General features: G+C 37.7%; 2 long non-coding RNA genes across 2 annotated transcripts; both read right to left on the reverse strand.

The window, feature by feature from the left end:
- Nucleotides 1-22,064: 22,064 nt before the first annotated feature.
- LOC131256219 (uncharacterized) lies at nt 22,065-23,648 on the reverse strand. The gene is made up of 2 exons (XR_009176671.1): nt 23,535-23,648; nt 22,065-23,094 (listed from the first exon to the last, which is right to left on the reverse strand). It is a non-coding gene; the product is annotated as an uncharacterized LOC131256219 (long non-coding RNA).
- Nucleotides 23,649-28,487: 4,839 nt separating this feature from the next.
- LOC131256220 (uncharacterized) lies at nt 28,488-31,316 on the reverse strand. Its single transcript, XR_009176672.1, has 3 exons — nt 30,142-31,316; nt 29,281-29,382; nt 28,488-28,743 (listed from the first exon to the last, which is right to left on the reverse strand). It is a non-coding gene; the product is annotated as an uncharacterized LOC131256220 (long non-coding RNA).
- Nucleotides 31,317-72,089: the final 40,773 nt, after the last annotated feature.

Below are 72,089 nucleotides of genomic sequence, written 5' to 3' on the forward strand. Positions count from 1 at the left end.
GACACTTAGGGGACTCTATATGAGACAGGGTCGCCCCACATGATTCATGCATTTTGCACTGTGTGATATGTACATATACTCCCTAGAGACACTAGGGAGGTGGTCCCGTATCCTTGTTGTGGCTGGTGGATGATGGACACCAAAAATAACTGAGGTTATAGGGTGTCACAGGGTCCCTGGGTGAATGTCCCTAAAGCTTGTGGACCAGTATGATGCTCTAACATCTAGACTGAGTGGATTCATGAGCGCATGATGGTCAGATATCGGTAGGCCACGTCTCCCACTATGTCGGGGTCAGTTGGAAGGGGGTTTGACCTTACCCGTACAGGTGAAGAGGGTTATATGCTAGGTTGAGTTTAACCATCTCGTGAAATGGATTCGCTATCGACGGACCGGGTGGTTTTTGTGTACCACTGGCGAGGCAGATAGTGAGGTCTTTTACACTCGTTTGGTCTTGCACACGATGGGCAACAACCAGTGTTGGAAGTGTACTAGACCCCGGTGATGATTTCAGTGATAATAACTGTACTGAGATGTGGACTTATTTAGTAGGACTTACATGTTCAATATTTGATGCATGCATTCATTCATCTATTATCCACTTAAGCTAGTGGTGTGCAACTAAATCATTATGTGCACCTTCGCAATGACCATGATTTCGGTTAGGTACGTGACTAACCTGAGATCAGGGGTTTAGCATACTGAGTCTAGCTATCCAAATCAGGTATGAGACTGGTTTGGATAGAAATCCCTTGTGATGAACCCCACAACTTGCGATATCGTGTACTATCATCCCAACTACACGCAGTAACTTTGTTATTGTTTTCCATCATATGCTCTATAGTGGAATATGTAATTTGATTATATTGTACATGATGATTGGTTATTCTCATGATTTATGACTGTTCGTCCGATTAGTATGCCTAAAATTGTCACATGATTTATGATAACCCGACGAACTTTAATAATATGCTTAGTTGATAACATGCTCACCTATGATAATATGCTTAGTTGATAATATGTCTGTGGTTGTTTTGGATGTCTTTACGAGAGTGCAATGATAAGCCTTGTTTTACTCCCAGCACGTGGTAGACTCACGAGCTGTGGTTTACTCATACAGATTATTTACACTTTTTCAGGATATGTTTAATAGCATGGTGCGTGCAGGAGTTATAGGGGATTTTTTTATCTCTTCTCCCCCATTGTTGAGCTGATGCACCATCATATGTGTTGCATGTCGACTAGGCTCGTTTCTTGGATATGCATTGATGCCATGTATAAAAAGGTATAACCACCTAATCAGATTAACCATTCCATAGAACCCAAAAAAAAAACTCCCTCGCCATAAGCTGGGTTTGGCGTTCGGGAAGTTCGCTAACCATTCACTAAGTGCGGCTAATGACGAAGAAGCTGTTGCGACCTGAGTTCGGTACTTGGGAAGTAGTAGGGCCTGGGTTCTGGATTTGGGGCGTGACAGGATTCGTATCATAGAAGAGCATGAAATAGTTGATTACATCGTCTTCTACCATGGAATCAAAGTATATATCTTTTCATGAAGCCACAAGTCAGGCAATCTGGCTTCAGAGTTTTTTCTCTAGCTTACAGGTTGTGTAAATGATCTCAAAACCATTGAAAATCTATTATGATAGTTCAATTGCAATTAAATTCTTCAACAACAACAAGTATTCATCAAGGTCAAAATATATTGACATTAAGTATCTTGCTATGAATGAGAGAGTTCAGAATTGTCAAGTGTCTATAGAACTCCTTGGCACAAGATAGATGATAGTGGATTCTCTCACTAAAGGCCTTACTATCACGCTCTTTAAGGAACATGTGACGTCTATGAAAGTTGTAAATCCTAATGATGATTTGAATAGTCGAGGTTTTTATGTTTTATCCGACTATTTACAGACATTTTAGAGATCTATTTATATACATTGATGATTCTGTTATTCAGTTTATATCTTGTTTCCCCTTCAATGTGCACATTCAGTTTTGAGTGAGCAAGACTTTGGTTTGTGTCTTGGTGACATGTTCAGTAGGACTACTTAAAGATCGGCATGTTTGATCATATTAGACGTGTAATCTTCATTAAGGCTATTGGTATTCATGACCATGATTTGTCATACTTCGAAAAATATAAATATTGTGTTGACTACCATGATTCAATATCAATGGTTATGATAGACCGGATCTGACAAGCGTTGCTTATAATTATCTAACGGTGTTATTTTAAAACTTGATAGGATGCCCATTAGGAACTTTCAAAAGCAAATGTGTTTCACAAAATTATTTTCACAAATAAAATAATTTTTTTTTCATTCAAAAATCAATGAAGCCCAAGTGGGAGAATATAAGACTCCGTCAGGTGGGCCATACACAATCATCGATTTAGATATGATCGTTGGATTATTCAGATTGAGTAATTCAGTGAGCCCTACTACAACTGTGATCATTGTAAATAGGTTTGGGGTGGGACGCTAGAACTGTGTTCCTTATACACGGTTATTAAGCTGGATATGGAAACCTATGGTGTGGAGACCCTGGAAGAGAGAAGTGTGATGGGTAAGCTTTTATAGCTCTCTTTCTTATAAATACATGTCTTAGTCCCCTTATCAACGTAATAGAGAAAACACTTGTCACATTAAGACGTTCTCGTAAGGGTTTAAGGTGCAGAAGACTAAGATCCCTTCTCGGAATGTCTTCCCAATCAGACACCTTTAAGATTATTGTGTTAAATCTCCATTATTATTGCATAGATGATCCATCAATTCTACAATATATGATGTTACATAATACTCTATTACCACAAAATTTTAATCATACAGTGCTTGGAATATTTGCACCAACCTTGTGCTAATTATGCTAGGATCGTTCCTTTGCAAGTCCATTGTAGAATAAGCTTAATCGGGTTATGCATGCAACCCATTGTCTTAGTCTACGTGGCCTCTAGCCCATCCAAAAGGATCTCTCAACATTCAAAAACTCAGCTTATGTAAGACCCATGTCCTAGTCCGTACCGTTCCGTTGGCTTCCGCGGTCCTTCCGGTCGAATTTCGAAAATCCTCGACCCGTATCTGACGTTTGTGAGCGATCCCAAGCCGGGTCCCTCATACCAAAGTCGGTTCGAACTGAAACTTGTACCTTAGCGACCGCGCCGTCACCGTGGTTCTAACGCCGCGACTCGTGCACCGAACCGATGCCCAGGCCAGGAGATGTGGGCAAGCGTTCGTTCCGAAGAAACGCTGTGCGTTGCGAATTTCAAGAGAATCTCTACGTCATGTCCCATCAATTAATCAATGTCAAGTACAACCATACCTCAAGTACAACAACCCATCCCTCTTTTTCCATAAGTCAACCCTCTCCCTCCCTACCCATAACTCTTTTTCCAAAATTCAAACACAACTATACTTCTTTTATAAAATTTTCAAACAAACCCATCACTCCATCACCTCTTATCATTCCCATCACCTCTCTCTCTCTCTCTCTCTCTCTCTCTCTCTCTCTCTCTCTCTCATTTCTCAAATCTCCCAAGCAACCCAAACTCCATATGTCCAAGTTCCTCACTCCCAACTCCAAGTGTGGCCCACTCTTCCCACCTTCTCATCTTCCATCTCAACCTTCCAATCATCATCTACCACCATCAAAACCTCATCAACCTCCATCAAAAGGCAAGCTAAAGAGCATAGGAACCTAAGGGAGCAAGGAGGAGGCCTAGAGGTGGGTGATCCACCGTTGATTCTTGTTTTAGGGCCCGCTTGTTGGTGGGACCCATTTTGATGTATGTGATGTATCCATGAGGGACCCATAGTGGCAGGGTCCCTCTATCACTGTCTCTCTCTCTCTCTATCTCTCTTTTGTATGATGTTTTGTGGCCACCACGGTGCAAGACGATCTTGACCATCTGATCGTGAGGCCCACCTTGCAACGGGTCCATTGGACGGCCAAGGTGAAGGAAAAACACAAGTATCAGATTGATCCAAATCAAGTGGGCCACGTTCATGTGGGACCCACCTTGACTAAAATGTGGGCCACGTACATGTGGGGCCCACCATGATGCTGAGTATATCCATGCCGTCTAGTGTCTCTGGACGCTGGACATGAAGCAGGGGTGGCTAACATGGAGTGTGTGTACTGACATGGGTGAGTACTAGCAAGCTAACAAAAATAATAATATAATATTTATATTGCACTTTTGGGGTGGGCTACTCATATAGGCCCCACCTTGATGTATAAGTTTAATCCATGCCGTCCATTCCATTCCTCATCTCATTTTAGGCGTTGAGCCAGAAAATGAAGCCAATTTGATTATCTGGCAGGCCATAGTATAGAAAATAGTGGTTCTTACCATTAAAACGCACTTTGAAGTCTTTTATTCGCCAAAATACCTTAGATATTGGGCTCATTTAGCCTGTAATGAGCCTTAGGATCCAATGGTTAGAGTGGATTTGCCCGATGCGGGCCCCACCTATGAAAATCTGTAGAAATACAGATTTGTTTTAAAAAAAACAAAGAAAGAGACACCAGTAGCTGCTGTCGCCGCTGCCAGTCAGAGGACGCCAGTAGTGTCCTGCTACCTGACGCTGGAGGCAGCCGTGGGCCCCACTGTGATGTGTGTATAACATCCACGCCATTCATTTATTGGCCTCCCTCCCTGGCTGTGGGCCACCCAAAAATCAGCCATATTCAAAGCTCAGGAGGCCCACGTCTCAGAAAACAGTAGGGAATGGACGTCTGCCATGGAAACTCTTTTGGGTGTCCAAAAGTTTTGGATTATTATGAAATTTGTGTTCCTCTTCATCTAGGGTCCGTGTGACCTTACCAACGAGTTGGATTGCAAATAAGCATTATGGTGGGCCCCACGTGGGACCCACAGTGATGTATGTGGTTTATTCACACCGTCCACTGACCGTGGACATTGGAACCCAAATAAATAAATAAAATAATAATAATAATAATAATAAAATATGTGTTTTATCACTGCCGTCTGGCCATTTGGTTGGGTTGCTCGACGTTCAGTGGACCCCACCATGATACATGGGTTGCATCCAAGCTGTCCAACCATTTTGAAAGCTCATTTTATGGCATGAGCTAAAGACTAAGATGGATCTAGGATTAAGTGGACCACCCAGCAAAAGGCAGTGGGGATTAAGCTTCTGCCATTGAAACTCCTTGTTGTCTCAAGAGTTTGGATCATTAGGAAATTTATTTTCCTCTTAGTCCAAATTTGTGTGACCTCACGACTAGATTGGATAGAAAATAAATGTTATGGTGGGCCTTAAGAATTTTCATGGTGGAAATCATGGTCACCACTGTTATTTGGAGTGTGGTCCAGTTGATCCTTTGATATCTATACATATGAGGCCTATGTGATTAGGCCCATCTTGATGTAGTTGTGGCCCATTGTTAAGGCCCACTTTGATATATATGAGGCCCATGTGATCAGCCCATCTTGATATATGTGTGGCCTATTGTTGAGGCCCACTTTGATATATATGAGACCCATGGTATGAGGCCCATTTGACGTATTGGAGGCCCATGGGTCGAGGCCCAATGGGATGTATATAAGGCCCATTGTAATGTGTTCCACTGTGGTTTATGTGATGATCTCGCTGGCAGGCTATGCCTTGGGAACAATGATGGTTTGACGTCTACATTATATGGATGATGTTGGTTAAATGTCCGCATTGTCACTCTCCCCAAGGCCCATTAATAGGCTCATACTTGTAGTGTGTAGGCAGTCTAGGTCCATCTTCGTTATGATCATAGCCTATCACCATATAACATGTTTAGTATAGATCCATGATTCATGATCATACGCATCATATGTATGCTTGATATGAAGAGTGACTGATCATATCATATGCCTTTGGGCAGATTGTTTATGAGCTCCCTGATAGGCAGAGTTACCCTTCATGAGCGCGCGATATGCGCAAGATTGATGCATGACTGATAGTGTGATTCATGCACTTTGCATTTATATGGCATGATTTCTATACGCCCTAACGACATCAGGGTTATGACCTCCACAGACACATCGTGGATGGCAAGATCGGATACCGAAAATATTGTTACTAAGCATCGGGGCGCCATAGATGTCCCTGGGTGAAAATCTCTAAACCCGATGGTACTAGAGGATAACTCCAACGTTGAGACCGAGTGGATATATGAGCACACGAGGGCCGAATACCAGGAGGCCGCATCTCCCACTATGTCGTGGTCAGTTGGAAAGGGGTGTGGCCTTACTCGCCTGAGAGTAGGGGGCAATACTAGATGAGTTTGACCAGCTCGTGAATGGGTCTGTTATCGACGTGCCGGATAGGTATTGGTAGACTATTGGCTAGGTAGATAGTGAGGTTTCTTATGCTCATTTGAACTGTGCGGCTAGGAGAGCGACAATGTCATTTGGAGTATACTAAACCCTGGTGATTATCCAGATTGAGAACTGTACTGATATATGATGAGGATTAGCATGCTTGAGTTGCATCTCGCATCGCATGGCCGTGTTATGACCGATAGCATTCATATCTTGCACTGCATAGCCTTGGTACGGCTGATTTCATTTATGTACTCATCAGCGTGATTCCGCATTTCTTTGACCTTGCATTCTGAGCACGCTTATATTGCGCACACACTTACACCACCCTCTAAGCTTTCTATAAGCTTATGCACGATTGATGCGTGCAAGTGACGCTAGGACGCAGCCGTAGCCTTGTCGCAGTTGAAGTGTGCAGCTGAGCTTTTGGAGTTTCTGTTATTATCATTATCTTGCATTTCCCTTCATACGCATTGTATTTAAAGTTTTTTATCATAGTAGATTTTTTTATGGTGTCTTTGTGGTTATTATTCGTGGGTTATGCTTATGGTTATGCTTGTACAGAATCAAAATCATATTTAAAATCCTCCTTGTAGGATCCCAGGATCGGAACTTGGTGTATAAATGCCGGGAGCCGAGAATGGGGTACTACAGAAGCTGTTGGCTCCGGATTCGGCAATCGAAAATTTTGTGAGCCCGGTTTCGAAGTTCGGGGCATGACAACTTATCTAAGCATCGAGAGAGAGGTCGTTAGTTTTAAAGAGGAAACCTGCAATCTCACTTGCATGCATGTGATACAGGTGAGAACATGCACTTAAATTGGTTCATACGGGCATTGGGTCCAGAGCACTTAACTGCTGGTGGGCCCAACAACGTGGGCAATACACCATTCCTTTAAAAAAAAAAAAAATTTACACACGCACACACACATACCCCACACATGCACGCTATAGTGGAATTTCACCACCTATGGGTACTCGAACCCTTGACCCGGTGTTGAAACTCGTAAGAGTCTACCACCTGAGCAAGAGTAAGGACCCAACAATACACCGTTCCTTGTTCCATGAGATAGCCAGCCATGTTACTCCTCCTTCACAACAAGCTAAAATAAGATATGAGAAAGGAGAAGAAAGGAAAGAAAATATTAAGATGGACCCAAATATCTGCAATTGGATAAGAGGCCATGACGGTTGGCAGTCATCTTTGCGGTTAGATACTGGGAGTGAAGAGGATCCTCTCAGTTGGTTCCAAATCTAGATTTTAGTGAAATTGCTTTAATCAGTCTTTTCAGGATCGTTTGAATAGAATGCAAACTGGAAATGCAATCAGTTTGCATGGACAAGGCAAATGCCTGCATTAAAGTGTTTGTATTTGCTTTTCCCTCCTTAATAAGGGAGTAGAACCTTTTTTTTGTTTTTCTTATCGAAATGTAAAACAGTTTCTAGTGACAATATCTGAGTGTATATATAAAAGGTTTTTCTTTGTATGATTGTAATCTAAACAGTTGCAATGCAAAGGAAAATTATTTTTTAGGATTTTTTTAAGCAAAACAAAAAGGTTCAGACGGTCTGCTTACCTGTGCAGATACTTTTCTGCTTTCCCTTATATTTCCAATCATGGTCCATAAATAATTTTTTAAGTCTGGGATGAAGAGGTCTGGCGATGGATACGGCTGGCCATGCAAATTAAATCAATATTTTTTAGCAATGCCCAAGCCATAGGCATGTAACCAAGTACATTTACACCATGCGTGTGTCAAAACGACGCGTGTGTAATCTAAAGTCATCCATCAAGTGGGCTCAACCATGCAAATGCTCTTATTTTGACCCAAACCAACTAGAAACCTAGATCTAAATTAGATCCGAGACTTACCTAACGTGATGGGAATTTGATTTGGGTTTTCAAGAATGAGACATGAAAGCAAAAGGACCCGGACCCAACAAGACCTGAACCTGGTTAGCCCAGGCATGAGACTACAGCTAACATGACTAGGGTTCACCAGGCCGGGTGGACTAGTTTTGCAAACAACTAGCTGCATAACGAATTAACACAGCTAAAAACCCCGAAACCGTTTGGACCATCTAATTAACTGGGTCAAATGCCTGAGTTGGGCTTTTTGCTCTGTTGGACCAGACGGTTCGACCATGCGACCCATCCGAGCCGACTAAGGCTTGGTTCAACCAATCCAGTTCCATGCCTAGGGTCACCTCCAACTCAGCCAAGTTGAGTGGATTCATCCCTGACGGACTTTGGCTGCGACTCCAGAACAAGCAATGTGGGTGAGACCCTGATTATAGAGGCTTGACTCATTGTATGCATTTTATATCCACGCCATTCATTTCTTTTTCCAGCTTATTTTAGACCTTGGTCCCAAAACTGAAAGAACAAGAAGTTTCAGGTGGACCACACCATAGGAAACAGTGGTTATTGATGATTAAAAACCTTATGTTGGCACAAAAGTTTTGGATCAAGCTAATATTTGTTTTTAACTTTCTTCTAGGTCTGTGTGACCTTATCAACAAGTTGGATGGTTAATAAACATTTTGGAGGATGCTATGTAGTTTTTAATGGTGGGCGTTCAATGACCACTGTTTCCTGTGGTGTGGTTCGCCTGAAATTTGTATTTTTACAATTTTTGGATCCATATCCTAAAATAAGCTGGAAAAACAGATGGACAATGTGGATATACAATGAATACATCGAAGTGGCCTAACGGTCAGGCCACGACCAACTCACACTCGGCCCAAAATCACTCATAGTAGGAACTTAGATAAATAAACCCACTAGTCTCCAGTCTCGTGGTAGGGACCTGTAATGGCTCTTAAATACTAACAATGACAGTCTCAAGATGTCGGCAGATGTAGCTATTAACTCACATGGCACAAGTGCATCATGTGTTTAGTGGCAGATGGTAAAAAAATGCTTTAAAAGTTGGTCTTTCCTTATCATCTTCTCCCCTCTTCACCGTGTGATCTTACACGTGAGATGGACTCATTTTGGATACAAATGCAACATTGCACGCTTGTATGAGATCAGGACCATTCTTCAAGTAGGGCGCATGGACAACATTCCCAAGAAAAAAAAATTGGTTTTCTGCGCATTAGTGTAGAGTGAATGTGGAAGGTCTTCTTTTCTGACCCTCCATTTATCTTACAGGGTACCTGGCCAGAGAACTGCTCTGACGCTTGGCGCATGGCACTTGCAGTCCACCAGATCTATGAATGGCAGGGATCTTAGAAGCAGATTGTGTACTGAGTAAACTGTGGGGTCCACCATGATTTATGTATTTTATCCACTTCATCCATCCATTTTATCTCATAATTTTAGAGCTTGAGACCACAAATGGAGCATTTCCAAAGCTCAAGTGGACCACACCATAGGAAACAATTGAACGTCTACTGTTGAAAATTTGTTATGGGCCACCGAGGTTTTGGATCAAGCTATATTTGTGTTTTCCCTTCATTCATGCCCATGTGATCTTGTAAACAAGTTAGATGAGAAACAAAGATCACCATAGGCCCTAGCAAGGTTTCAACAGTGGAAATCATTATTCCCACTGTATGTGGTATATATGGTTCAGTCGAGCATTGGATATGCTTCCATTTTGGGCTGAACCATTAAAATGAAGTAAAATAAATATATAGATGGCATGGATAAACCACATACATTCATAGTGGGTGGTTACACACGTGGACCAATAGAAAGATTTTACATGGAGACACTACATGTTTGGCACGGCCAAAATTATACTCGTGTTTGAATAAGATCCACATTTGATCCTCCTTCGTAGTTAGGCATTTCTAATGGGATTAACTGAAAACACAAAAATATTAACTTTATTTCAAATTTATGTAATCCTACAAATGTTTCAATGGTGGACGTTCAATCTCACTTTGGTACTGTGTGGCCTAATTGAGTTTTAATCTGCCTCATTTTCTAACTCATGTCTTAAACATGATCTGGAAAAAGGATGGACACTGAATTTCTTACAAACATTATGGGAGGCCCTGCCTAGCTTCTGAGTGCACGGGAACTTCCATGGCCCCAGGTAATCCCATAGGATCCTCCAAGGTTGGAAGATCTGGGACTGTGGGGCCCACCATAATGTATGTGTATTAAATTTTCTCCCTCCATCTATTCTCCATATCATTTTATTGTATGAGCCCAAAAATGCAGTAGATCCAAATCTCAGGTGGACCTCACTAAAAAAAAAAAAAAAAAAACATTAGTGATTGAATGCCTGCCATTAAAATTTCTTAAGAGCCACCCGAATATTTATTTGCCATCGTACCTGTTGAAAAGGTCACAAAGACCTGGATGAAAGGACCACACGAATATCATCTTGATCCAAAACTTTTATAGCCCCGAGGAGTTTTAATTATCACCGCCCACTATTTCTGGTGGTATGGTACACCTGAAATTTGGATCTGCTGTATTTTTGGACTTGTACCCTAAAATCATGCCGCAAAACCAAAGGATGTGTCAATATAAGACATGAGATCGGACGCGGATTGGGTACTACTCTGCCCGTCATGAGATCGGAAAGGGCAGGGTCTCTGACGGGACACTATGATGTATGTATTTTATCCACACGGTCCATTTATTTTTTTATATCATTTTAGGTGCAATGTCCAAATAATAGGACAGATCAAAGGATTAAGTGGACCACACAATGCGAGTTAAAAACCTATTGTCGAAAACTTCTTTAAGGCCATAGAAGTTTTAGATCAAGTTGATATTTGTGTTTCCCTTCATCTAGATTCACGTGACCTCGTGAACAGGTTCAATGGAAATTAAGTATCACGGTTGGGACTAGGAAGGTTTCAACCATGGTGGTGTGGTCCACTAGGGCCTTGCATCAGCCTCATCTTTTGGCTTATAACCTAAAATGAAATAAAAAATTGGATGGACGGTGTGGATAAAACCAATACATCATGATGACTCATCAAGCCATTCCTGTTCCTAGCCCAAGACGTGCTTGTGGTACTAATCTGCCTCCTCATGTTCGGTGTTGTGGCCCTTACCATACTCTGTGTTTTATCTATGCCATCCATCTCATCTCATTTTTGGGCGTGAGCGCAAAATGAGAACCATCCAAATCTCAGGTGGACCACGCCATATGAAATAGTAGTGATTGAACGCCCACCTTTAAAATCTATAATTGCCATCCCAGCACACAGACCTAGACGAAGGGAAAGCACTGTAATTTCAGCTCGATTCAAAAGTTTCATGGCTCCCATAAGTTTTTAACGGTAGGCATTTAATCACCACTGTCTCCTTTGGTATGGTCTACCTAAGAACTAGATTTGACAAAACACATGCATTATTACAGGACCACAACACCGACAATACCAACCACGACCTCAATATTTGTAATTCAACTCCATCTGTATGTCAACAATGCAGGAAAGTCACCTATGGGCCCCTAACGTCACCCATCTCTTCCATCATAGAAGTAGTTACAACCACGTGGACCACTCTGTGACGACAACGTCAGATATAAATAGCCGTCCATTTTGAATGAGTTAATAATAGTTTCTTTGTGTATGGTGGTATGTATACATGCACTCAGGCATGTACTCGTGATGAACAGCCCAAAATCATGGACACCCCGGTAGATATGTCATAAACCAAAATTAGACTAACTGAATCGTTGCAGCATTTGTGGAATCTAGACAATTCACTACCTTTGGGCTTTATCCATCCATTAGATGTCAAACAATAATTGCCGGTTTGAAAATTAGTTCAATGTAAGCTACCGTGTGAAGTGGTGGCCCTAATTTGATGATGGTTTAGAATTTTAGCTTGAGTATCAACGCGTCATGTGTATGAAGCATCATACTATTCAGAGTATCTAAGTGTTCAATCACGTAGAACTGCTGAACCAAACTAGCCACCTATGGGTCGGACAGGGATTGCATGATGCCCCGCCCGTCTCTAGCCACAAACGGGCAGTTCTGTGGGCGAGCTCATTGTGTTGTGTTGGTTTATCCACCCGGTTCATCCATCCTCCCTAATCATTTTAAGGTATGTGCACAAAGATGATGCAGATCCAACGCTCAAGTGGACCACACCACAGATGACTATTGCATTTAATGTACCTAGCATTTACTGATTTGTGCATTTAATGTAATCCAAATTATTGTTTAGTGTGGTCTACTTAACTTGTATTTACCTCATTTTTGTGCACCTACTTCAAAATGATCCGATAGTAAGGATGGATGGCATGGATAAAGAGATACATCACAGTGGACCTACCCACAGAAGTGCCCATTCATGGCTGTTGAAATTTGTGGTTTTTGAAAAATTAATTCACATCTTCAAATTTTCAAGATTTTGCCGCCGAAATGATTTTCTCAAAATTCAAATAGGAAAAGTCCAATGTCCCACCTTAGAAATGATAGGACGAGTTTTGGAGTTTATATGTGGATGTGTGTGTAGTATTCTACTTAGAGCTTTAGAGATTAAGACACTCGGGTTACGCACTAAAACACACAACTAGGCGATCGCAGTGCTAGTAGTATAGTAGGAGCCTATATGCGATGGATCTGAAATGAGCTAGGGTTTTATAGGTAACTGAAAATGGCCAGATATTTAATCCGAAATGGTTAGCCATTTCAAAAAACGGCTAGCTACCTTAAAAGCGAAAACGGTCTGAAAACGGACGGGCCATGATGATCCAGCGGTCAGATCTTTCGATCCGATGACCAGAAATGGCTGAAATTAATGATCAACGGTCAAAAATGTTTTTCAAATGTTTTAAACCATTGATGGCCACCTAGCAATGGTCCACTCCCTGATGCCTATATAAACTGGACCATTCCAGTCCAAATTCAATTACCTCGAACACAAATCTCTCCCTTTCCATTAGATTGTCCAGATAGCATTTCCATCATAAAATATTATAATCACATCCACTGTTTGATTCTGCCAGAAGATCTGCTGCGTTGAATTATTCATAAGTGGACCCATCGTGATTGCTACACGCGGATCCAAACCGACTTATCTTATCATGGAAGTAATTCGCCTATAACCCATTTGTAATTGATAAGGAGGCGAATTCTGCTTTAAGGATAGCGTATATTTTTACGTGATTCAGCCTAGTGAAACGATATAATTAATTTTTTTTAAAATTTTTTTCGATATATCCACCATTTTTCTAATGATGGCTAGAGACGAGTAGGGTGGGACCCAATCCGCGTCTATGTAGGTTTGCCTTTGCTGGCTAGCTTCCTCACCATTGGACGCAGATTGCACATTACCACGCCCGTCTCCAGCTCGGAACAAACGGGAGCTTTAAGTGGCCATCATAATGTATGAGTCTTATCCACGCCGTTCATCTATTTTTCGTATCATTTTATAATATAAGCCCAAAAATGAGGTAGATCCAAGGCTCAAGTGGACCACACCACAAGAAGCAGTAGTGATAATGATTCTCACCGTTGAAACTATTCTAGGGCCCACCGTGATGTTTATTTTCCATCCAATCTATTCATAGAGTTACATTGTAGCGTCCCGATTTCCATGTAGCCAATTATATGCACACCTAGACATATACATCTACCTCACGAGGAATATTATGAAATATTAAACATAATGGATTAGTGTAAATGGAACAAATAAATAAATTTCGGGGACAAAATTTTGTTTAAGGGGGATAGATTATAACACCCCGAACTTTTCAATAACCAAGTATTGAAAGTTCTCGAGTGTTACCATGAAATTTAACTTATTATGTACATGAGTACAATACTAATTTAGTTATCTTAACCTTACATCTATTCTCCAACACGAATCTAACCATTGGAAATAATCTTCATTCATAGATCAATTTATCTAACCATTGATTTTAAGATAGGATCATCATATACATAAATATTCTCACTTATATATCATAACCAATAGCTTAATCAAATATACATTGCTAGATAGAGATATATAACCGCCCACTTTAATTTTGGACCACCTGATCATAGTAAATTAACTACTTGTTCTCTACATCTGCTCGTACACACATCAAGTTGATATTCTGATCCATTCATCTTGTTCATCACCTATGAATATGCTTAACCCACCATTAGAACTTAAATATGAAAAACTTACACATGTGAAAAAGACACTCAAATCTAACGATACACATGTTCTACCCCCTAATCACTCTAAAAACCCACCTTGTGTTCTTTTGTTTACAAAACTTGTCGTACATATACCTATATACATTGTTAGAGTACCAACCATCGAGCTTTCCTATTTTAAATGTGTCATCTGACCATCTATTGTGTGGTTTAATATATGTACATTCCCTAATTAATTTGGTGAATAAATTTTTATTCATAATGATTTAGATATAAGTCCTTTTGTAAGAATTACTTAGAAACGTGCCTATAACCATGCAGAACCATTAGATTTTCCAAAACACTCGTGTCAGCAATAATTACAAAAATGTCATTAACCTAGCCCCTGAATTCTAGATCACATGGTTTCCACAATCCGTTTGATGTGAAATATTATACCATGCCTATATATCATATATTTACTATAAATGTGAAATTTCAGCCCTTAGATCATTGTAAAAGTGATCCAATTTACAAATTAGCCCTTTAATCGTTGATTTTGGTGTTCATCAAGTGAAGAAATCTCGTGGGTAATCATAGTATGATATTTCCCTTCATATGAACGACTTGAATTACCAATAATATGAACTAAGTGTTAAATATGAAGACCCCACTTTGATAGGTTTTTCCTTATGCATGAAGTTATCATTTCTTGACTTATCAACTCTTTATAAATCTGGATCTTCTGATTTAATCACTTCCTAACGTCCATCGCAACTCAAATTTAAACCACACTTTGGTCTCATATAACTAATAGGTTATACAAAATTTAGACCCCAATCTAGGATCCTACACCGTTAAATGCTGAAGCCAGTTTCTTCCTATTTTATGCAAAAAGCAATATTTTAGATCTATGCCTTTTCCACCATCGATCAACCACCAATTTTTTTCCAACCATTTTCCTATCCCGACTATACATTCCTCTAAAATTAGACTCTAATCATTAAGTGTGGACCGTTAATTGATATTAAGTTTATTTTGGCACCTGTTAAGAGAATTTTCAAAATTGGTCAATCTAAATTTTGAATTACCAAGAAAATCATATACCCCAGCTCTATTCAACGACCTTGACATAATGGACAAATATTACAAGAAAATGGAGCTTTACCGGCGGCTAAAAATGCCCCTAAAAGTCCAAAAAACTGCTAGTAATACTTTTACCGACAGTTGTACACGTGCCGCTAAAGGGGGGCGTTGCTATATCTTTTACCGGCAGTCGTGCTTTTTTACCTACATTTTTGATAGCCGTCGCTATAACGGAGACTTTTTACCAGTGGTTATTATCCTTTATCGGCGCTTATGTTGATCGCCAGTAAAGTTTGAAGAAGTGCCAGTAAAAGCTGTAAAAAGTGCCGGTAATTAAAAATATATTTAAGTGCCGCAAAAGGTTGTCACAATGTCGGTAAAGATCTGCAGAAATGCTAGTAAAGGCCTGCATAAGCATCGTTTAGACATATCTAAGCGCTAGTAAAAGTATATTTAAGCGCTGCCAAATACTTGGCAAAATGCCAAAAAATATATGTAGAAACGTCAGGAAAGGCCCGCCGAAGTGTTGGTAAAAGTATATTTCTGCGACGCAAAAAGGTTTCCAAAACGCCAGGAAATCTATGCAGAAACGCCGGAAAAGGCTTGCCGAAGCGTCATTTAGACATATCTAAGCACCAGTATATGTCATGAAACACCGATATATGCCATGGAAAATGCTTGGAAAGCCTTTAAATATGCACCGGTAAAAACTGGTGACCGCCTGTAAAGGTGCTGATTACGAGTTTATTTTTTTTTCTTAATCCATTTGATTATTTATATTTAATTAAAACTTGTATTGTTTTTAAATATTTAGAACCTAAAAAATGTTGCACAACACAATTAAAAATGAATACTAAATAAAATGTATTACTTTACAATGAAAATCGTATAATATTTCAATAATATGTTAAAAATGTTTTGAATACATATAAAAGAAATCCCTCCATCTACCTATCATGTCTCTGCCTTCAACCTGCAAGACAAATTAATAAAAATAAATTAATTACATTTCAATAATTTTCTACTATTTGGATAGCATGTCTTATGACTTTCAATGGCCCAGTAAGAATGTGTTCCTTCTCATACAAGTCAATGAAAGGAGTGGCCTACTCAATGATGTGATTTACTTCAAAAAAGAAATATAAAAAATTGGCATGAGATCTTACAGTTGACGAATTTCTGCCTGGTTTCACCGTTAGCAGCAATACTCTACTACATTTAAACTACTAAATCATCGAAGACCAAACCACCCTCTTGTTTTTACAGAATATACCTTCTTCTTTGAAAGGGATGTTTCCACGGACAATGTGCAGCTTGGTTGCTGCTCCAAGGTAGCTACATTCTGTATCAACATAAAAAACAATAAATACTTTTTGATAAATAGCTTAGCAAATAATTCACCACTAAGAATCCATACCTATAAAAGAAAAGAGAAGAAGCCTATAAGCCCACATGTGGACATTCAAGTTGCATATTCGTAAAGATGACTGGCATACTATGCCAAAATTGCGGATTTGCGACGGACCAAATCCGTCGTAAAATATTTTAAAAAAAACGGATTTTCTGTTACTCGGTCTGTCACTATTTACTGGTTGGTTTTTGTTTTCCGACGGATAAAATCCGTCGTTAAATCTGCGATGGATACGGTCCGTCGCATATTACTGACGGGTAAGATCTGTCGCAAAAAATTAAATCTGTCGCTGAATTTAGGAAAAAACCGGCGGAATTGTCATTTAAACTATTAGCGACGGATAAGGTCTGTCGCTAATATGAGGAGTGACCGACCTGAACTCCCTGGTCGTGTTGTGCAGATATTAGCGACGGATTTGGTCCGTCGCTAAAATATCTGCAAATTCTAAGAGATTTTTTTATATATTTTTTTGTATCTTAACACCTGATAGTCATTCAAAAAATAATTCACATGATTGTTTTATAATATCATAATCAATCAATGATTAAACATGTGCATGCCTGATTCACCCATTTAACATTCATCAAGACAATAATCAACACTACCAATAAAACAATTAACGGTCTATTTAATGTTTTCAGACTACAAATGCACATGAATGTCCATTTTCCATGCTACAAATGTTTATAGCAATACAACTTTCCATGCAGGTACATAGCCTAACATAGCCAAACAGGCAAAACCAAAAATAGCATGGTAGAAGACATTTCATATACCTCATCAACACTCAAAAGTGAGACTTTTCCGTCAAGCATGTTGGCTTTAAAATTACGACCCAAGAGCCCTCTTATATCATCTATTCTCCAGTCCTCTGCAACTGCTACTGTTTGAAGCACAATTTTCTCCAAATCAAGAGCTTCCACCTGATAGAAGAGAAGAATAATCTTTGTGAATTGCATATGACCTCTCAAGTAAATAACAAATGGGATCTATGTAACAAACATTCAACCATGGATTAATGTTTTCGAATGGCCTTTGTAACAAGAACATTTGTTGCTAAATTTGAATGCACGGTGTTTGTTTGTTTGGAAGGCAAGACAATTGATATTAGGCATGTGCCTTCTGGTTGCCAGATAGATGCATATATCCCTTCTAGACTATACATGTATGATGTGCTACTTCAATGAAAGAATGAAAACTTTTCAAGTCACAAGAAAATTCAGACATGTAAAACATGTTACAGACTTACAAGCAGAACATGTCGCAGTCCAAGCCTTGGATTCCAATCCTTCTTTAGCGTATTGACGTAGATCATGCCATTAGTTGCAATGTTTGGATGAAAGATTTGTCAAAAAGTAACCTACAAAGACAGGAGAGGTACATGGAAGTAAAATGAGCATGACGTACTTCGTCACTAGAAGAATATCATTGAAAATGTGAAAAATGTATATTATTGCACATTTGGGTGGCGAGTGTGGAAGTCATGTGATAATAATAGCTTCAGTCGTATGGAGTTCCAGCTGCACGAGATGTTAAACCATGCCCTCTAGTCAAGTTCGTAAAGAAGAATACCGGATTGAAAGGCATTTCTGATGACAAGTCACCTACCTGGACCCTCGATATCGGCAAATATAGTGGACAAATCATCATCATTTATAAATACTTTAATGCCCTCTGGTGGGATTTCATCAAGAATTTTCAATTCCTTAGCAAGTTGTTTGACCACATTTGGTGGAAGATTTTCATTTGTTGCCTGCCATAAGTAACAAACCCATAATAGATCTTCCAATGTCAAATTAAACTTCTGGGAATAATGCAGAAAACCATACAAAATACCAACAGATGCAAATCAAATAATGCACAGAAGGGAGAGGTGAATGTATGCACTAGCATGAGATTGCTGATGTATGCAGACTCATATAGATAGAAGCATTGGAGAATAATACAATAAAAGAATTACCATCAGCCAAAGGGGCTAGTTAACACAACGTGTCAAAAGAAACTCCTACCTCCTGTGCTTGAGATGTAACTGGACCTTCTGATGGATGATGCAGCAAGGACTCTAAAATATTCAAATAAAAACATATAATTAACTATAATTTCATGCTCTATCTGGAAGCACCATAGCAATTCTAACCAAGTTTTTGCATGAAACATCACCACTTCTATTCTATAAGCATTGATCTACATAAACTTGAAAATAAGAAGAAAAATAAATAGCTACATCTCTGTACAGTTTAATGGTAAAGAAGCAGAAACAACATGCAGAGAGGAAAAGGATCAAAAAAACCATAAGTAATCAATGCGGGACAAATCTTCCTTCTTGCAGATCATAGACATTTCAAAGAACATAAGACTAGACTCAGTACCTGGCTTCTTTGAAAGATTGAGCCATAACTAGCATCTTCCAAGTTCCAACTAGCCAAATGCGACTAGCCTCAGGAATTCAGGAAAGTGCCAAACCAAACCCGATTTGGAGGCACATCCAACAGTGGCAGCAGAGTAACCACAAATTCAGATGATTCGCCCATGTCAACCCAATTTTGATGCATCAGGAATATGGTCACACAACAGATAAAAAGCTGGGACTCGTAGATGTGCCATGAGGTCAATGAGATTCAACTTGTACCACATGCTGGCAAGGATACCATGGAACAAGTGGGAGAATGAAGAGGAATAAGAAAATTAGGGACAATAGAATATTATATTTTTCACCATTTATAAAATAATGGGTATATTCATCAGTTTGGTAAGAGCATGAACAAATTTTTGTAACTTATTTGAACTTTGAATGGATACAAAATCCATCTTCGAAGCTAAAATCATTGATATGTTTCCGGGTTCTACCAATAAGGTGTATCTTTTAATTGTCTACTGAGAAAACTGCCTCAGTCAAAGTCATAATAGTTTTCAAATTGAAGACGATTAATGGTACATGTTTGTGATAGTACAGATTCAAGCATGCACACATACCAAAAACCCAATAGTGAGAGAAAAATACTACTGAACATTTTCTCCCACACCAACAACTAGTGCTTTTCTTGTATATCAATAACACCTTTCATTTTATGAGCTACCTGACAAGTGAAACAGCCTGATTTTTTAAGCAGAAGATCTACACAAAGAAGCCACCTGATTTGAACTATGCCAACCTGACTTAAACTGTGCCCAGCACATGAACCTGATCCAAGACACAACCCAACCTTAAACTGGGTCCAACACATGGACTCGACCTGACTTGAAACCGGGTCCATCACATGGACCCAACCTGAACCTAGCTAGACCCATCCAAAGTTTGAAACCCAAACTCGGCCCAATTTCTTAACAGGTCCAAAAGATAGACTAGACATGTTAAATCAGATCTGATCCATGGGTCCTAATTACAAAGCTAGATAGGTAACTATTGACTGTCCTAATCACAAAGCTACATACCAGCTGAAAGAACAAAAAAGACAATTTCTATGCTAATAGTTTTGCATCCTGCAATGTGAACTTTCATTTCACAATAAAGGGTGGGAAGCATATATAACACAAGAGAGAGATTCATGCTGTTATGCTAAGACCGCCTCCAATGTTGTGCATTCTATGGATGTGTATTTGCTCAATCTCAAATGAGGTCTCTATCTGACTATACAAGAACCTTGTCCTTTGACCAAGCTTCATCAATGTCTCCCATTCAATTCAAAATCTACGCATCTAGGTGACAGGGAACAAACATTTCACATACCTGTGCTCTAAGAAACTCGCACCATAATTTTTCCACTCGCTGATATCTCCCAATGCCGATACATGCAAAAAATGGGAATTCGGAACCTTGTAGATTAATAAGGCTAAAAAGAGAAAGGAAGCAGGGGAGAGAGAGCTTGCTAAAGGCTCCATTTCATGCATCACAAGTCTTCTTTCCCAAAACACTCAATACTTTCTTTTTAACTTTAGCATAGTAAACAAACCAATGAGATTCCAATCTTCAAAACAATAAAAGATAATAAAAGAAATAAACAACTAATATGGGAAGTTGGCACACCTACAAGCTTCACTGTGAAGAGTCCAAAAACTTGTGGGAAAATTCCTTGCAAAATGGCATTTCGTCCTGCAAATAGTTTGAAGAAGCATGATTGGATCATGTAGCAAATAAAAAATTGAAAGAAAAAACATAATGAAGAATAAAAAATTGAAGAAAATATTTTAAGATCATTTTAATGTCATGAAAAAAAAAATCTCTATTAATTAAGAGGGGGAAGGTACATGAGAGACCGGTTTTAATGGATACAGCGAGAAATATATATGTCAGGAATATGATTCCAGGTCAACAAATAAGAACAAGCGATGCTAAACTTTGCTATTTATCCCTTCTTTCCCCCAGTGAATATGTGAAATCCAAATTACAAAGAAACAAAAATTGCATGTATCAATTGTAGTTCTCCTACATAAGGAGCCTTAGAACTTAAGTAGTGAATGGTTTGGAAATTTGCAAGGACTAATGAGAAAAAAGAGTGGGTTGAAATCCAAGTAGATAAAATAAAATTCTCAGGTGGATTAAAATTCCTAGTAGAAAAAAGACTGGGCTAAAATTAAATGGATTTCTAGAGTTCTTATCAGTAGAACAATGATGCTCAGCTGCAAGCAACAAAATTAAAAATGAAACTTATAACATATTTCAAATGGAAAATGAAACTGAGCAATGCTACAAAGATTAGGTTGATATAAATTTTGAATACTTGTACATAATGTTTAAGAGCATCTTTGGTGGATGGTTGAAAATGAATTCATCTTATTTTCATTAATCATAAATATATATTAGATATCACATAAAATGGGATTAAATCATTTTCATGTCAACCAAACAGGTCTTAATTATATTCTTGATGATAATAAAAAATAAATAAATAATCCAACATCAGTGCCATCAAGAATTTAAAGGATCTAAGCCTACTGTAGATTGTCTTAATGGGAAATCAGACCATTTCTGACTTTCTGGTATTTCTACTAACTCATACTGCAATCAGCATATTATCTTTTCACATAGTTTTCACAATGAATTGGCTAGAATTCTCATTAAGTGAGTTGTCTAGGCTTGAGATTAGAATGGTCCATCTGCCATGGTATACCACAGGTAAGCCATGACACAAAAACCAGAGTAAACAAAAACGGTCTAGCTGGAAATGTAAACAGTTAAAAAAAAACAAAAACCATAAATCGTCAAAGGTTCATTTTTAACTCCAATCAATCATTAGGATGATTCACTCCACATGATTTTTGTACCATGCCCCATCCCCAACAGCACCAAGCAGATGGGCAGTTTAGATCATCTCCACATATGAGGCCCGTGGTATCCATGCTACATGAGCAATGCAATGCAGGTCATGTGAAATGGACCCAAAGAAGAAATATGAAAGAAAGCCATTCTACCTATCAACTAAAGAAGTCCTAAGCAAACTGCACATCACTTGAATGTAGGGATGTAAACGGGCTGCACAACTAGTTTTATGGGAATAGACAAAAAAAAGAAAAAAAAGAAAGAAGAATCTAACTAGAGACAAAAGCTAACTAAATGTTCAAAACAAAAATAAAAACAATCCATGCACACACATATACAGATTAAATCGGTCAATTATTTCTTTCTCCAAACTTTTAAAATGAATTAAATGGATTTATTAACTGCTATATTAACAAAGCTGGGAAGACTAGCTGCTCCAATTCAATGTCTATATGAAACAAAAGCTGACCAATTAAAATTCACAAACTACAAAGTAAAATAGCAATGCGGTCTAATAGAATTATATGTCTCTGAATATAAGGAAGGTTTATTTCACAGAAGTGTTCCAATAGATCATATGCAACTAGGATGCTCTGATCCTTAAAAGAGTTGCTCTACCTGCAGAGAATGGAGGGTTCAGTGTGCTTTACAAGACAACAGTAAAGGTTTATATGGTAAAGAGATTTTAAAGATAGAGATGAAGAAATAATCAAGTTATAAATAAATAAATAATGAAATAGATGAAAAAATAGAGATAAAATGCCCCGAGCAGATCAAAAGGTCATATACTACATGGAAAGTGATAGAAAAATTAATTACTATAAAAAAATAAAACATACAGAAAACATCCATTGCCAATCCTTCTAGATGCCTAAAGCCAAGAACACGAACTCAAACATGATTCCCTTTCCTGAACTTTTTATCCAGCTTGTAGACTTCCTCATTAACCACATCAGATATCTGTGACCTACAAAAGAAGAATCTTTACATTTTCAGCCTGGGTTGCAACAACAATAACACTAGAAGGATCTTTAAATATGAACCAATCACAAAAAAAGGCAATGCCTTCATCAGTAATTTAAGAAAGGCTAGAGAGGAAATAAATCAAAATTAACTCATGATTTGGTATCTAAATTTACGTTTGCAGGTGCATTTGGATGCTCAAATGAATTGATCTGCAATAACTCAATCCAGTGGAGTGTCCATCTAGTTGGTCATCTCCATAGATGGTTAGCTTGTTTAGAAAATCGACTGCATGAGCAATCCTAGTCATCAGGGCATTGTGTTGAGCGCTGCTCATAAGCACTTCCTAGCCATATGCATTGATAAATCCACCCTAAAATTCCCAAATTCCTAAATCAGTATTGAGATTGAGAGAGATTGAGAGAGAGAGAGAGTGAGAAATACCTCAACCGAGCTTCAGAGAGAGAGAGAGAGAGAGAGGGTGTGCGTGGGTAGGGCTACGACAACAAGAGCATGGGTGGAGAGAGAGAGAGAGAGAGAGAGAGAGAGAGAGAGAGAATGAGAGAGGGAGAGCAGGAAGAGAGATCGAGAGAGAGAGAGAGAGAGAGAGAGAGAGAGAGAGAGAGCGGGAAGAGAGAGAGGAGGGAGAGCAGGAAGAGAGATCGAGAGAGAGAGCGGGAAGCGAGAGAGGAGGGAGAGATCCAGAGAGAGACAGAGAGAGAGGAGTGCGAGAGGGATATGGAGAGACTTGAGTAGGTGCGAGAGAGAGACGGATGAGAGGAAAGAAGTTAGGGCATTTCAACTTTAGGAATGCTCACTCGCGCACGTGCGAACCTTTGTACACGTGTCATGGGTGTCTAATCCGAACGGTCCATGTGATGTGGCATCCCATGAAACTTACATGGACCAATTTTCACCCTGATCTAATACTCTAACGAACCATATGAAAGAGAGATGCAAATCAAGGGAGGAAACAGTTTTCTTTTTCCATGGCCCACAAAAGTTTTGGATCAAAGTAAAAGTTGGGCCCTGGGGATTTAATTGGATGTTGCATCATGTGGACCGTTCAGATTTTGGACTTACATCACGTATGATGAGTCATCAAAAAGTTCACAAGAGTTCGGTGTGAACTGTGCGCAGCTGAGCACTGGCGTAGAAATCAGATAGCGTACTGAGTTACTCAGTATGCTCTTATTGTACTGAATAAACTCAGTTGGGCCCACATGGAATGTATGTATTTTATCCACGCCGTCCATTAATTTTTCCAGCTAATTTAATGGGTTGATCCAAAAATTGAATCATATCCAAAAATCAAGTGGATCATACCACGGGAAAAAGTGGGTATAATGATTTCCACCATTGAAACTTTTCTAGGCCCCACAGTGATGCTTATTTGTCATCTTGATCCAAAACTTTTGTGGCCCCCAAGAAGTTTTCAACAGTAGACGTTCAGTTTAACTTTTTCCTTTGGTGTGATGCATTTGAACATTGTATATGCTTCAATTTTGGTTTAAAGAGCTAAAATTATCTTTTAAAATGGATGGACGGAGTGGATTAAATATATAAATCATGGTGGATCTCACAGAGTTTACTCAGTACCCCAAGCATAGTGAGTTACTCACTACGCAATCTGCTTCTGCTTCCGCCCCTGAGTATGCATAGTGTACTGAGTAGACGTTGTGGGGTCCACGGTGTATTCTTCGGGTTTATCCACTCCATCCATCTATTTTACAGCATAATTTAAGACCATGAGCCAGAATAAGAGGCTAATCCAGAGTTTGAGTGGACCTCACCACAGGATTCAGTGGGGATTGAACGCCTAAGGCCCACTGTACCATTTATTTGATCCATTACGTTCAACTGGAATAAGAGGCTGATCCAAAGCTCGAGTGGGCCTCACCGAGATGTATGTATTTCATCCACTAAGTTCATCCATTTTTAAAGATCATTTTAGAGATTTATTACAAAAATGAGAGGTATATAAATCTCAGGTTGATCACACCACATGAAAACAATAGTGATTGGATATCCATCATTAAAATCCTCCTAAAGCCCATTGTACTATTTATTTGACATCCAATCTGTTTATTAGGTCATACATGCCCAGAGGAAGGGGAAAAACAAAAATCATCTTGATCCAAAACTTTTATGGCCTCCAAAATGTTTTTGATGGTTGACGTTCATTCAACACTGTTTCCTGTAATGTGGTCCATTTCAGATTGGGATATACCTCATTTTTGGTCTCATGTCGTAATATGATCTTTAAAAATATGATCTTTAAAAATAGATGGACAGCATGGATGAAACGCATATGGTGGGGCCCACAGAGCACCGACTAGCCATTGGTTGGTGTCAGGGGGAGTATCCAATCCGTTCCCCTTATTTGTGGTGTGGTCCATTTAATCTTTGGATATGATTCATTTTTTGGATAATTCTCTAAAATGATCTCGAAAAATGAATGAACGGTGTGGGTTGATTCCAAATTTTCGGTAAATCCAAAACTCAAGTGGACCATGCCATATGAAACAATGTGGAATAATGATTTCCACCATTGATACCTTCCTTGGGCCCACAGTAATGTTTATTTGCCATCCAACATGTTCATAATATCAAAAGCATATGAATGAAGAGAAACACAAACATCAGCTTGATCGAAAACTTATATGGCCTCCAAGAATTTTTGAATGATAGAGGTCCAATCACACTATTTCCTGCGGTGTGGTCCACTTGAGCTTTGGATATGCTTCCTTTTTGTTCTTTAGACCTCAAAATATCTATTAACATGGTTGAATGGAGTGGATAAAATAAATAAATAACGGTGGACCCCACAGAGTTTACTCTGGTAAGGGTAATGAGTAACTCACCTAAATGTAGTGGAGAGGGGTTTCCTTAAAACATTCATAATCATATATTGGGCCTGCCTAAATGTGATTCACATATCCAACCCACTCATTATGTGTGTCCCACTTGGATGAGGGGTCAGACCAAGTTTTAGCCGCATCCAAAACTCATGTGGGCCCCACCAAGTGCTTTTATATTTTTTAAGATGTCTTGACATGGTTTTAGATGGTATGGCCCACTTGAGTTTCGTTTATGGATGATTTTTGAGATATCTCATAACCTAAAGGGGACACATTAAATGCATGGTGTTGATGTTCGACACACATCACGATGGGGCCCAGAAAACTTATTAATATCAATTCGTAGGTTCTTGCGAGGTCAATAAGTTGAGTCACAATTTTGACAATAATATTTAGCCCATTTTATATGTATAGTCCATTCACTTTATTTTATTGATCAATACCCTCAATTTGACTAGTTACTCGTCCCAATCACGCTAGCTACATGTGAGAAAGGTATTGGGAATACAAGATTGATCAACAATTTGAGTAAAATTTAATTTAAACATATGAAGTTATTTACTCTTCAATTTGGGACTAATTCGATTGTCCAAAAACGGTTAAATGTTCAATTAGTGGATGTGCCTAATAATTTATTAAAAAATATTTTTTTTCACAGATAAATTTCAATTTCCATTTAAAAATAACATTTTTTTTCAAAATATATATTTTTTTCTCTTAATTTTTCTTTGAAAACTTTTAACAAAATATCATTTTTATTATAAAATATTTCAAAAAATAAATTAAAATACAAATTCTGAATTTTTATTTTCAAAATATCTTAAATTTTCACAATTTTTAATTTTTTTCCCAAAAGATTCCAAAATGCCGATTTATTTTTCTTCAAAAGCATCATGTTGTTTTCAACTTTTCAATTTTTTAAAAATTATATATTTTTTTTTCAAAATCATAGTGTTTTTATAAATAACTTTTTCTTTTAATTTCGAATTTTGAACATTTTCAATTATTTTTCAAAATCACAAAAATTTTCAACTTATTTATTTTTCGTTTCAAAATGTTTATTTTTTTGATAAAGTATCGATTTTTTAATATCATTTTATTTTAAAAAATTTCAATTCTTTTTCACTTCTCCATTTTTTTAAAAAGCATTTTATTCAAACTTGTCAATTTTTATTAAACTTCACAATTTTTTTTTTTTTTTTTTTAATTTTCAAATTTCAAACTCATTTTCTTTTTAAAAATATTTTCATTTTTCAACATTGTGAAAAGTTTCACATTTTTTAAAATATTTTTAATTTTCTTTTTCAGGATATTATTTTTTCTCAAAATCAAATGCTTTTTTTTTTTTTTTCAAATTTATCAACTTTATTAAATATTCTTTTTTGTTCCCACAAAATAGATTTTTATTAAATCACGATTTTTATTTTTTTCTCAAACATTGTTGAAATTTTTAAACTTCTCAATATTCTTTTTCATGTGATATTACAAATCATTTAAATATTAGTTTTAAATTTAAAAATAAAAATAAAAATTCCACTCATTTGATATAAAAACGAAATAAATTTTCTTTTTGCATTCAATCAATTGTTAAAAATAATCTTAGATGTAAATATGTATAATTAAACTACTGAAATTCTATTAAAAAACAATTATTAGACTACAAAAAAGCTTAATTTCCACCATATTCTTAAAAAAAATGAAAAAAAAAAAATGTTGAGGCAAGTCCTTTTACGACAGACTTGATCTGTCGCAAAATCAACTGAAAAGCGTGCCATTTGGTATTTTGGGCGGGAATTTTCTACTGTTCAGTTTCAATCGCCAAATCAAAATTTGCGATGGATTTCGTCCGTTGCCTAGTTACGACGGACAAAAATCCGTCGTAAATCAGATTTTAGCAACGGATTTTGGTCCGTAGCTAAATTTTGCGACGTCGGACTACGGATATTCGAGAGACGAGCTTAGCGATGGACTTTTTCCGTTAGCGACGGATTAAATTCGTCATTAAACCAAGAGATTTTTGCGACGGAATACGTTGCAAATTGCCCATTTTGGCGTAGTGCGTGATCAGTTATAAAATCAGATAAATGATTAAACTTTCATGGCCCACCAAATGTAGGTCTTCCTTAATGTTTTTTTTTTTTTTTTTTTTTTTTTTCTAAAGGAAGAATATGATCCCAAGCATGAGATTAGATTGTCAAAATACTGTGATATTTCTAGACATGCAATCATTGTACAATAACAATGTTAATTCCATCTATTGCAATTCCATACCATTTAATCCAACGTTCCAAATATGCTCCCAAGGAATTCTAATTCCAAACGCCTCATGTATAAGAACCCGACACAAACACCCCCGAGTGTGCATGGGTCATCGTCAAATGGTCGCCTCAGTCCTCGTTTCAGATTGAGGCCAGCCAACTCACCACGTGAGTCTCACATGTACGTCGAATATAGGCCATTGGTTGTATTTTTCTTACTGCCTTCTTTTTGCCTGGATCCCAGCTTGTATGATTCAACTGGGCCCACAAGCTCTTTTTGCCTGGATCCCAGCTTGTATGATTCAACTGGGCCCACAAGCTAAGATACCAGCTTTATGTATACCTCAATATTAATGATACTAAACATATTCTACATAAAACTTGTTTCCATGCCAATGAGTGGATGGTATGATCTTTGTTTTATGACATCCAAGAGTAAAAAGTTTGAGGAACTTACTGGTTTATCCTCTATGTGATCACCATTGGGTTCAACCACCTTTTTAGCAAGCACTTGACCTCTTGGAAGTGAAGCACCTGTTAAAACATTATTGTCAGCAAGAGCTGGCAGAACAGTATGCAAGGACGTGAAAATGGCATCATCCATTTAGCCATCATCCATTTCTGCCTACAAAAGTTGCCTAAACTACTTTTGAGAGCAACTTGAGTTAAAACTACAAGAGGTGCTGTATGCAAGGATGGGAAAATGGCAGCGGACCCGTGCATCACCGTCTTGAATGATCATGGTAGGATAACGGACCAGATCCATTGCTATAGCACTTCCATAAAATGTGGTAGGGTTGGGGCCTCATTCTGCATTCTCATTTTGGAATTCATCCAAAAAAGTCCTTAGCCTGAAGATCAATTATGATACTAATGCCCTTCAGTTTTGTACTAGGAAAGCACAAGGATATACAATTCCTCATTTATGAACTACCCTTGCAAGATTATTGGACTAAAGCCTAGATTGACATGCAAGGATGTACAATAGGCAATGTTGAGCCTCAAACTTATCTAAAAGGAGTTGAAGAAAGCAAGCTAAAAAAAAAAAAAAAGAGGCAGAAAATTCCGTACCCTTTGAAGCTTCTGTGTTTGGGACCGAGCTTCTTGAAGATAGAATTCCAACTTCAATTCACGCTTCTTCAGCTCCTGATCAGCTCTCCGGTGTTTCTCTAACTGTTTGATAAACAGGGGAGATTTGGTTACATAAAAGATGGAACAAACATTCAAAACTCTAGTCTCAACATGTACTCAAATAAGGATAGAGTAAGATCAGGTTATTCAAGTTGTTGCTAGCAAAGGGAAAAACAAAGAGTGGATCAAGGCAACGACTCCTACAGTGAAAAGCACAAATTGTTAGTGTCTATTGAATATGAGCACGTAGGAGCTGTCTACAATTTGGATTTTGTAAGTCCTAAAGTGGTTTGTGGTTTTTTGCAGTTCCTAAGGCCGTTTGGATGCACTACGATATTGAGAACTTGCAGATTTATGAAAGGACTGAAATGATCAGATTGTGATTTCCTTTAGGAGCTGTTTGGGATTAAGGAAATGGGAATGTGGATCTTGGAATTTGGATTTTGCAAGTCCTAAAGTCCATTTATTGCTTTTGAGAAAATATGTGTATTAAGTAAATAATAACTTTTTTTTTCATTTTTAAAATTTTGTTTTTTTTTTTTTTTTTTTTTTTTTTTTTTGTTTTTGTTTTTGTTTTTTTGGGTGGGTGACAAATCCATGGATTTACGGCGGTGATGATTTGCTAAAACTGTGGTAGCTTCCAAATCAACAAATTCTCTCTCAAAATTGTTGCCAAGATCTGTTTCTGTTTTCCAAAACGCTTAATAAATTAGTTAAGAGCATTAGCAATTGTCTACAAATAAATAAAGACTGTTTGACAGCTACTGTGTATGGTTCTTAGGAACAGTGGGAACTGATTACCACATAAAGCAAATTCCACTTTGAAAACACTCGAGTTCTGTTCCACCAATGTCCATCTGCTTGTAGGTGGCTTCTATTGTGACCATAACTTTCCTACCCGCATTTGCAAATTCAAATGATATGCAACTATCAGTCAACTGGAACCTCTAGGATTCTAAAATGAGGAAAACTAACCATCATTAAGGTCTATTCTTTGTCACTTTTTTGGCTGAAGTGACTCAATTTTCAAACCTGCCGAATGTGTAAAAGATCCAAACTAATCATTACATCGGCTTTACCTTGGATGGGCCATGCCCCAAAAGATAACAGCATTCACACAATCCCAACCATTCTTTTGGAGAAACAATGGGGAAAGAAAATGGATGATTATATAAAAGGTCAATCGAAGTGTTTCGACCACCCATCTTTTTCTTCCTGAAATGTCCTCCAATCCAACAGTCAGCATTGCCGATTGTCCAATCAGTTTGCATTTTAGGAAATGGCCAATCCAAGGGATGGCCTACTGGATGATTGGATTCAGATCTTGTACACAGGAACCATTTGTACAAAAAAGATAAGCAGAAAATAAAATAAAAATACTCTATGTTTTGCCTATCATTAATCCATAGGTTTCAAATTGCCAAATGATATGCAACTCTAGTCCTAGGGAAGAAAATGAAATATATTGGGAATGCAGTACAAGTAGGGCCATATGATTCACCAGCTTCTGATCCAAAAATAGGATGGTGGTAATGACATATGGCTACCATGACATTTGACAAGCACTTCTCACTATACTTGATATCCTTGAGTAAGAACTTTTATCTTCTGCTCAAGCCGCAGGGCCTTCTTGGCCTCATCATCCATTCTCTTCTTCACATTCTCAAATTCGTTTTGCAAGGCCACAAGTTGGTCACTATTGTTGGCAATGCTGGCAAGACCATAAGCATTATGAGCCGGGAAGTACATCAGATCTTCTTGGCATGCATCATGTGCTTTAATAAATTCATCAAGAGATTCATCCTCATGCCCCATTGCCACACGAAGAAATTGAACCTCTTCCTTTATCAAAGAATCAGCCAGCAAGAAAATTTTGGGTTCTCACACTGTTTGATGTTAAAACAAACCATAATGATATGTAACTTAGGCTCAGAACTCATGTCTCAATGCCAAATGCAAAAATAATCTATCAGACTCAGAACTTGATCAACTGACAGGTCCATCTAGAAATATTATATGAATAATAGCAACAATGAAAAAAAAAAAAAAGACTAAGGACTTATTACTAAAAGGCTTGTGGCCATGTGTCCATAACATGCATACAACAACACCAGAAAAATATTCATTTAAACTGTGGAGGTCCATTTTACATGGATGTCTATGGACACTCAACCCAAAAGTGTCAAGCCTTTGGCATAATGGAGAAGTTGAAGTTACAAGTCAACAGGCATCAAAAGCCATGGAACCATCCATGAGCAAGGAGAACCAATTAGAACATGTCTTCATCAAATTCAAGGCTAGTGGAGAACTTTCACTCGTTCATTTAGCTGATTTATTCCAGGTTACTTCATGTTTTGTGAAATTTGCACTACATCAGTTTGCTTTTGTTTGAAAACTAAGTAATATGATCTGATACTGTGACATACCTTAACATATAGAAATAAACATAACATTCTGAATCAGACTCAAACATCTAATATCCTCATCATCATCATAACCTTCTCCCAGCTATTTGTGGTCAGTTGCACTAACAAACCCTTTTTCGCCTACTGATCCTGCCTAAGGCCCAATCCTTGGAAAGCAAACAAGCCTTCATTCCCCTTCTCACCACCTCAACATGACCAATTCAGGTACATGTTCCTTTACGGACATTGACAAGGTGTATAAGTTGCAAGCTCTAAGTACGTGGGTAGACAAGTAGTACACCAAGCATAACTTCAGCAAGAGATTCCTGCATTAGCTTAGGAAACTAGAAGATCATTCATACAAAATATGAGAAGTGAACACATTTGTAATTTCCTTTTTTCCTTTTCTTGTATTTCATTTGCTGATTATGACTGATAGTTAAAGAAACCAATATCTCCAAGTTGAGATCACTCAGATCCACAGACATCAACCTCGCCAGCATATTAATTATCAGCATATTGTCTACAAATTTCTGGTGTTTCTTACACCAAATTTCACTCTACCAAAGAATTGTGACTTGCAAATTACAATACTTTTAGATTTTAGAGTGTGATTGTCCCATTATACTGTTTTTAAGAATAACAATTTTTTAACAAAATGGGACTTTTCATGTTAGAGTGAACTAATCCCATCACTAGGAGAGGAAGTTCTAAGATTTTTAGGCAATCTTGTAACTCTCATTGCCTCAGAGCATTAGTTGTTTCTTCTTCTTCTTTTTTAATTCATTAGGGTGTTTTTGGAGTTATAAAAGGTTATAAACATTTTCCTGATTTAGTTGAATTGGAATCTATTGCAGAGTCGATTCTGAATTCTCAATCAAATGTGATTTTTTCTTTGACAACTAAGAAAAAATGCCAAGCAAATCACAATTGCATTTGTGATTCATTTGAACCAGTGGATATCTAACTCATGCTGTAAAAGAAATTGATTTATCTTGAAACCCTTATCGGACTTAAGATTCAAAATCAACAAGTAACATGAGTTTGCAGCTATATGTGAGGGGGGAAAGGTATTGAAATTTAAGCAATGCATACCACTATTGACACTAAAACTGCAACTGTTCAATGTCGGCTCTGTTATTTTTGACAGTTCTGAAGTACTCAAACCTCACACCCTGATCCATAGCTCAAGTGGTAGATTGAGTGAAAGATACCTCGTTTCTGTTAGACAGGCTCACATACCTTGTATAGCTAGTATACCTTGTATAGTTCGTTTTCATATGTAGAAGATTCTGATTTTATTATTTTCCTTACTGTAATCTCTATATATTCAACTCCTTTTGGGTTGTCTCAAATAAAGAAAAGCTTTCAGCTCCTCTCAGTTTTCATGGTATCAAAGCTTCACTGATTTGAAACCGACCATCCCTATGTCCAGCCACCGTCCCTGCTCGTCCGACCGCCCATGCATCGTCCGGCCACCCCTTTGCTCATCCAGTGCCCCTGCATCGTCCGGCCCCTCTGCTCGTCTGGCCCAACTGCTCGTCCGGCCCTTTTGCTCCTCCAGCGCCCATCTGCTCTTCAATCTCTATTCCAAACCTGTTGTTGTTCCAGATCTGTTGCTGTTCCAGATCTATTGTTATTCCGCCAGATCCAACGCCCCTGTTGTTATTCCAGATCCCAATCCAGATCTATTGTTATTCCGCTAGATCCAGAGCCCTAATTGCTGTTGTTCTTCCGCTAGATCCAAAAACTGCAATCCCTTGGGTATCTCCTGCTGTACGGTACATCTAACACATTCTTCTACTGCAACTCTTTGCATGCTTTCACTTACTTCAGATCAATGGACAAGAACTCATTACGTACAGAGGCCCCACGTTGTATTTTTAATAGTACCAACTATTCTTTATGGGCCATCTATTTTTAGAACTTCCTCAAGGGTCGTGGTTTGTGGGGACTCATTGATGGATCTGTTCCTATCCGCACTTCCATAGATCCTGACAAATTAGCTGATTGAGAAATGAATAATGGGTGGATTATTACCTGGATTCTCGATTTGGTCGATCGGTCCATTGTTGTTGGCCTTACACCTCATCGCACTGCTAAGGCAATGTGGGAGCATCTCCAAACAATTTATCAACAGAGTAATGTGGGTCGGTTATACCGCCTGGAACAGGATCTCGTTAACCTTACTTAGGGTGACGACAGTATTCAATCATTTTACTCTAAAATTGTCACAATTTGGACAAATGGCTATGATGGATCACACATTTCCTCATGACTTTAAGATATTCCAATCTATGCACGAGAGTGTGCAAGTTCGACAATTTCTTATGAAGTTACATCCAGAATTTGAGCATTGTCGAGCTGCTCTCTTGAACCGTAGCCCTCCTCCTTCCTTGAATTCAGTTATTAATGATTTATTGGCTGAGGAATAATGGCTGAAAGTTCTCTCTCTTCCTTCCTTCACTCCGGAATCATCTGATATGGTGCTTATTATGTTCACTACTACAATAACATGTGGTTCCACTCATTCGACTTGTCGTGGCTGCAACAAGGTGGGTCATGTTGTCGTTCAATGTAAAGAATGGTGTACTTTTTGTCGACGGATTGGTCATGGTATTCAGGACTGCCGTATACGTGCCTATGCATCTTCTTTCGGCCATGGACGTGGTGGTCGTGGTCGTGGACATGGTCATACTCTTTTTGCTACTGCTGTCACTATTTCTTTCAAGTTGTCTATTAGTGATTTTGCATCTACTGTTTCTACTGAAGGTCTTTCATCACCTTTGACTCCTGCAATGCTCCAACAAATCATTCAGGCCCTTTCTGCGACCGGTATGTCAGGTATATCCCTATCTTCTACATGGTTCTTTGATTCAGGTGTTTCCAATTATATGACTGGTGTTATATCCCATCTTCGTGGCATTCGTCCCTATACTGAAAATTAAGTTATTTCTACTACAGATGGTACTAGACTACCTATTTAGTCCGTTGGATCATTAACTTTCTCTCCTTCTGTTCATTGTCAGTTCACCCTTCGTGATGTGTTTCATGTCCCTAACCTCTCCTCCAATTTAATTTCAGTTGGTCGACTCACATCCAATAACTGCTTAGTCATATTTCTTCCAAAATATTGTTTTATGCAGGATCTGGCAACGGAAAAGGTACTTGGGATGGGTAGGCGGCATGGTCATTTGTACGTGCTGGACTTTGATCCATCTGTCACTTCGGCTCATTGTTTCTTTTCTCCATCTTCATCAGATATTTGTTCAGTAAATAAATTGTGAAAATTGTGGCACTTTCACCTGGGTCATCCACATTTCGATCGGTTGATTCAGTTATTTTCTTCTGGTATGTTAGGGAACATTTCTCTTAATAAGAAATCTTTGGATTGTTCTTGTTCATCTTGTTGTCTTTCAAAAAGTAAGTGTATTCATTTTCCTTTAAGTATTACAAAATCATCTTCTTTATTTGAACTAGTGCATACAGATGTCTGGGGTCCTTCACCTATTATGTCTCTCTCTGGGTTACGATACTATGTTATATTCATTGATGATTTTACACGTTACACCTGAATTTACTTTCTGACTCAAAGTTTTAGGTTTTTAAAAAATTCAAGATATTTCACTCTATGGTGGAGACTCAATTTCGAGTTCCAGTTTAAACTCTCCGCTCTGACTTAGGGGGGAATATCTCTTAACCGATTTTCGTACATTTTTTCAAGGTCATGAGATTATTTATCAGACCACTTGTTCTGATACTCCACAACAGAATGGGGTGGCTGAACGAAACAATCGTCATATTGTCGAAACTGCCAATACCATGATGACAGCTATGAGTGTTCCTTGTTCTTTCTGGGCAGAAGCAATGTTACATTCAGTCTACTTGATTAACCAAATGCCAATTAACGTTCTGAACAGTAAATCTCCATACTTTGTTCTCAACGGCTTACCTCCTGCATATTCTACATTTCGTATTTTTGGTTGTGTCTGTTATGTTCACTTGGCTTCACATGAGCATAACAAACTATCTTCAAAATCGATCAAATGTATGTACTTGAGATTTGGAGAAACTCAGAAGGGTTTTCGATGTTATGATCTGGTTTCTCGTCGTGTTCGGGTTTCACGACATGTTATTTTTCTTGAACATATTGCCTTTCATTCATCTCTTCCTCCTTCGCACGCCTCAAAATCTTTTGGTTTAACCACCTTTCCTGATATTCCTTTTGCCTTGAGTACTCTCCCTCATCCGTTGCACGTTTACTCGCGTCGACTATATATAACTCTACTACCTATTACTCAACCTGAACCTACTGTACCTGTTGCAGATCCTGAACCTACCTCTATACGTCGTTCCGATCGTGTACATCGAGTGCCTGATCGCTTAATATGCTCTATGTCTACCATGACTGCTACTCTGGATACTGTTTCTATTCCTACTTTATACTCTCAGGCAGTCACTCATGATTGTTGGAAGAAGGCTATAACAAAAGAACTCACGACATTGGATGATAATCATACATGGGACATTGTCACTCGACCCGCTGACTAACAGCTAATTGGTAGCAAATGGATTTATTAGGTCAAGCTCAAGTCTGATGGATCATTGGATTGATACAAGGCTCGACCTGTCACTCAGGGATACAAATAGGAATAAAGAATTGATTACGATGTGACATTTACTCCCGTGGCCAAGATGAAAACTGTTCGTACTCTTCTGACAATATCTTTTGTCCGCTCTTGGCCACTTGCTCAGATGGATGTGAAAAATACTTTTCTTCATGGAGACCTCCAAGAAACAGTATATTTGAAACCTCTACCTGGTTCCTTAATCCCTGATAATAAGGTATGTCACCTAAAGAAAACCCTGTATGGCCTCAAATAGGCACCTCGGGCATAGTTCCAATGCTTTCACGATGTTGTTATAGGTGCTCACTTTACTCAAAGTAGTCATGACCCATCCTTATTTTTGCACACCACTGTTTGTGGAATTGTCATTGTTCTCGTCTATGTTGATGACCTACTTCTAACTAGTAGCGATGCTACTAGCATCTCGGCTTTAAAGGAAGTTCTGCAATCTCCTTCAAGGTGAAAGATCTCGGTTAATACTTTCTTGGGCTTAAAATTTCACGTTCTAAACGTGGGATCTTGCTCAGCCAGCGTAAATATACTAAGGATCTTCTCGCCTTGGCATCATTGATGGATCAGAAGACAGTTCATACTCCCTTAGAACTTAATGTTCAATATGGTTGTGACGATGGTTATCTACTTGCATAGCCCGACTTATACTACCGTTTGGTTGCAAGTCTGGTTTACTTAACTATGACTCGCCTTGATATTACCTACGCTGTCCAAATCATCAGTCAGTTTTTTTATGCTCCTCAGACTTTTCATATGACTGCGGTATTACGCATCCTACGGTACCTACGTGGAACTCTAGATCGATCACTATTCTTCTCCTCCACAGCGACTCTAGACCATCGTGCTTATTCGAATGCTGATTGGGCCGGTTGCGCTCTCACACGAAGATCTACCACTGGCTACTGTATTTTTCTCGGCACTTCTCTCATCTCTTAGAAGTGTAAGAAGCAGGCCACTGTTTCCAAATCAAGCATAGAAGCCGAGTATCGGGCGATGTCCGCTACGTGTAGTGAGCTTGTCTGGTTACGTGGACTTCTTTCCGACTTGGGCGTTCCTCTATAGAATCCTACTCCACTCCATGTTGATAATCTAAGTATCATTCAAATTGCCTCTAACCCAATTTTTCATGAACGGACGAAGCATATTGAAGTTGACTGTCACTTTATCCGGGAGAAATTTCAGCCTGGGCTCATTTCACTTTAACATGTTGCATCGTATGATCAGATTGCCGACATTCTCACCAAGTCCCTCACTTCTGCACGTCACTCATTTTTAGTTGGCAAACTATTACTAGTTGATGACCAGTATTAGTTTGAGGGGGGATGTTAGATAGGCTCACATACCTTGTATAGCTAGTATACCTTGTATAGTTCGTTTCCATAGGTAGAAGATTCTGATTTTATTATTTTCCTTGTATAGATGACCGTAATCTCTATATATTCAACCCCTTTGGGTTGTCTCATATAGAAAAGCTTTCAGCTCCTCTCGGTTTTCAGTTTCAACATTGAGGTCTTGGTATCGATCCCTAGTGGGGGTGGCTAACAGTGAAGTGTGAACTGACAGTTGGGTGTACTAACAAGCTAACAAAAAAAAAGTACTTAAACCTCAGATATACATAACCGAGGAGCAAAAAAAAAATTAGATGTACTAATTTATCCTTAGAATAACTATAAAATTCAATGAAAAAAAAAAAAACCAAATTCCCTGAAATTAGATGAAAACTGGTTTGCTCAAATGTACATGACAATGGATGAGAAATATTACCTTCTGAACAATGGGATCAACATTTTGCTTTTAATTAATGCGAGCAGGAATTGCCAATAGGTTCATTATCTTGAGAAGTAAAGGCACCATGGGTTGTCAACAATTTTTGTCTTTCCACAAGCCGTTTCAAGCCAAAATTCTTCTTCCATGGTACCTTACAGGAAGACATCCACAACTAGAGTATCTTCTAGCAAACATATTGTTTGCCATTTTCTTAAAATCACGGAAGATATCTTCTAGCAAACAACTTTTGTTTCATGTCCTAACATTAGCTAGTGCAATGGATGGGTAGAGTGTGTATAAAACATAACCTGCTGAACATTAAGTCCGAAGTTTTAGGGTTTTGAACTAGGGACCTTCACCATCCTTCTGACAGGCCACCATGAGGATAGACCATAATAGTCCATAATCAAATAGCAAGAATCATAAATAGATTAACTGACACATCTTATTTTCTATATTCATCCTCTTTAACCCTTTCTTTTTGCATTTCTCCAAAGAGATATATAGCTCCACAAGCATGCCCCTCCACGTGCATCGACAAGTGCCACCTTCCCATGTTAATTAGACATCCGAATCATGTATCAGGTGGGAACTGCTTGGCAACATATAATTTAGCCAAAAAATCAGGTTGTTTAATCATAGGACACATGTGAGAAAACAAATGGACAATCTTCAAAAAATTGCATGCTCTCTCTATACCATCCTTTTTTTTTGTACATGTGGCCTACCTGATAGTCAAACACATTGATTTTTTTTTTTTTGTCACAATGCAAAGTAAAGGACAAGTGAAAACTACTAAGAATTTCATATAGTTCCTTTGCAGTACAAGTTGCCTATACTTGTCCAACTTGAAAACAACCTGAACTACCAGAAATTATGCTCCAGTGAAAAGATGATCCATTGCCTCTACTTGCTGTTTGACTTTTTTTTGGTCATTGAAATTGAACATTTCCTTTTCCCAAGTTAGCTGAGTGGAATGATGAGAGGATAATTCACTACTGGGAATCATCTTCCCCTTTCATAGTCAATTCCATTGATCTAAATAAAATTCACTTAAGGAAAGGAGTTTGCGTAATGTCACTAATTTTGTACTTTGGACACAAGCAAAGGTTGCTTCAAATGTGGTGGTCTGGATCATATCACCAAGGACTGTGCCGAGAGCCCGACTACAAAGAAGCAAAATCCTAAATACATGTTTTTTCCTGGTGTTCATGGACCATAGTCTCTGTTAAACCCTCCCTCCCACTCTTCTTTTTTCCTTAAGAATTTCTACAATTAACAAAGTGTCTCATCTAATCAACGGTTCATTGGACAATTAAGAAGAAGAGAGAGATGAGTAATCACCTGATCACATGACAAGTTTAGAAGGGCATATGAATCTTAGAAACTAGTCCCACTGGAAACCTGCAATAGTAAAAGGGAAAAATGTGTTAATTAAAGGAGGGTGCACAACAAATAGTATTGAAAATGCTTACTATAGTTAATAGGATCACAAAATCTATTCACAAGATAGGGCCAGTAATGAGCAGACCAATTTTGAATTTCCTCAACTATGCAGCTGTGTGCAATAATAGTAACAACATTACTGGAATTCCCAAACCCCAAGCTATTGTTCAATAATAGTAGTCAGTCAAGATTTCTTGGAACACAACAATCATATGGTATAACTTGAAAGAAGGGATATAGGTGAGGAATTGAATAGAATCAATGCCGAGGGTTAACAGAGAGAAAACCTCAAGAAAAATTTGCATCATTTGTTCAACTAAAGTTGATAAGTTAAAATGAAGCATCACTTGTTTCCTCTCAAAAAACAACCACAACCCAACCCCCCCTTTTTTACTGAAAGATAAGAATAAGGCACTTTAATCTGCTCAGTGTCAGTTAGGCCTCCTCAGTAACTATTTGAAAATTACCTCAAATTGTTGAAAAGAATGAGATATGAGCAGAAAATCAATTAATTAAAAAGGAAAAATAAGTCCCAAGGAATAGAAACATTACTTCCAAAAACTTGAAAACCAACATCACAAAACCCAAATGCAAAACCGCAGCCACAATGTGATGAACACAAGCCCAACTAATATAAAACAGATGCAACAAGGCCTTCTAGGTCAGTGTTGCCATATCAGTATTCTGATGCATCGGTCCATCAGTATTGTTCCAAAGTGGGTACAAGTGGGCCCATGGTTCATTGATCCAGATCATTGATATTATAAGACCCGATGAATATGTGATAAGACCCAATACTCTTTTAGATTGTAAGATCCTATCCATAAAATCTTCAGGCCCTATTTGGTAGATGCCTAAAAATGGGATCATATCATCTTAGTTAATAGTAACTATGTAGTTATGCATAATGAGTACATGCTAAAAGTAGTTATGTATTAGAGATCAATATCTCTAATACATAATGACAATTAACTAGGATTTGGTAGTATTTGTGGCCATGTCACGGCATGTCCTGCAATGGATTTGCTTTTAAGCAAGCCTCTCATTTTGGGGATTTGAATTTGCCCCAAACCAGGGGCGGCTCTAAGGGGGTAGGCAGGTGAGGCAATCACTTAAGGCCCCCTAATTATGAAGGCCCTATATTATAGCAAAATTAAAATTTCTTAATTATGAAGGTCCTATATTATAACAAAATTAAAATTAAGAAGAAAAAAAAAGCCTAATTTTTTTTGAAATAAAACTTATTGAAAGGCTTACAAAATAGGAACATCTAAAAATTAGTTTACAAATTTGAAATTGAAAATAAAAAACAAATCCTAGAAACTAGCACTATCAATAATAACAGTCTAACTCTATCGTTTCTTTTCAAAATAATAACATAATTCCCAATAAATTTTTCTCCTAAAACCTAGAACCACAACTGCCTACTTTATTGCTAATTAAGTTATTAAAAAATTAAATTCTAATGTCATTTTTCTAAATTAAATTCTAACTTCATTTTTCTAATGGTACAGTGGCACATTAATGTCTAATTAGATTTTTTATTTTTTATTTTTAAAAAAAAACTAAAAAGCCTCATTTTTATGACTTGCCTAAGGCCCCCAAAAATGTTGAGCCGCCCCTGCCCAAACCCATGGATTTATGAGGGTGTTGGATTTAGGAAATCCATGAATTTGAAAAGTCCTCAAAAAATAATAATAATAATAATAATAATAATAATAAACAGGGAATATTTGAAAATCCATGGATGCAAAGAATCCCTGACCCAAATGCCCTCAACCCAAACAACTCCTGAGGGAATAAGGCAGAAAAAAACCCCACAAAAGGATATGATGCTTTATAAAGAGAAATGGAAAACCAATCAATGCTTCTTCTTTTTTCTTTTTTTTTTAACAAATATTAACCGGCGGCCACATATTAAAATCAGGGGTGTTTTTAGACTGCTACTGGTGATTCTCATTATTACCAGCAGTTATAGATGGTCGCCGTTAAAAATTGTGCTGGTAAAATCGCTTTTTTTTTGTAGTAGAATTAGATTTAAATAAATATCATCAAAAAAGAAAAAATTGGAGAAACCCAATCTAAGTGGGATGTGAAATACACTCCTCTCACACGCATGTGTTCCCCTCTCACTCACATGCCCGCCTCTCAAACGTCCAGAGAGAGAGAGAGAGAGAGAGAGAGAGAGAGAGAGAGAGAGAGAGAGAATGAAAGAAAAAGAGAAACCTAGATGTCCATCATCCGCTTCTTTCTCCAAACATTTAGTATCTCCTTCTTGTTCAAGCGATGCCGTGATTCATGTAGAGGCTTTCTACATGGATATCCACCTGAGGTTTAGATCTAAGGCTAAGGTGAGGGATTCCTTTAAGCTTATGTTAATTCGAGTTAGTATGATTTATTTTGTTCCCTCACATGCTTTGAATCCTCTCTGTAAATATTTAATTTATCACCACTAATTATTTATCCTTTGGGAATAATGGTTAAGGTGTGATGTTAATTATACATGACTTTTTTGAATTTATGTGAGGGATTCCTTTAAGCTTACCTTAATTTAAATTGATAAGCTTTGTCTTGCCTTTTATATGCTATGTTTTCATATTACTGTGAATCCTCCCTATAATTATTTGATTTACCATCATCAATTATTTATTCTTTGGGAATTATGGTCAAGGTATAATTTTAATTATGTGTGATCTTTATAAATATATGTGGGGTGATGGATACAAGCCTTGCCCTTGCCCTTTACCAATTTTGTTGAGTTAGCCTTTGCTATTCTTCTCTTTATTGAGTTGGCCATTGCCACTCTCCTCTTTATTGAGTTGACCCTTGCCACTTTTCTCTTTGTTGAGTTGGCCATTGCCACTCTCCTTTCTGTTTAATTAGCCATTGCTATTCTCCTCTTTATTTTGTTAGCTTTATGCTATCTACCTTTAAGGCTTGGACATATGTCTTGGAATTCCAAAACTCCCATAATTCAATCTATTTTTTTATCAATGCAACTGATGTGTTAAAGGTATCACAACTAGTGATTCAAATATCTATCATGGATGTAATGCATTACGGGTAGCGACACTCTTGGTTGACACGTAATTTCGTGGGTTGGTGTGGTACATAATCGATGTAAGTAAATCGTCATGAGTGATACATCACTTTTCGGGATTGAATGTTGCAAATAGTACTCCATGAATACATCGTGCTACGTAAATCTTCCAACCACGTTGTTGTGTCGCCTTAAAATACTCGCATAAATCCACGTTAATGTTGGACATGCCGGCAAATACTCGTAGTGTGAGAATGCGGGTTGACCAAGATATTATAAACTATTTTCCACATTGTGACAGTGATCACTACGTATGATGAGCCGCACATACTTTTCTAAGCATACATTCATGTAAATTGTTTGCACATACTGATACCTCTCGTAATTGTGGAGTACATGACGTATCAGAACCCTTATATTTCTTTTATGAATCTCTTGAATTATTATTAATCTTAAAGGATAACCATCACTATGAGTAGGACGTTGACCTTCTCCAACCGTATAAATGATGCAGATGATGTACAGATCGAAGACCTAGAGAACCATCTCCCTATGGAAGATTATACTGAAAGAATAAGAAGATAATTTTATAATTTAGTTTTGTACTTCAGTTGCAAACTTGATAAATGTAATAAACTCTCATTAAGAGGGCATTTAATTATTATTTTACTCTGATGAAATAATTAATACAGTCGATTTTATTCTCTTGAATGTTACCGTTATGAATGTATCTGGATGTGATCCAAATGAAAATAAAAATAAAAATAAGGTGTAATTTTTAAAGCATCCAAATTATACATTATTAACACCCAATTTTCTCGAACACAAGTACAAACTCTAGCCGTGAAAATTCGGAATGTTACATACATAGACTTGGATGAAGAGAAAACACATATATTAGCACCATCCAAAACTTTTGTGGCCCCTAATAAGTTTTCAACAGTAAAAGTTTAATCTCCATTGTGTAGTCCACTTGAGCCTTGGATATGCCTCATTTTGGACTTCTATCTTAAAATGATAGGAAAAAAATGAATGGACGGTGTGGATAAGACCCATACATCATGGTGGTCACTCAAAGCTCGTGCCCATTCTCAGCTGGAGACGGGGAGGGTAGTACGCAATCCTCATCCCTCACCATTGACCGGTAAACCCACATTGGATACTCTCCGTCCTTGCTTGAACCGAGTTACATCTTTTCTTAATGTGATAGAATTTGATTGGATAGAGTACCCTGTTGCAAATGGATAAAACAAAGCACGTTTGAAAATCTCTCAAATCCAACCACATAGGGGCAATTGAAACTCAATTCAGGCAGCCACCACGTGTCCGGTATTATCTTGCCTAAGCGGAGCTCCTTTCACCTCAGACATAGTGGGACTCAAATAGACAGTAGACCATAGTTAAAGATGAAATCCATACAAAGCATATTGGAAAGTCATCGACCAGGCTCATCATTTGACAGCTGCCTACCTTCAAATCAAGCCGAGCAAGTCAAGGGCGGATAAAGATCGGTCCATATCACTTATTTAAGTGTGGATGGAGTATAACCCAAAAAATGACACTCACAATAATATATATTAACCATTTGATATTTCATTATTGTTTTTCTAACTATTTATTTGATGGCCATCAACTAAACAATTAGTCGATGCTACATCTACAGGGGAACACAATTTGAATGGTTTGAATAGCTCTACGTCGGTGTCGGGATAAGTCATCCCCATTGCTTAAATTTTCAAAACTAACATTGGACTTTAGACCTGAAAACCGTTATGGCTAACATTAGTTATATCTGATGAGTGCATAACTAATGGCCACTACAGTGGGGTCCACTAGATGAAGGAAACATGGGAGATGATGCGGTGGAGCCGAAAGATCATAAATGTCGTAAAGCCATCTGGATGAATTCTTAAAAATACACCCATATGTTCATTTGTTTAATGTATGGCTAGTATAAAATGGTAAAATATGAAGTGAACAAACTATAGAAAAGCTAATGGAAGGGATTATCTCATGGGAAAGCAGATTGCCTACAACACCCAACACACAGGATACCATGGTGACAAGACGTGCCCCAAGCTTGTGGGGCCCACTATGATGTATGTGCTTTATCCTAGCCCTCCATCCATTTTTCTAGCTCCTTTTAGCACATGAATCAAAAAATAAGGTAGGTCAAAAGCTCAAGTGGACCACACCACAAGAAACACCATTGATGGTGATGACCATTGTCAAAACCTTTCTAGGGCCCACTATTATGTTTATTTTTCATCCAGCTTGTTCATAATGTTGAATCGACCTAGATGAAAGGAAAGCGCATACATCAGCTTGATTGAAAACTTTTGTTTCCTGAGAAGTTTTCAACTATGGGCATTCAATCCCCATTATTTCTTATGGTTTGGTCTGCTTGACCTTTGGATTGCTTTGTTTTAGGGCTTATAAAATAAATGCTACATCCATGAGGAGGTATATACTTATGTGAGGTGAAACTTGTTTTCATATTTTTAAGGCTTGGTCTCTCCATTGGTGTTGTTTATATAAGAAAGGTCATAAGTTGAGAGAGGTATTCATCTTTGGTGTATTTTTTGATATGGGAATCCTTATATGAGTAAGAGAGGTAAGCCTTATATTTATGTTTCTCTTGTTTCTAGTAGTATCAAAGTTAAAAGTTGAGAAACCTTTTAGGACGAGATCTGTGTTTGTGTTAATTTGTTTTGCGATTGTGTTTCAGATGACTAGATTGAGTTTTACCATATTTGAGGTGTTGAAGTTTGACAAATCTAATTATGCATTGTGGAAACTGAAGATGAATGCGGTGTTGGTGAAGGAAGGACATACAATTGCTATTTAAGGGAAAAAATGCTTGTAGAGATGAAAGATGAGGTATTTGAAGAGAAAAATCAATTAGTCATGGTAAACCTTCTTCTTGCTTTAGATAATTCAATTTTGTTTAATGTGTTCGATCAAACCACGACAAAAAGTTTGTGGGACAAATTACAAAACCTATATAAAGGAAAATCGATGTCAAATAAGATCTTCCTCCAATAAAAAAAATATATAATTTGAATATGAAAGAATGTTCCTCCTTGTAAGAACACCGTAATGAGTTTAATACCCTGATTAGCATATTGGCGATGGAGATTGGCAGCGATCGATGTAAAGATTAATAATGAAGTAAATGCTGCACTTCTTTTATGTTCAATACCAGATTCGTGGGATGGTTTAATTATGAATCTCAATAATAGTCTAGATCTCACTATGGAGTTAGCCATGTCGATATTGCTTATTAAAAAGTCTCGTAGAAAATACATGGAGAATCTGCTTGTGATGTTATGATGATCAGAGGAAGATATACTAAGAAGGGTACTTGTGAGTGAGATCAGACAAGATCCAAGTCGTAAGGACACAAAATAGATAGATATTAAAATTGTAAAAAGAATGGTCACTTGCAAAAAAATTGTATATAAGAAAGCAAGTAAGAAAAATTACAAACCTGATTCGCATGATCAAGCATCAAATTCAAAAGGTTTCTAGGAATATTTAATAGAAAAAAATAATTCATCCAAGGATAAGGAAGTGTTGTCTTTAGTGATTCCACGAGAGAATCCGAGCCAACAATGGATCTTAGATTCAAATACTTCCTTCTATATGACCCTACACAAAGATTGTTTATAAGTATATCAGTCATGTAATAGAGACGCACTTTACATGGGTTATAATAGCACATAAATTGTGAGGATTGGAAATGTCAAAATCATTATGTTTGATAGTATCTCGCATAAAATTTCTGATGTGCGATACATACAGAACCTATGAAAGAGTCTTTTGTCATTAGAAAGTTTGATGAAATGGTTATAAATTTTCTAATGAAAAAGGTCGATCGAAATTTGTAAAAATTACAATGATGTTGGTGAAAGGAGAATTAATGGGTGATCTATATCATTTAATTAAAGATGTCGTGGTTGGCGATGATGTTATTGCTAATGCCTAACAGATTTTATTACATCTAGCATGGGCAGTTGGGCCACAAGCAAGAAAGGACTGAATATATTTCTTGATCAAAATTTACTTCTTGGATTAAAGTCCATTAGTTTATATTTTTGTAAGGATTGACTGTTTGGAAATCTATAAAGCTTATTTTCCCTCATCTACTACCAAAAGTAAGGATGTTTTAAATATGATTCATTCTAAAACTTGGAAGGCTCCAGTTAAATCCTTAGGAGGTTTGAAATACTTTTTTTTTATTTTATTTACAATTTATCCAGAAAAAGCATGGGTTTACATATTGAAAAAAAATGATGCGTTTACGTTTTTTACCAAGTTTAAAATCAAAAGGAAAAGAAAATTAAGTGTTTGAGAACTGATAATAGAGTGAAATACACCTCGAAAGAATTTATAGATTTTTGTAGTGAGCATAATATTGAGAGGCACTACACAATCTTTAGTACTCCACAACATAACAGAGTTGCAAAATGTATGAACCATACGCTTATGGATCATGCCAGGAGTATGTTGAGTTTAACTAAGTTTGAGCAGTGTTTTCAGGCGAAAGCCCTTAATACGGCTTGTTACTTAGTAAATTGTTCTCCTACGACTGCAATAGATTACAAGATCCTTAAAGAGGGATGGTCTGAAAAATTTGTTAATTATTCATTCCTCCATTCTTTTAATTGTGATGCTTATTTGTGGATTCTCGAAGAGTATAGGACTAAGCCAGATGTGAGGTTCAGAGAGTATTTTTTTTTTTTTAGTTATGCAAATGGAATAAAATGGTACTATTTTTCTTAGCTATGTAGATGGAACAAAACGGTACAAATGTGGTTTTTAACGAATATTCGTTACATAAATATATATAATTTTTAATTTAAAATTATAAGAGATAATTAAATTAAAATCATTAAATAATGTTCAAAATTAGCCTGATAATTCAGATGGTCAACTGAAAGACCTAAAATTGTCAATCTTAGAGTCATGAGAGATAATTAAATTAGAATCATTAAAAAATGTTCAAAATCAGTCTGATGATTTAGAAGGTTAGCAAGTTGATGATATCGTTAAAAATAGAGCTGATAGAGGGCATGTTAATGAGATGTTGGGTGATGAAACTCAAAGTGATAAAAGTTGGCTGAGGATAGCTACAAGACCTTCTGTTTGGCTTGCCGATTATGTTACGACTTACGCTTGCATAACAGAAAAGTTCAAACCTTATTTATATTAAAAGGCATGTGAATTTATGGATATTAGCCAATGGATAGTGTTCATGGAGGAGAAGATGAAAACTCTGCATAAGAACAAAACTTGGGAATTGGTTGAATTACCCAAAGGGTAGAAGGCTATTAGTTATAAATAAAGTTTATAAGTTAAAAAAAGATACTAATGAGAATATTAAATGGCACAAGGCCCAATTAGTAATAAAAAGGTATGTTCAGAAATCAAGTATAACTTTAATGAAATTTTCTCTCTAATTAGGCATGTAGGTGACGAGCCAGGCTTTATTTATAAGAATTAGGGTTTGAGTAGTTTAACCCATCGCAACTACTCCTTCGAGAGTCTCCACGCTACAAGAGTTCATGACTCTTTGAAACACTGTGCATACACAAAACAACCCAAGCGCACTACCCTTTATGTATCTGAACTAATCACAACTAATATTTGGCCCACAAATATGCTTAGTACAAATAATCCAATGATCATATCCAAACCATTGAACATGTAGAACCAACTAATAGGCGCTTTACAAATAGCACTAGTGAACATTGGCACATTGACACATATGGCATATATGCGACAATTGAAGATGGACAAAGACATGTGCCATATTATCACACATGGGTTCATTTGCAATGTGGGTGCAAGGGTTGGGAATTGCCAATAACCCCTAATTAAAGGGGCCCCAGTAACCCCCCAACATGACCTAATGAAAATGCATCATGCATCCATATTAGATGTGGGGCCGATGGTAAAAAAAAAAAAAAAAAAGGAAGAAGGAGAAGCAAAAATTCACCTATGTAAAATGATAAGATTACCATTTTCATGATGGGCTTGCATTTGATGCATGCATATAACACTATAACAGCGTTGTCCAAATTAGCTAACTTATGATGGAAATGTCTTTGTGCCATTATAGGTAACATGTGGGGGCGCCAAATCATTATTAAGACTAAATGGCACGTTGGTGCTCATTACTCTGTAATGGTATTATCCCAATTACAGGGATCAAATCATATTAGGGGTTATACATTATAAAAAGTGGCACATGTGAAGCTATTAAAGGTGGATGGTGATGTTGGTCTAGAATTCAGTCACATGGTACATATGTGTAGTTTGTGGGCATGCTAGTGAAATTGTGTGGGATAGAATAGCACGATGCGTGCGGAAGCTTAACAGATCTATAGAATAAATGGTTGCCCTATGAGGACTGAATAGGACTACTTAAAATTTTATCAATTAAATCCACAATTGCTTAATTAAATAATTTACCAAATTAAAATAAATAAGACAATTTAACATTAAGGCTTTCAAGTCAAAGTGGGTCCAATAACATAAACTACAAAGCATACATCAATAAGCAACTAGTATATAATTTAGATAGTGAACTTGTATGTGGGATGTGCTAACTATTCAACTCCTGGCATTCATCTAATCATTCATACATATAATTCAATAAATTAAATCTACAAGTATAATTAAAAATATGCTCAAAAGATAGTTACAAACATAAGCATGTATAGTGGTTTGGTTTTCCTGCTCCACTCCCAGCGAACGCACTCTCCTCAAGTATACCATTTTTCACTATCGGAGCTTTTCAATAGGTTCACCACTAACCTTTACAACCCTACACAAGGATTTAACATACACTCCCGTCAGAGAATCCCTTAGAGACTTAGTTGGTTTTCTATTGGCTAACTAACAACCTCGATCCTAGTCCAAAGATATATGTTTACTCCTATCGGAGGTTCCCAGGAAGACTAACACATAGGCACCTGTGTACGGCAAATCCAGCCCTACACAAGAACCAAGAACCTATATCCTATATAAGAACCTATTTGAGTTTGGGTCACAAAATTTTATACTCAATCCTACATAAGGAAAGAGTGTATGGACTCATACTTGACACTTGTCAGATTTAGCCCCTTTGTTGTCCCTTACTTCAGTTGCTTCTTTAAAGCTCTTCCATGTTTGAATCCACTCCTCAATTACTCTCACGTTCGTTGATGCCGATAGTTTAGCTCCATGAATAAACACCTTACATGTGATGCTCTAATACGATGACCAAGGTGATAGAAGGATGGTAGAATCTCCTACAACTAGTGTGATAATTGAAATCCTAAAGGATTCCCCTATATGGGTATTATAGATGGTTTAAACAAGAATTTGACTATTGGTTCAAGTTTAATCTCTAGAACAAGTAGAGATCAAGCTCATCTTCATAATTGAGGGTGGAATCCCCTTTCAAGTGATAAATCACAAGGAAGATTACTTAGATCTCATAGCTTTGGAGGCTTGGGTGAGGGAAATGAGTGGGGAATCTCCTATGCTTCTATTGGACCAGAAACCCATTAAAATGCCAAAGAACCGAATGCCCTTTTATAAGAAATTGTGTTCTAATGATTATAAAATGACTGGTTAACAACTTTGTAAATAGGATCAAAAGATCATTCGATGGGATCGAAGGACCTACAATAGAAATGAGCACACTATCAATCCCATTGAGAAAATCTAGAAAAATATTTGTTGAGTTGCTGGATTATTCTTTTAATCAGATCGAGTGGTCCTTCGATGGCATCAAGACCCATCAACAGATGTTGATGGGATCAAAGACCACTCAAAATTGTTATTTTGGGCAAGTAAGATTACAACAGTTGTAAGACACGTACCCTAATTAACCCTCTGTATGGTTTGTTTTTGGTGTTGTACATTTTCGGCGGAGCAGATCGGTGAGTTTTGATCGCGACCCTATTTTAGTAACGCAATATCCCAAGACTTGTACCCTAGTGATCACGCAAGTATTACGATTCCAACACCATGTAGAACGCCCCATTTCGACTCGTAGATTAGAAGTTATAATTTTAACACAATCCGAGGTGGGCCGCACAACCCACGTAGGCCCCAACTTGCATAAATTCCCATGATATCAAATACATCAATCCATCCTTTAATCAACCCATCCATTACTCATGTCATTCTCTCCCCATTAGTCAAACAAGGCCTTGCCTTTCTCACATAACCCATACCCCTACCTATGCTAGCCATCATTCTTTTCTTCTTTTTCTCCCCATTTTACCCCACCATCTTCCCCTTATTCCCTCCTTATCCTAAAATATCTACCACAAAAACTCCCTAACTCTCTCTCATTTCTAACATTTTTTAGCAAGAGTAGAGAGGAGTTAAGAGAGAGAAAAAATTAGAAAGATAAGAGAGATTAAGAGAGAGAGAGAGAGAGAGAGAGAGAGAGAGAGAGAGAAAGAAGGACTAGAGAGAGATTAAGAGAAAAGAGAGTGTTTAGGAGAGATTAGAAAGAGAGCTTAAGAGAGGGTTATGAGGGATCAAGAGATTAAGTGAAAGAGAAAAAGTGAGATTTAAGAATATTAGGGGTGAAGAGGAGCTTGGTGAGCCATCCGATCGCCGATCCAAGACAATCTAACTGTCCATTCTTCGAGGTGAGTGCATGGGATGGTCAAAACCCTCTTATTCTTTGTGATTTTTCTATTTTGATGGGCCCATAAGGGTGGGACCTACCTTGATCATGTACTAAGTATGTGGTGGACCCCATAGTGGTGGGGAGCCACCCCGATGGTCGGATCTCTTTCCCTTCATTTCCCTTTCTTTTCTTACTCTCATGGTGTTGTGGGACCCACAAGTGGGCCACGTTATTGAAGAGCATGTTCCACACACTATCATAGCATAGACCACTTTGTGTGGCTCACTGTTATGTTTATTTTCTATTTAAATCAATTGATTGTATAAGCACACTTGGATGATGAAAATACACCAAAAATTGTTGTGATCCAAAGCTTCTTAGCCCCGCAATGAGTTGGCCATTCAAATGGATGTAGTGGATATCCTAGGTGGGCCATACCTCATCCTTAAAACATGAGAGTGAGAGGGGAAGTGGCACTGTCATTGCTAGATGCAACGTCCAGAGACACTGCCACCATTTACCTCACAAAGCCACCGTGTGGGCTTCCCTCATGGGCCCCATAATGATGTATATATATCATCCACACCGTCCAACCGATTTCCCTTCTTATTTTAGGTGTTGAGCTAAAAAATAAAGCTAATTTGAATCCCAGGTGGGCCATACCACAAATACTAAGGGGCTGGGTTACCCATTGTCATTACTGGCTTTGCATTGGGGCTTAGAGTGACTCATGGGACACAAGTTGATGTATTTCTTAGATCCATACCATCTATCTATCTCTCGGCTCATGTTAACCGCTAAAACTGAAAATCTAGCCAATCCAACCATTAGGTGGACCACACCACAATCGAGGGTAGGACTAGGATTACGCCTCACGTCAGCCATGCGGACGTGGGGTGGGGGCGTCCCACTTATGGACCCCACCTTGATGTATATATCTAATCCACACCGTCCATCACCTTCTCCATATCATTTTAGGCTATGAGCTGAAAAATGAGATAGATCCGAGTCTCGAGTGCTCCCTATGTTGGAAATTTCTAAGACCTATAATTGTTTATGTATATGATGGAACCTACCCAACATTGGACTCCTTTGGTCCACAGAGAGCTGGCCGACATAATGGACGAAATGGATTATCTACTCGTGGACCCCACATAGTAGAAAAGAAAAATACATAAAGGAATAAAGGAAAACAAAGAAAGTTTAAGTGGGCATTACTGCCCAGTGACGTGAGGGCGAAAGCCTCCTTGGGCTGCCCCTACTCGTGGACCCCACCATGATGGATGTGTTTAATCCACACCGTCCACCATCTCCTCCACATAATTTTAGGCCATGGGCCAAGATTTGGGGCAGATCTGAGTCTTGAATGGGCCATACTAAAGGAATAGTGTCCATCTATTAAAACCTTTTAAGGGCAGCTGTGGAGTCTCTGATCATCCAAATCAGCCCAAAACAGAGTCTATTGGACCCCACTTGAGCTAACCAAGACGATGGACGGATTAGATCATCCACTTGGGGCCCACCTTAATAGTGTATGCAAAACATACAACAAATATTGAAAGTGCCCTAGTTTGTCAAATTACGTGAATGTTGAGTCTGTCCATAAGAGAATTCCAACACGAAGATTTCAAGATAAGGATCTTAATAAGAGAGAAGATTGAGTGCTCTAAACAGGTAATGAAGCCTCACTTCCTTAAACCAAACCCTGAGGTATATGACCCCTATCTAACTTATAACTTACCTCAATTCATTAAAATCATCTTTGATAAGTTTAAGTATTGAACACTTAGAATGACAGAGGAGTTAAACGTGTATTAAATAGATAAACGTGATTGCATCAATTTGCAATCAACAACATTTTCGTTTCTATCGAACATGGTTCGATTAAAGCAAACATTATGCCCATTATGTCTAGCAAACAATATAACCATTTGCTGGGAAATCTCAATCCATTGAATATAGCTCGAGCTTATCAGAATTCAAAATTTAATGGTATTGAACCCTATTCGATGTCATCGAACTTGGGCACTCCTTCTACATAGAATCATTCTTAAAAGTGTTCATCGATCGAATCGAGTCACCTTCGATTACATTAAGAGTAAGTTCTTGATTGTATCGAATTAAACTCGATTGCATTGAACTTGAGGAACATTTTCTCCAATAAGCTTTCAAAGAAAATATATATATCTTCGATCACATTGAATGCTATTCAATGTAATCGAACTTCAAAATTTGATAGCATTGAATGATGATCGATTGCATCGAACTTCTAAACAAAATCCTCCAGTAACCAAAGGTAATTTCTGAAGAATTTCTGACCGGATCGAAGTAACCCTCGATAACATCGAAGTGCACGTCAATGGAATCGAATGGTATTCGATAAAATTGACTAGAGTCTGTTCTACACAAAAATGAACATATATGTGTAGAAAGTCAATACAATTGAATGAGACTTGATATAATCGAAATTCAAATTTTGATAATATCAAAGACTATTCAATAGTATCGACAATGATAGATTTCTACCCGTTTTATTATTGTTGGGATTTATAAGTGCTATATTGTATAAAACACACCTTTGTTTGTCAAATTTCGTTTAGACAAAATAGCTTATGAAGTAGTCCATCTAATGTGGATTAAAATGAAAAGTTCAAGTCCTCACTTCAAGTCAAGCAAGTTCAACATCTACTATGATTCAATAACTTAATGTAGTTCAAGTCATAATGTAGATCAAGATGAAAAGTTCAACCTTTACTAAGTTCAAGTTCTACTACACTTCAAGTAGAGGATCAAGCTCCATCTTCAACTATACATTCTATTGAGGAATCAAGTAGAAGAATAAGTTTCAAACTTCAATGTTCAGTCTTTTTAGGTATAAAAGACCCTAGAAAGACCTTAGACTTAGGTTCTTTCAAATGACAAACTTATATAGCTTGACTAGTCTAAGGTTAAGTTCGACAAGTCTAGGCTTAGGTTCGACTAGTCTAAGCTATGGTTCAAGTAGTCTAAGAAAATCTTCGACCAGTCCAAGTTTAAATTTTAAAAAAATAGATTTTTTTGTTACTTACCAATCGAGCAAACTGCTCAACTAGTCGAAGAGGGACCTTCGACCAGTTGAGGGTTACTCGACTCAAAGTCCAACAACTAAAATCTGACACCCTTGACTAGTCGAACAGGGCCCTCGACCAGTCGAAGAACCGTTTTATCCGATCGTGCTCAAAATTTAAAAATTTATTAAACCTTAGACGAGTCGAAGCAACAACTTTTCAGCTTATATTAGAGGCCTTCTCTCAATTTGAAATTACTAATCCAAGCTAGTAAAAGCCTTCATCAAGAGAGAGAGAGAGAAGTCCCCATTATCCTCAAGCTATTGCATGGTATTTTTAATATTTCTTTAATAACTTTTTTTAAAAAAATTTCTTGATCTTCTTTTTATGAATCTTATTCTTTAAAGAGAGTAGATACTCTTCATTGAGATCTTGAAGAATTCAAATAAGTAGCCTTTGGTTTGAATCAATTTAAAATCAATCTAGAACCTATAACTCTTATTTATATGACTGGACATTGAACATTCTACTTCAAGAGAAGCGGTTTAATAGGCTACATCAAGAGATATGTCTTCAATGTGAAGATAAGTATATTTATATCTTTTGTATTTTGGTTTCTTTAAGATAGCCAGAAAATCTCAATTAATGGTTTGTCTGAGATAACCAGAAAATCTCAATGTGGGGTTTTTGTTTGTGATAACCCTTTAAAATCACAATTGTATCAGGTTTTAAGGTGACCCTGTGAAAACCTTATTTATAGTGAAAGTTAATATCATGTGGAATGTGATTATTGGGAGTGGAGTAGGTGTGGCTGTTTGAGAATAGTTGTTGTACACACCGAACCACTATAACTCTTGGTGTTTGAGGTGAATGTTTACTTTTTTGCATGTGGTAAATGGTTGTAATTTTAGTTATGCAAATGTGGTGAATGCTTGTAATAGATAACTCTATTATTTCTTACTTGGTTTGATATCTTGATCCTTACAATTATTCGTGAAATAAGGTTGTCCTGCCTAAACTTTATTTTGGGTGTAGGTTGTCGTACAAACTAAGTTTGAATCAATTTTTCAATACTAGTGAGAGTATATTTCCTGATTTATTTATCATTTCAGCAAGTTAATTTTTATTTGGTATAGTCCTATTCACCTGCCTCTAGGACTATTAAGCTCGGCCTTTTCAAGTGGTATCAGAGCTAAGTTGCTCATTTTTTTAAATTAATTTCCTTAAGTTAAAAGATCTAGAGCTTTTGTTATGTCAAATTTTGATAGCTTGTCTGTTACAAAGCCACCACCTTTTGATGGCTCTAACTATTTATACTAGAAAGCTATAATGAGGAATTTTCTAAAATCCTTAGATGAAAGAGTGTGGCAAGCAACTGTAACCAAATGGAAACCACGTATGTCTGAAGTATTAGGCAATGATGGAACTAAATCTATAAGAGAAACTGCATTCTTTTTATGGAATGTAGCTCAGAAAAGCGAAAGCAATGCTAATGCTAAGGCCTTAAATGCCATAACTTGTGCACTATTACCTAATGAATTCAAGAAAATTATTTCATGTGATACAGCCAAACAAGCCTGGGATATTCTTGAAATGACACATGGAGGAACTTTTATAGTCAAGAAATCAAAAGTTCAAATCCTCACTACAAAATTTGAGGAAATTCATATGGAAGAAAAATGAAACTTTCGTGGACTTCTATACGAAACTAAATGATATAGTAAATTGCATGTGGAGTCTAGGAGATGGAATCCCATAAAGTAAGGTCTGTGCAAAAATACCGCAATCTCTTCCTGAGAGATTCAATTCTAAAGTAATTTCCATTCAGAAATTAAGTGACACTGATTATATGAAGGTTGAGGAGTTAGTTGGTTTTCTCCAAACGTATAAGTTAAAATTTAAAAGTCTAAAAGGTAAGTCCATAGCTCTTAAATCATCTAAATTTATTTCAAAAGAAAATTGTGTTAATTCTAATGTTGAAGATACAAAAGATGATATGACTTTACTTGCTAAGAAATTTTACAGAATTTTCAAAAACAAGAAAATATCAGATTTTCAAAAATCATATGATAAAAAAAAGAAAAATCTAAATCTTGGAAATCTATAAAGGACAGTCAATGTTTTAACTGCCATGAATATAGGCACTTGGCGAATAAATGTCCAATAAGGGATAAGTAAAAAAGAAAGAGCATATTAGCTACTTGGGATGAATCATCTGGCTCTAAAAGTTCTTCTAAGTTTGATGAATCAGAACAAGAAAAATCAAATGATGTAAAAGCCTTAATGAATACAGCTAGAGTCATTTCCTCAGATAGTTGTAACTTATCTGATTATGAAAATCCCAGGAGTGACCCTGAAAATGAAATGAAGATGATCTTCAAGACGCCTACAATGCCCTATACAAGGAAAGTTGCAAAATTGTTATCAAACTAAAAATTCAAAGAGAAAAATATCTTAAATTTAAAGAAGAACTTGGAAACAATGTTTTAGAAAAATCTCATCTTTCAAATTGTTTTACAAAAACAAAACTAGATTTAAATTTCAAAACCTCAAACTTAGAAAAACTCAGAATAGAAAATGAGAACCTAAAACTTGAAGTTTCTTCTCTTTTGAGTTTTAAGGACACTTAGAGATATGCCCACAGTGACCCAAAGTTATAAAAATTATTAACCTCATCCAGAAAATGTGGTAAAAAATCAGGTCTGGGCTATATCAAAGATAGTTTTCTAAAAAACAAAAGTGCATCTCCTATATTTGTAAAAGGAGAAACCTTAAACTCAAAAGGTAAGAATTTGAGAAACTGTAGTCAAAATGATTTCAAAAATCCAAAATCTTTTCAAGTATATCAGATTAATTCTAATGCCATTAGCTATAGAAATCAAAGATATAACAAACCTCCTTTAGTTGAAAAAATAGTGGACTTACTCAAAGAGCTTCTAAAATCCAACTTAGATGGATTCGAAGTTAATAGAAAAGGGAGAAGTTCTAACTCCCTGAGATGGAGAAAAACCCATTGAACTCCTAAACCCAGAACCATAATAAAATGGGTTCTAAAGGTTACATGCCTTGTTGAAATGAGTTCCAAAGGTTACATGTCTTGTTGCCCACATAGCCTTCAAAGCCACTAGCCATTCAAAATGGTACCTGGAGAGTGGATGTTCATGACATATGACATGTGAAAAAGAAATATTCACTAACTTCAAGGAAGCAAACGACGGATCAGTTACTTTCGGTGATGGAAGAAACGGGAGAATTATAGGCCAAGGTACTATTCAACTCTCTAATCTTCCTCCTTTTGAGAATGTTTTGTATATTGAAGGTCTTAAACATAACCTCCTAAGTATTTCTCAAATCTACGATAACAAATATAGTGTAAAATTTACAAATCACGGATGTGAGATTTCAAATGAGAAGGGATGTGTGATATTAAATGGTAATAAGACTTCTGAGAATTACTACATTATTAATGACTCATGCTCTTCTAACTTTTCATGTTACATGGTCCAAATAGACGAAATAGAACTATGACACAAACATCTTGGATATGTTAACCTTAGAAAATTTTCTAAATTGAGAAAAAGAGCTCATATTCGTGGCTTACCCAAATTGAAAAAGATAGAAAAGATTTGTGATGCATGTCAGATTGACAAGTAAATCAGGAGTTGTCACAAGAAAGTGAACTCCTTAGCCACAACCAAACTTCTTGAACTGCTCCATATGGATTTGGTTGGACCAATGAAAACGGAGAGTAGGGGTGAAAAGATGTATTTTCTGGTTATCGTTGATGATTTTACTAGATATACATGTGTAGATTTCTTGAGAGAGAAATCAGAGACTCTTGATGAAGTAAGAAGAATTCTAAAATGAATTTAGACTGAAAAAAAGTACACGTGATCATAATCAGAAGTGATCATGGTATTGAGTTTGAAAATATAAATTTTAAGAAGTATTATACTGACCATGGTATATCACACGAGTTCTCTTCTCCTAAAACACCTCAAAAGAATGGGGTTGTTGAAAGAAAGAACAGAGTGCTACAGGAAATGGCCAATGTTATGCTAAATAGCATGAACTTAATAAAAAACCTATGGACTGAAGCTATTAATACTGTGTGCTACATTATAAATCGTGTGTATGTTAGGAAAGCAAAAGATAAAACAACCCATGAGTTATGGTTCAATAAGAAGCCAACAGTCAAATACTTTTGAATTTTTGGAAGTAATTGTTTCATTTTACGTGACCGGAAAAATTTGGAAAAGTTCGAAGCCAAGAGTGATGAGGGAATATTCTTGGGTTATGCTCTTAATAGTCGAGCATATCATGTTCTTAACAGAAGAACATAAGTGATTCAGGAATCTATTAATGTTGTAATTGACGATCACCTAATCAAACCCACACCAAGTCAAGATGATGATGAAGTCAACATTATCGATAAACTTGACTCTTCATCTAATTCAGATAATGTTGAATTAAGATCAATCAAAGACCATCCGACTGATAAGATATTGGGTAACCCTCGTACTGGTGTTCAGGCAAGAAAATATTTGAAGAACATCTATAACTATGTCTGCTTTACTTCTCAAATTGAACCAGCTAATGTAAAAGAAGCACTTACCAATGAAAATTGGATATTGGCTGTGCAAGAAAAGTTAAATCAGTATGTCAGAAATGTTTTTTAGTATTTGGTTCCCCGACCATCTGATAAACATATAATTGGAACCAAATAGATTTTTAAGAACAAATTTGATGAAATGAGAAATATCATTAGAAACAAGGCACAATTAGTTGTACAAGGCTACACTCAGATAGAAGGAATTGATTATGATGAAACCTTCGCACCAGTTGCATGCCTTGAATCCATTAGATTATTTATTATTTTAATTGCTTGCTATAAGAAATTCAAAATATATCAAATGGATGTTAAAAGTGCATTTCTAAATGGTGATTTACAAGAAGAAGTGTATATTGAACAACCTAAAGGTTTTGAAGACCCTAAACTTTCATATCATATATATCATCTTAAAAAGACACTTTATAGTCTAAAACAAGCTCCTAGGGCATAGTATGAAAATTTTATTAAATTCTTACTTAGTCACAACTTGATCATGGGAAGCATTGATAAAACGTTATTTATCAAAAAATATAATGAACATATATTAATTGCACAGATCTACATTGATGATATTATTTATGGATATACAAGCACTAACTTGTCCATTGAGTTTGCAGATCTGATGAAATCCAAGTTTGAAATGAGAATGGTTAGAGAATTGAATTACTTTCTTAGATTACAAGTAAAACAACAGGAAGATGGTATTTTCATTGCTCAGACCAGATATGCCTTAAATTTAGTAAAGAAATTTGATTCGAGAACGGTAAAAAGTTTGATACTCCTATGAATACAACTCTCAAACTCTCTAAGGATGAAACAGGTAAAAGTATAGACTCATGTTTATATTGAAGCATGATTGGTACTCTTCTATACTTAACTGTTAGTAGACCTGATATTGCTTTTAGCGTTGGAATCTATGTTAGATATCAATCTGATCCCAAGGAATCACATTTAATCACTATTAAATGCATAATTAAATATGTCACAAGTACTACTAATTTCAATTTATGGTATCCACATGATAAACTATACAACTTGCCAGATATATAGATGCGGATTGGGCAGGAAACATCGATGATAGAAAATCTACCAGTGGTGGATGTTTTTATGTAGGAAATTGTTTAGTTTCCTGTCTCAGTAAGAAACATAATTTTGTATCACTCTCAACAGTTGAAGCTGAATACACTACAGCTAGTAATGCTAGCACCCAGCTGATCTGGATGAAAAGGATGTTAGCTGATTATAGGATTGTGCAAGATACAATGATATTATATTGTGATAACTTAAGCGCAATCAATATTTCAAAAAATCCTATTCAACATTCTCGTATGAAACATATCGACATTCGATATCATTATATTTGAGAATTAGTTAAGGACAAGAGCATTTCATTAGAATATATTCAGACTAAAAAGTAGCTTGTAGAGATTATAACTAAACTGCTTGATATGAATAGATATTCCAAATTAAAACATGATATTGGTATATGTACTTCTAATTAATTAAATCATGTTGTTTATGCATTTTTTTTTATGTTTATAATTTTTAAAAATGCAAAACATTTAAATTTCAAATTTCAAAATTGAGATTTTTTTTAGCTGCTCGATGGGTCGAGCACGTCCCCGACCAGTCGACCCTTGACGGGTCGAGGACCATACTCGACTGGTCGAGATGCGTGTGTTTACTCATTAAAAGAGAGAAACACTTTTTTCACTTCATTTTTCCTCTCTTCCTCAACTAGCCATGGCTCCACTCATCGAACCCATCTCCATTTCTTCATTGTAAGTGGTTTATTTCACATTTTCTTCTAGATTTAGGTTCCTATTTGCTAGTTAATGTTTCATTTGTGATTTATTTTGAGATTCACATCCTTTCTATAGTGTTTTTTGTGGGAAAATCTAATTTAAGCCAAACCCATCTATCATCTATAATACTCTCTATAGCATTCTCTAAATGGAGCATCGCCCTAAGAGGAAGGCTACTCGCAAGGGCCCTAGCGGCTCCTCCTCCAGGTCAACTCCAGTTAGGGTGAGAACTCCCGAAGAAGATTCAGAGCATGTTAGGGACTTTTGTTCTAGGGAAATTATCATTGAAAAGATTGTGAACATAGATCACATTGCTCCATTCCAGCTCTTACTTATTCTCACTACCATTGGTTGGGAATACATTCTTAGTTGGGGTGGAATGGCATACCGCTCAATAGCGCAAGGGATGTACGCTTCAATAGGTGAATTGCCCCTTGATAATCTAACATTTTTTATTAATTTTAAAGAAGGAACATTCCCTGTTAATCAGCACTTAATTTCAGGGTTGATGGATATTAATATTAATGATGAAGGCATACCCATTACTACCCTTGTTAAAAGAATGACTGAATCTAAGCAATGAGATATTACCCATAAACTATGTCGGTTTAATGCTGAATGGAGTTTTCGTGCCAACAAGCTGTTACTCAAATTCAGAGTCCATCGCATTTTCACATCAATGTCTATCCACGATTTGGGAATAAGTCTGAACTTACTCCCTTCATGTCTCATGTTCTTAACGTTGTTGTGTCTGGTATGCCTATCTATCTTCCGTCATTGATATGTTACCTAATTATCCAATTTCGTATCCATCCTGGCCATAGGTCGGTACCTTTCTCTTATCTCATGACTAGCCTTGCTATTCATTGCAATATTGTCATTCCACCTACTAAGGCACCAGAGGCTGCCCTCCCATTTGATAATACAAATATCCATAAGATGAACTTGGATTTCCTACTCGGCCAGAGAGAGGAGGATGTAGTAAAGGAAGAAGACGTGCATTTACCAGAAGACACGTCCATGGATGACATCTTTGCGGAACTTAAATCGGATGATGCAGTTGATCCTAACAATCAGTCTTCCCAGGTTAATGATTGGCCTAAGTCATTAGAAGAGAAAGTTGTTGAGTTGAAGGTACCACAGGATACTCTAGCTGAAAGTCACAAAGCATCTATGAAGTATTTGCAAAAATATTTTTGTTGCATTATAAAAGGACTTCACTAGATTGATCCATCCATATCTCCTTCATCTTCCTTTGGATCTGATTAGCTTAATTTTCTTTCATTTTGGGTTTTAAATATGTGTGTGCTTGGTTGTTAACTCTCAAACTATATTCTCTTTATGCTCCTTGATGACTTTGTGATAACTCCCTTCATTGAAACATTTCTATGTATTTTCTAGTTATTATTCTACTAATTCAGTTATGATTTAATTATGTTCACATGCATGCTCTTTCCTTTATCAATTTCTGACAAAAAGGGGGGAGAGAATTTGCTAATTTTAAAGTAGAATATGAATGTGAATGATGATATCTGATTAGAATGGAAAATGTTACTATATGGTTGTTGGAGTATTGCATTGGAATGATATGTTATAATAAAGGGGAAGTATAGAGCAGGGAGAAGCTCACATTGAGGGGGAGTAATAACAAATTTCTTAGACATTCATTAAAGCTACACCTTCTACTACAACATGGAATTCAAGATATTCTTGTAGTTGTTGTAGTAAGTGTTTTGTCACGAATTTAACAAAGGGGGAGACTGTAAGTGCTATATTGTATAAAGCACACCTTTATTTGTCAAATTTCATTTAGACAAAATAGCTTATGAAGTGGTCCATCTAATGTGGATGAAGATGGAAAGTTCTAGTCCTTACTTTAAGTCAAGTAAGTTCAACATCTACTATGATTCAAGACCTTACTGTAGTTCAAGTTATGAAGTAGATTAAGATGGAAAGTTCAAGCTTTATTAAGTTCAAGTTCTATTACACTTTAAGTAGAAGATCAAGCCACATCTTCAACTACACGTTCTATTGAGGAATCATGTAGAAGAACAAGTTTCAAACTTCAATGTTCAGTCTTTTCAGGTATAACAGACCCTAGAAAGACATTAGACTTACGTGCTTTCAAATGACAAACTTATATGGGTTTTTATACTTTTGTTAGGCTTAAGTTCGACTAGTCTAGGCTTAGGTTTGACTAGTCTAAGCTATGGCTCAACCAGTCTAAGAAAATCTTTGACCAGTCTAAGTTTAAATTCCAAAAACTGCTTCCTCGACCAGTCGAAGAGGGACCTTCAACCAGTCGATGGTTGTTCGACTCGAAGTCCAGTAACTAAAATGTGTCACCTTCGACTAGTCGACCAGTCGAGCAAGGCCTTTGACTAGTCGAAGAACCGTTTTATCCGATCATGCTTAAAATTTGAAAATTTATTAAGCCTTAGATAAGTCGAAAGAGATCTTAGACGAGTCGAAGCAATAACTTTTCAGCTTATATATAGAGGCCTTCTCTTAATCCGAAATTACTAATCTAAGCTAGTAAAAGCCTTCATCAAGAGAGAGAGAGAAGTTCCCATTATCCTCAAGCTATTGCATGGTATTTTTAATATTTCTTTAATAGCTTTTTATTTTAATTCCTTGAACTCCTTTATATGAATCTTATTCTTTAAAGAGAGTAGATACTCTTCTTTGAGATATTGAGGAATTTAAACAAGTAGACTTTGGTTTGAATCAATTTAAAATTAATCTAGAACTTAGAACCCTTGTTTATGTGACCAGACATTGAATATTTTACTTCAAGAGAAGTAGTTCTACAGGCTACATGAAGAGATATGTCTTTAAGGTGAAGATAAGTATATTTCTATCTTTTATATTTTGGCTGTTTTGAGATAGCTAGAAAATCTCAATTGCTGGTTTGTCTAAGGTAGCCGAAAAATCTCAGTGTGGGGTTTTTGTTTATGATAGCCCTTTAAAATCACAATTGTATCAGGCTTTAAGGTGACCCTGTGAAAACCTTGTTTATAATGAAAGCCAATATCCCGTGGAATGTGATCATTGGGAGTGGAGTAGGTGTGGCTATTTGACAACAATTGTCGTACATACCGAACCACTATAACTCTTGGTGTTTGTGGTGAATGTTTACTTTTTCACATTTATAGTGAATGATTGTAATTTTATTTATGCAAATGTGGTGAATGCTTATAATAGATAGCTCTATTGTTTCTTGCTTGGTTTGAGATCTCGATCCTTACAATTGTTCGTTAAATAAGGTTGTCCTGCCTAAACTTTGTTTTCGATGTAAGTTGTCCTGCGAATTAAGTTTCAATCAATTTTTCAATACTAGTGAGTGTATGTTTCCTGATTTATTTATTATTTCAGCAAGTTAATTTTTATTTGGCATAGTCCTATTCTCCCCTGTTAAGCTCGCCCTTTTCAGGATTCTTTCTTTATAAATACCTTAGGTTGCTTCCTGTTTAAATGAGCTAGAATCCAAGAGAGTTTGAGCCTATTATTCCAATATCTACCTTCCCTCTTACTCACTCTCTCTTTCCTATTAGACTTCATCATTCAATCCTTTACTTAAGCATCAACTCTTATCTTATATGCTTGGATTAAATTATAAACTCCAGCAATCATTGAGTTTCCAACTGATCATACTATCTTTGGAACTACTGAATGCCTAGCTCACGAGAACCTTCTCTATTGATTTAAATCTTATCATTTAAATATTGAAGATCAAAACTCTAAACTTCACAACCTCAGAGCCTTTGCGAAAACATCATTAACAGGTTGCGGTTCAAGGAAGCTGAAGATTCTTCGTCATCATCGAAGATCTTCACATTACGCGAGAATGGGACTCACCAACTTACTTTGTAAGTATTTAGAGTCTAATGTGTCTGAAGCACTTTCCTTGTGTAGGATTGGGATTCAGAATTTGAGTGTCAAACTCGCCAAGCCCTAGTTGTAGGCCTCTGATGGGAGAATACGTGTGTCCTTATGTAGGATGTGTAGCCTTACTTAGGCTGTACCTTGTGTATGCTTGGGTTGCCTTGTGTAAGCTCCTAGTGTTGTGTCCTTAGGTAGGACGTGTCGCCTTGTGTATGCATCTAGGAACCTTGTATAGGTGTCCTAGTTTAACCTTGTGTAGGTTGTGAAGGTTTATGGTTAACCTAATTTAAAACCATTGGATAGTAAAATCTGGTACACTTTAGGAGAGTGCATTTGTCAGGAATGGAGTAGGCAAGTAGCCAAACCACTATACATGATTGTGTTTGGAATTGTTTTGAGTACATTTGTCTAATTATGCCTATGTTCATCATATGTTCATAATGATGCATGATTTAGTTAATGTATAAGTATTGGTAGAAGTCACATCCCACACATAATATACACTATCCTTATAGGCTCTGCTATTATATATGAATCTTGTATAAACCTATGTGAATTGGACCCTCTATTGGCTTGGAAGCCATAGAGTTACTTTGCCTTACTTTCTTTGTTTTAAAAGTTTGGCATAAGTTGTTATTAAAAGATAACAAATTTTGAAAAAGTCCTATTCACCCCAATTTAGGATACTTAGTCATACTTCATACTTCAGTACTAGCGGCTCTATCGCAATTTCAAATATAATAATAATAAATTTTTTATAAATGCCATGTACATGGGTAGGAACAATTCTTTGCAAAATTTTGGATCTCACATGTGCTACCCATCTTCATGTATATATCTAATCTAATCCATCCACCGACTTCTCCAAATCATTTTTGGCCATGGGCCGAAAGATGAGACAGATTTGAGTCTCAAGTGGGACGCATGAAAGGAAACATAATCCTGCTGTTGAAACCTTTCAAGGCCTAGTGTGGGGTCCCTGTTTATACAAACCAGTCCCAGTTAAGCCCATTGGGCTTCGCTCGAGCTAGCCTACGCGATGAATAGAGTATATCATCCTTGTGGGGGGGGGGGGGGGGGGCAAATTTTTTGGTGTGACAAAAACCAAACATATATATATATATATATATATATATATATATATATATATATATAGATATATAATAAAGGAAATTGAGACCTTCAGTCAGTGTCATGGGCAGGCAGATGGCCACTTGGGGTGTGGAGTGGGGCCCACACATTAGATCCCCTATGTTGTGTGTTTCATCCATTCTTCCCATATGGTAACAAAAAATGAGACATGGCCACACCACTAAAAATAATGGGGCCAATGATATCCACCGTTGCAACCTTTATGTGGCCCACCGTGTAGATTGTATGCCATTTAATGGTGTCACGGGCAATACATGACTTGTACCCTAGCCAAGTGAAGCCAGGATATTGGGAAGACACAACTATCAACTTAATTCAAGACATTTGGGGCCACAAGAGGGGGCCCACTGCGTACATTATCCAGCAGGGCTCACCTTGTGGGACCACCCTGACGTATCTGTTTGATCCATGCCACCCATCTGTCCCTCCAATTCATTTTACGATGAGGCCCAAAAATGTGGCCAATCCATATCTCAGGTTGGTTACACCTCAAGGAAGAGAGGGACAATGGTGTCCACCGTTGAGACCTTCCCAGGACCCACCATGATGTCTGTATTTTATACATGACCCACCATGATGTATCTATTTTATCCATACCGTACATATGTTTTCCATATCAATTTAAGTTATGAGCCCATAGATAAGGCTGATCAGACCCTCAAGTAAGCCGCACCAAATAAAATATGGCCATTCGATGTCTCCATTAGAACCTTCCTAGGAACCATTATAAAGTTTAATTGAGAACTACACACTTAGTGGGACCCACCATGGACCCTGAACCGGTGCATGTATTGCGTAGTCAGGCTATCCATCCACTTGAAAAACCCATGATAGGCATGGCCCACGGTAGCCCCCACCTTGGTTTTTGCACGTTACATCCACCACGTTCTTTCATTGTTAACCCATCCATAGGGCATGTTTGAGATTCTAATAGGCCACCTTGTGGGCCCAGCTTTAAGGCGTTATACTCCCCACCTTAGTGTCATTTAAGGGAACCACCACGATTGTTGGTGAACCCCACAGTTGCGCCTTTCTAGGCTGTTATGAGCATGCTTAGGTTGTAATTAGAGGTTACGACTGGCACCCATCTTGGACTCTTTATGTGCACACATAGCTCCTTATAAGTGGGCCTTTCACTATGGGCCCACCTATGTAAGAGCATGCGGGGCCTATTAGGGGGAGATTTGAGTGGATACCACCTAGTCATATTCATATTAGATTTGTGGAGCCCATAGTGATTTTATTTGCAATCCAACTTAATCATGTGTCCTCTTTAGTGAATAAATGATGCCCACACCATGGGTTGCCTGGTTGTTTATGTTGTGGCTGCCCATTAGGCCTACCTGAATTTATATATAATGGTCGTATCATGGACCAACCCTGCAATTTGTGTCATGTTTCCACCATTAAACTACCATTTGGGTTCCACACATTACATGTATTGAGCCCATTGTAGGCCTGTGTTTGGTTGGTTGCGAACTACCCTCTTATGCCTTACTTAGGGATAGTTGTAAGACCCACTTTGATGACCATTTTAGGCCCACTATGATTGTTTGTGAATCCTACAATTTGTTACCCCGTTTGGATGCCGATAGTTGTATGTTTTAGCTGCTTAGGTGCGAGCTTACTGAGGGGCTCATTGGCTTGTAAGACCACTTAAGTATAGCCATATGGGCCTCGATAAACTTAGTTTCCTAGTAGGTTCCACCCATTATGAATGGTGAATTTCCATGTAGTGCGATATTTTACATGTGTGTTGGTACAATACTTGATAATTTATGTAGTATTATCTTAGTTATTTATACGATGTTTGCACTCATGATTGCTATAACACTTCCTTTATGTTGACATGGTGCTTTCTTTATATTGATGCGACATTATTTTATGTTAGATGTAGCATTGCTTTTACATTCGAGTTAACATTGCTTTATATTGATTTAGCCTTGATTTATGCTTGATATAGTATTACACACCTCATGCATAGTGGTTATGATCGTATGTTATCATATCTCATTTGTATCATGTGTGCATGACTTGGAGGATGGCTAATTCAGGATTTTTTTTGCTTGCCTATGCGTGGCAAGGCAGCATTGACCACTTTATAACTTTGGGCATTTTCAGCGGACCCATAAGAGATGGGTCCGCCTTGCATGTATGCACGACTTGCATGACATGGTTGCGTGACTCAGATGATGGTCTCATGTATTCACGCATTGCATGATACATTTGCATTCACTCCCTAGCAACATCAGGGTTGTGGCCACTAAAGGATTATCGTGGTTGACAGCTTGAGTATGGACATCGAAAATCTGGTTACGTTTACAGGGCATATAGGGTGTCCCTGGGTGAAAGTCCCTAAATCTTGTGGGCCAACAGGATGCTCCAACATCGAGACCAAGTGAATAACATGAGTTCCAGAGTGCCGAATACCGGTAGGCTTCGTCTCCCACTGTGTTGTGGTCAGTTAGAAAGGGGTGTGACCTTACACGCTCAGGTGAAGGGGGTTATATGCTAGGTTGAGTCTGACCAGCTCATGAAATTGGTTCACTATTGGCGAGCCAAGTGGGGATTGATATACCATTGACGAGGTGGATAGTGAGGTCTCTTCCACTCGTTGTGTCATGCACACGACATGGCGGCAAGCCAGGGTCTGAGTGTACTTGTTCGCAACCCCAAGTGTAAGGTCGCAATGTAGTAATAATCTCGGTGAGACCGAGGTTGAATCTACAGGGATTAATTGTCACGCCCCAAACTCGGTAACCGGACTCACAAGGAACCCGATGGCCGGTTCTAGCCGCAACAGCCTCCGTAGTACCCCATTCTCGGCTCCTGAGGCAGGTTCCGATCCTGGGATCCTACAAGGAGGATTTTCATAACAATATGATCACTTCCAATGCGAGCATACCCAAGATCACAGCAAGTACATCTGAGAATAGCAAAGGCACACATCACAAAATCCACTAAAAATTTGAACTTTTACAATCATCCAAAAGGTCCAAAAGGACATACATGAGAAAAAAAGGAAAAGAGAGAAATCAGCAACACTGGAGTCCTCACTGCTCAACTCTACTCCATGCTCTACTGCTACGGCGCCTACCTAGAGTCTCCTGCACGTATCAATCGTGCATAAGCTTATAGAAGCTTAGAGGGTGGTGTAAGTGTGTGATAATGGTGCACAGAAGAATAGTAGGAGGTATAAGGAGAGAAGCATAATCAATGAACATATCACTAGTCTTACCAAGGCTTACCATGAATGCGATGCAATAAGTAATGAGTGCCATACCAAGGCAATGTATGAAAGGGGGGCTTGTACAGCCAATGCTAATGCGATGTAAGTAATGTCAGTGCTCATATCCAAACCATAAGTCAAGTATATTTTCAATCATAAGGAAATCACCGGGGTCCATTACACTGCTGAATGACTGCCGCTCTGCAGACCCCGCACAGTCAAACGAGCGTAAGAGACCTCACTACCCGCCTGTGGACAACTAATCACCAACAAGGCCTGAAGGTAGCGGACCCATTTACGAGCTGGTCAGACTCAGCCTAGCAATGCCTCCTCACACCAGGCAGGTAAGGCCACACCCCTATCCAACTGATTACACGACAGTGGGAGTCGCGGCCTAACGGTATAAGGCCCTCTTGCGCTCATGTATTCCACCCGGTCACGGCGTTGGAGCAGATCCTTGGTACCATGGAAGTTTTGGAAATCTCACCCATGGGCATCCTACGCACCCAGTATGCTCAAGTAATATTTCCGGTGTCCATACATGCGGCCATCCATAAATGTCCCTGTGGAGGCAAGGCCCTGATGAAGCAAGGGCGGTATCCTCATGAAATGCGATGCCAATGCATGGGTCGCACACACAAATCATGCATAAGTTTCAGGCACTCAATGTGCAAAAGGGAAGAAACTCCATCCCTGAATGGCCACTATACAATGCAATCAATTCATACAGATGATGCATATGGGTTGCAACGATGTAAGTGTGCTACTTGAGGAATATGAAATCGTCCGTCCCAAGGAGGGTCAAGATCTAGGCACATCGACAGGTATTCTAAGAAGAAGAGGAGTCCTCTAGTGGGAGCCCAGTACTTTGGGATGACCCACAAACTAAGAGAGTCAAAATCCTAAGGAGGAACAGTCCTAGCCAGGCCCAAGGTGGGCCTTTAACCACCTATAAGGGCCTCTATGGGCCTACCTTAGGGCCACCAAGGAGGACATCCAACCTCAACTGGGTCCCAAAAGGTAGCCTACTATATATGCAAAGAAAGGTCCAAGGCACAATCAACCCATGGCCTAGTGGGCCATACACTAAGCCCAAAAACAAAGGCAACCTGGTGGGCCCTTAAGTAAGGTTAGGGCCCAACCATAAAGGTCATAGGTTCATTCATTGTGGTAGGCCTAATGGGCAGCCCATTATCCCAACATATGGGAAATTCTTAAATTTTTAACACATGTAAGTTGGGCCTCACATCTCGGCCCAAGTATGGATTTATCATAGTGGGCAAACAAGGGCCCAACTACTTGAGTATTTGGCCCATAAGGCCCATCACAATGACATGGTAAATATAGGACCCAAGGGTTCAATGGGCCTATCAAAAGTTCCAGCCCAACCAAGGCTATAAGGCCCATACTTAACTAAGAGACTAGCCCAAGAAGAATCCTATTTGGGATGGGCCTTTAATCATACACTAATTAAGCCCAAAAAAATAAAAATTAAGATGATAAGATACTGACATAAATCCTCTTCAAATCTAGTGGGCCATATTGCCCCAAAGAACATCTATAGGCAACAGTTATTGGGCTCAATGCCAAATTCCAGCCCACCCAAATTTCTGGGTTGGTTGGAGTTCCACATTAGAAGTATTTCTTAGTATAATTAATTCTGGATGGCTCACACATCACTGTGGGCCCCACCAGATGAGAGAGGATATACAATACATATATGAAATGGGCCAGACCATTAGAATGCAAGCCCCGCAGTAGCCTAAGGCAGGGATGTCCCATGTGTAGGCAGCCCTATGGGCCTGGGGTATTTGGCCCAAAAATCCACCTAATGTGTTCTAATTGAATAAAAAGGGGGCAAGTATGATCGATCCCCTAAGGACCCTACATGGATGGGTGGTGGGACATTCAACACATCGAGGTGGGCCTACGAAGCAGGCTAGATGCCCTAGCCTGGGCGTCCCTGCCTAGCTGACCACTTCCAGCCATACCACGGGCAACTCAAATATATTTTGGATCTAAAATTTTACAGAGTGATACTTCCATAGGTGACCTACACTCCCACAAAATTTCAAGATTTTTGGACACTTAGAAATATTTTAAATTATTTAAATAAAATAGACTGTCCAGAAAATCGGACTGACCTGGACGTCCCAATGTGGTGGGCCAGTCCGGCCCTTGCCACGGTGTACACAGAGGTCCATTGGCCCTGAAATTTGGTAAGTGGGTCCTAGAATGGGTGGAACATATCTCCATAAAATTTCAGAATTTTTAGACATATATAAATATTTTAATTTATTTAAAGAAATCAATCTGTCCTAAAAATCGGACTGATCTGGACACTGTATTGTAATGGGCCAGTCCAGCCACCACCATGGTGTGTACAGGTGTCCATTGGCCCCAAAATTTTGTAGGTGGGTCCTAACATAAGTGAAACAACTCTCTGAAAAATTTTATGATTTTTGGACACTCATAAATATTTTAATTAAATTAGGAATTTCAATCTGTCCAGGAAGAGATGTTGCTGTCCATGCATTGTTTACCCAATAAGGTGGGCCCAACCTTTATCCAAGAGGGGGAAAATGGAGGTTTAGTATTTTCTTCATAAAATAAAGTAAGGTGGGGTCCATAAAAGTGGCCCATCCTTCAGAGAAATCAAGCTTAAGTGTATGTTTTCTCTCCATACATGTGGGTTGGACAGCCCAACAAGGTGGACCGCCCACCCCTATGGGCCTCCTTTTTGGGTACCATATCATGGACCATCTGAGGTATGACCCATCACACCTCATGGTGGGGTCCAAATCTTCTCATTACACCCCATACTTATAAAGAAAATAATAACACTCATGATCCAAAAATCCATGCCAAAGATTGAACATGACAATCCATGCAACAGTCCAAGTTTTTGGACAGCAATACATGGCTGGACACATCAGCCTATATCTCAATAATCTCAGCCATAAAAAGGGTGTGTGGCCTTCCTCAGTGGGCCCCACATAAGTCCAAATCACATACTAGGACTAGGACACTTGCATGCATTGATTAAGGTGTCCGATGATTATGGAGTTAGGTGATAAGAGCAT

This window comes from Magnolia sinica, chromosome 9, assembly GCF_029962835.1.
Source record: "Magnolia sinica isolate HGM2019 chromosome 9, MsV1, whole genome shotgun sequence".
Taxonomy (NCBI): Eukaryota; Viridiplantae; Streptophyta; class Magnoliopsida; order Magnoliales; family Magnoliaceae; genus Magnolia; species Magnolia sinica.